Genomic DNA, 60,807 nt, shown 5'->3' with positions numbered 1-60,807 from the left:
TATGGTTTGAAACAAGCCCTGCGATAGTGGTACAAAAAGTTTAATTCTATTATGATGAGTCATAACTATAAAAAAAATGATAACGGATCCTTATGTGTATGTCAGAAAATTCTCTGATGGTAACTTCATTATTCTTTTATTATATGTTGATGATGTATTTGATTGTGAGACAAGATATTGGTATGGTTCATAGATTGAAAGAATAATTGTCTAAGACTTTTGACATAAAGGATTTAGGTCTAGCAAAATAGATTCTCGGTATGGATATTAATTCAGATAGGAGAGCTAAAAAGATATGGTTATCATAAAAAAAAATATGTTAAACAGGTGCTTAATAGATTCAATATGCAACATGTTAAATCAGTTAGCAGTTCACTTGTCAACTATTTTCTTCTAAGTAAGAAATATTATCCAATGACTAAGAAAGAGCAATTAGCTATATCTAGTATTCTTTATTCTTCTGCAGTCATTTTTTTTATGTATCTTATGGTTTGCACATGGCCTGACATTATTAATGCAATTGTGTAGTGAGCAAATTTCTTTTTAATTCGAAAAAGATTCACTAGAAAGTAGTGAAATGTATTTTTAGATATTTGAGAAGCACTTATAAAATGTGCTTGAGTTATAAAGTTTCATATCCAGTTCTAGAAGAGTTTACTGATGCTGACATGATAGGTGATCTTGATATTAGAAAATCTACTTTAGAGTATTTGTTCACTTTTACAGGAAGAGTTGTGTCTTTGTAGTTTGAGTTACAGAAGTGTGTTACTTTATCAATAATAAGGCTGAACATATTGTAGCAACCGAAGCATATAAAGAAATACTTTAGATGAAACATTTTCTTCTTGAATTGAGGTTGAATTAGAAAGAATATATGATGTTTGTGATAGTCAGAGTATTTTAGATTTGAATAAAATGTTATGTACCATGCTAAAACGAAGGACATTGATATTAGATATCACTAGTTATATTTGATGATTGAGGAATAGCAGATATTATTGAAAAAAATCTATACTAAAGAGAACATAGCAAATATATTGATTAAGATACTTTTCAAAGAAAAGTTTGAGTTCTGCAATAACTTGATCAGTATAGATTTCTTGGCCAAGTTAAATTTCAAATGAAATTGCTATGGTGATGAATCTCCTTTTAATGGGGCTGGAGGGAGAGATTGTTAGGATATGTAGGATCCAACTCTATTGGTTTGGGCCAATTAAAAGGCCTAAAACCTTTTTTGTTTTTGACTTAAGAGAGCCTTACTTGAATAAAGCCTTAAACAATAAAAAAAGGCTGTGTAATAGAGAAACAGAAAGTGGCGTTGAAACCAAAAGAAAAAAAAAAAGCCAGGAAAAATAGAGAGAAAAGGGAGAAAGAAAAATTAGTTGAATGAAAGTTGATACGTGATCCAATTGAGCTAAAATTTTGTCAATAAATTTATGATTCAGAGTTTTATATCCTGAATGATGAAAATCAAGTTTGAAGCTTTCTAAGAACAAATCTATGATGTATTTGTTAAGTTACCTATTTGATGATATTTTTTCAATTATCTATCTAGTTATTAATTAGCTCTAGTTTTAGCTAAAAAAATAACTTTATATATCTATTATTTGATAGTGAAGATTTTTCTAGTGGTTCGTAATTTTTTTCCTTTACACTAAAAGGTTTTTCATGTAAATTTTGATATGCTTTTATTTTTTCTACGTTGTTTATTATTAGTTGTTGTCTATTGTTACGGGTTTATTGCAATATATTATTTTTGCATTATTGTGTTTCTTACTTTAAGCCCAATAATATTGTCCATAGTATATAATATATATATATATATATATATCATTCAAAATTAAGATGACCGTTTATAATTATTTCTCAACCATGGATGTTAATTATGAAGCAAATGATTATCTATAAAGAAAGGGTTTAAGCCTTAAAAATGATGGGACTAAAGCCTAATTAAAAACACAAAAACGTATATAGCTTGGGAATAGAAACCAACTTTCAATTCAGAAACAAAGGAAAGGGAAAGAAATGATTTTGCTGCTGTCCTTTTTGGATTGCCTATAGAGGATGTCGTGGAGGAAAAGAAAGCATAGGAAATTAAAACCTTTGTTTAAGATCCCTTATCAATGAATTTGTACCATACTTTGAAAAGCATTTTACAACAGAGACAAGTTTGAAACGATGGGGATTGCTCATTGCAGTGATTTGCACCGAATTCCAAGTTTTTTTTAACAAACAAGACGAGGAGAGACCCCTCCCTCTCTGAAGAGTGAAGACCACTGAAAAAAAAAAAAGGATTGTTGATTGTTGGCATCTACAAAAGACAACATAAGCATGGAGACAAAGTTTCCACACACCTTAACTCCCTTTTACAGACTTTAAAAAAGGGGAGCTAACAAATGGGTCTTTCCATAAGGGTCACTGTCCCCATTTCCCTTCCCTTCTCTCTTTTTCTTTAACTGTTATGAATGACTTCTTGCATTGCATGAAAGTAAGGGAAATCTGGGATCCTAAAGTAGTCTCCTAATTCCATCTATAGATAGAGATATTCCTCTCCCATGCCATCCCCAGTTATTTGTTTTCATTACTTCGCTTTCTCGGGGAAAACTGTTGCTTTTATATATGGTTTTTATCATTTGAAAGTGATGAGAGTGAGGGATCCAAGGAGTAGTACTTCATGTGCTGCTGTTTTCTGTTATGGTTTTGCTTTGTTGAGAGGGACTTGGGCTATTTTTTTTCTCTTACAGTTAACTTTTCTTTTGGTCAAAAAGAGAATCTTGGGAGAGCATACACGCGAATAAATCAATAAGAACCCCCCCCCCCCAAAGAATGTGAATGATGATATGATTTTCGAGAATGAATGAATATATATATATATATATATATATATGGGATGATGCTGGTTTTGATGATTGTTGGTGTTGGGTCGTTTTCCTAAAGCATTTTTGAGAGTGTGAGAGCGAGAGAAAGGATCTTGATCTATATAACCCTTTCGCTTTGTGTTTTATGCTCTTCCTAATTAATTATTATGGCTATTACTACACCTGAATGAAGATATGAACCATCCATGTTTTTATACATTGTGATGTAAATTTTTAACTTTACAAATAAAATCAAGAGATTAATATATATTTCATTTTTTTAATTAAATTTTTTAAAAATCCTTTTAATATATGTTGGTAAGCGTTATCATACCAACTCCACTTTTAAAATTTAAAAATTTTAAATTTTAATATATTCATTGAATAAGACTCTGGAAGTATGAGAATACTAACTTGAAACTTTTTAAACTTTTATTGAAGGAAGGATCACAAAATTGAACAATTCAAGTTTGATTCAGCTCATGGAAGATTAAGATCTAAGGTTAGAATGTTTTTTATAGTTTCTATGTATATTAAAAAATATCAGTGTATTTACTATTAAGTATGACTTGCTCTCACTATAAAAATTTATAGCAAGTTCCAATATGGTAAGACGCAATTGGTTTACCTTAAAACTTATTTTGTGGTTCACATAACCTTTAAAGATTATTAGGTAGATTAAAATTTAAATTGAATATACTAGTCCTAAGCCCTCGTATTAATACAAAGAGGCCCAGGTTGATGTTCACCCCGACCACAAAAGCCCTTTAAAAGGATATGTAACAAAGGACAAAACGTTCACGAGAACGAGCCCGATTCCTCTGGGCACTTCACCAACTTGATTAAGATCTTTGGGCCTTTACTTTCTTCGTGGGTCCTTCATCTCCCATTTAACTTAATTGTCATTAGCCTAATGATGGGTTTTTTATTCTAAAAAAACAAAGGTTTTTGGCTAAATATGTTTAGCCACTAGCAATTGAATGATGCTAATTATTTTCAGTTGTTGGTTCCATGTCTTTCCTATTCGGATAAATTGTTAATGAATTTAGTAGCCTATTCATTTGCAAAGTCTATTCTCATTTTTTGCCCAAAAAAAGAAGTTTATTGTATGTCATCTATCATTTCCTTAGGTATAACTAGTGAATTTTTATTACATGTGAGGTAAAAATAAATAAATTTTTTTTAAAGATGAATATATAAATCAATTAAATTAAAATTTATATTCGAATTGTAAATTTTCAAATTTAGAATTCCTTGAAGTAAGAACAAAAATTTAATATAATTAATTGTCATGTTCAAGTCAGTTATAAAGATTGAATATATGAGCATTTATATGATGAAATAATTGACTATTTGGATGAGATGGTTCGTTAAGTTAAACATAGGTAAAAGTTTATATCAGGATGAATGTAATAAAGTACAATTAGTAATGCAAAAATGATAGCTAAAAGGGAAGAAGAATATATAGTAAAGATTTGTAGATCAATGTTAAGATACTTTCTCCCGGACGTATGATTAAAAAACTAAAATTTATTCATATAAATAATTAGACTTAAAGATAACTTTTATGAATAATATTTTAAAAAAAAGTCAACTAAGGTCCTGTTATAATGATTTTTTGTTTGGAGGGATTCGGTTGTTAGATTTTGAAAAAAATTTTAAAATCGTCATCAATCTTTTTTTATAAAGTGTGATTGATCACAAAAAAAAAAAATATTTTAATAAAATTTTAAAATTAATTAAGATTTACTAAAAGAAGCTTAGATCTATGAAATTAAGATTAGGTTTGAGAGTACAGTTACGAATGAAAAAGGTATTAACACTCTCATATCACTCATTTAAAAAACAGTACAAATTAAATATGTATAATTCTTTTTATTTTGATGGTATGATTTTTTTTATATTTAAATTTAATTTTTTTAAATTTATTTATGAAAAATATATTTTTTTTGTTATGATGTTAATATTATTATTATTATTATTTCATATTTTATAAATTTTTCAACGTTTTTGAAGGAGTTTATAGAAAATCATTATTTAAAAAAACTTTTGAGAAAATTGACTATTCACAAAATTCTCAAAATCTCATGATAAGATATTTTATTTATTTAACAAAATGATTTTAGGAACATGCTAACTTTTTAGTGAGATCCCAAAATTTACTAAATAAATTTTATGATTATCCCGACTCTTCAACGAATCTTAAAAATTTTGAACAAATTTTAAGATTATCTCAATTTTATGACGAGATCTTAAATAAAATTATTTTTTATTGATGATAATTAAGGGATTTAATTAATTAATTTTTATTGTGATTATTTTTTGTTATTATTTGCTATTTATTGTTTTTATCTTTTTTATTATATAAAAAAATTTTAGATTATTCTGACTCACCTGAAAAATCTAAAAATATTACTCGTTTACTTATATTAAAGAAAATTGTACACTTTTAATTTTCTTTAAAAGTTATATTTAAAAGATTAACTTAAACAATTCTTTAGTTTTTATTTTTTAGTTTATTAGTTTTTAGCAAAAATTATTTTTTAAATTATCCCAACCATTTAGTGAAATTTAAATAACATTTTGCTTGCAATAAAATTTTATTTTCCTTAAATAGTTATTATTTTTTAAGAAATTAAAAAAAAATATTTATGCATATTATTTTTAATTTACCAAATTTATATTTTATTTTAACTTTATTTTTATTTTTTACTTATTTTTAATAAAAACAAAAAAATCAACATAAAATAAAAAATCAAAATAAAAATAGAAAATAAAAAGAAAAAAAAGAGAAATCTAACCAAACGGGTTGGATCAGGCATAGGTCGAACGCGAATCCAAACTCCAAAATGGCAAGTTTCACTTAGCTTATAAAAGGCTTTTTTTTTTTTTTTTCACTTTCCCTTTCTTTTTAAAAACCAGAGTCTTTCTCTCTAAAATCAGCCCCTTTTCGTTGGTTGCTGTGGAGCTTAATTTTCAACCGATTCTCGTTGTGCACTAGTTGTCAGAAACTTCAACCGATATCGAAAAGTTTAAAAATCCAAAATTTGGCCAACTTACCAATTTTCGGTGGCCGTAAAATTCAATGATCACCAAACAATTCAAACTTTTTCAGTGTTCGACAACCCAACAAATAAAAAAATTTTAAAAACTAACTTAAAACAACTCTTTTGATTTTCCAAACATCTTTCTTAAAACAATTTTTAAAAAGAAAATCTATAAATGCCCAAATTGAAAACTTAAAAAAAAAAATATTTCTCGAAAATTTTTTTTCTTTGTTATTGGCTTCTTCATCTAAAAGGACTGTGATCTTTTTTTGCTTGTGTGTGTTGCTTTCTTTTTACATGGTGCTAACCTAGCAACCCTAAAAATACTCTTTATTTTTCTTTCTAGCAGTGTTCTCGCTTCCTTTGTTCACTGTGTCTTTTTTTCTTTTGGCAAGAATTAGCTCTATTTATAGAGCTTTTGAGATTCAAATAGCAAATTTTTTTAGATCATTTTGTGGAAAAATTTGTCTAGTGACTTTTGATCACCGGATTTTATGCTGCCAAATTAGGCAGTAGAGAATTTTGATGCATTAAATGCATTGACATTTAGGGAAGAAAAATCTTTTGAAAGCTTGATTTTAGCTGTTAGAGTTAAAATAATTTTTTTGACTATTTTCCTTTTTTTAAGATTAATTAATAAATAATAATAATAATAATAATAATAATAATAATAATAATAGAAACAAAACTATATTTATGTAAAATAAAATCAAACAAAATTGGTACTTACAAGTCCAATTTATAAATGAGAATTTTAATTTTACGAAAAGACTTTTATTAAGCAATGAAATTATTTATACATAAAGAAGTTAAAGTTTACATTGAATTATTTTTTTAGAGTTTTAATTTTATGTTTTAACACAAATTTAAGTTACTATGCACTTTATTACTTTCAGTCATTTGTATAATATGTAATTTTATATTTAATACATAATTATTATTTTTAAAAAATTCAATGTGATGCATGTGATTAAGGCTGAGTATTACTCAGTTCAAATCCATTAAACCGAAAAAAATAATTCATTTTGGATAAATCGAGTCAATTTATTTAATTTTAAAGAGTAGTTCAATTATAATATCGGTTTAGTCGGATTTAATGGTCGATTTTTTATGTTGCATTTTGATATTCGAACATGAAAAAAATCAAAATATAATAATTAAATAAAATGTTATTAATATTTTTTACCTTTTAATTATTTTACTCCTGTTCTTTTTAGATTTTAGCGAAACCCTAATTTCTTAATTTCTCTAATTTCCCTCACACCCTCTCTTTGGCTCAGCCTCTCCCCGCTTCAGCCATCTCGCGCCACCAATCCTCTCACCTCTCGGTTGCTCAGCCTCTCCTATCCTCACAGACACCAGGGTAGTTGGACTTTTGTACTTCAATGTTCTCTCTTCAATCTGTGAACGAGAAATATTCACTGCTCAGTTTCTGTACATGCTAAGTCATTGCCCTTGACCTTGAACAATCCACCTCTTAATGGAATGATCGCTTGTTTCTATTTAAATTTGAAAGTAGATTGTTTTGTTTGCCCCGAAGTGATGGGTATGAGATGTCAGTGCAAGTTGTTTCTGGGTGCATTATACTATCGTGAATCATAGCATCAGATGCCATGGATCTATGTGATGTTCCTTCTAAATGTATTTTTTATCCGATTGATGTGATTTCTTGTATCAGGACTTTATATTCAAAGATTTTCATTGCATTGATATTTCTGTGATTTCTTTATTTCTTTCAAGAACTTTAAAGAGTCATTGAATAAAACAGAACCAAAGAGACTGATTATAACTGAGAGACTTAAGTAGGTTCGCTAATTTTTAGTTTTTATTTTATTAGTTTATCAGTTTGATTTTTTAATAAATAAAATCAGTTGTATTAATTTTTAAATTTTTATAATTAAATTAATCAAATCGATCAAATGTTCTGATTAACGAATGAAAATAAATATTAATATATATTTAAATTGACATTTTAAATAGTTTTTACTAATTATAATTTTCAATTATAATATTAAGTAATAGTAAAAAGATTTATATGAAGTATGAATAAGAATTATAATTTCTTGAAATAGCTTTAATACAAAAATGATTTACTTATTTAGAAATCTTTGATCATTATATATTTATAAATCTAATTGCAATTATTGCCATTAAAAATAAACAATAAATACTAATTCTCAATAAAAAAAAAAAAAAAACAATCAAATTAGTACAAAACTTGCACTATACAAATTCCAGGTCACTCCCTTATCTACTACCACGTCGACATTAACTCTGACACTTTCGTTTCCCTCTTCATTTTTCCAAGAAAAAGCATCCACCAATGTACAGTTTCCTCGCCAATAAAAAAAAAAACACCCTTCTTGTTTTTCCTCTCTTTTCTGGCACCACAAATCCTCAGCTGACTCTTCATTTGTTTTAACATCAGCTAAAACGGTGAAGAATATCAAGAAAAGAAAAAAGCAAAACTCGCCATGAATGCTTCAACCAAGCTTGAAATAGCCCTGATCGTTATCTTCGCAACATGCCTTTTAGCTCTTATCGTTGATCTGGTTTACGTCCTTTGGCGAAAACGAAGGTTCCGTGAACGCAGCGTCGTCAGCGGCGGAACCTGTTCCATTGACTCTGAGTTTTCAAATTCATCACCTTTCTACCCTGCTCCCTCTAAGGAACTTCTCTACTTCTTCTGCTGGATAAACAAACCAGCCTATGTGGAACCTTCCTCTGGCCCTGCGGTGGTGTCTCCAAAGCCAACTGAGGCTACCAAGGCGGCAGATTCAGAGGCAGCCGCCGTGGAAGCAGATGATGACGAGTTGGCGAAGTGGCAGGCAATGTACGGATCGTCCAGGGAAGGAGCTGATAACGTTGAGAATTCTGCTGATCAGAGTGAAGCGAAAAGCGAGAAGCGAGTTTGTTTGACAGACTGCTTTTCGGGTCCGGTCGAAATGGCTGATGACGTTGTAGTTGATGTGGAGGAAACGACGCCATTCTCAACGCCGTGTCCATCACCTCCTTACTTTACTCCTTCATCTTCTCCTGGTCGCGATGTTGGGATTTTGATATTGTCACCAGAAAAATCACGTAAGCTCGCCAGCGAGTGACGTTTTGACGGATAGGAAAGTCGGGTTTCTGAGTTTAAGAATTGAAGGCTATTAGCAATTGCTTAAACTTTAAACATGAAATAGTAATTTGATACTTTGATTAGTATAAAGAATAGTTTAGCAAGAGAAATATGTTGCAATGAATAAAAATGTCTAAAAAAATTTATAAAATTTAGAGATCGGAAAATAATAGTATCATTTTATTAGGGTTGCAGGGGGCACTTTGGTAGGGCAGCCAACTGGAAGTGATTTTTTCCAGCCAAATAATCCCAAATTTGAGGAAATTTCCTAGTACAACTCCTCTCTTTTTTCTCGCAACACTCAAAAGACTGATCTCACCAAAACTCACACAGCCCATAAGCTTCGTTGATGTCAACAGCGAAAGCTGCTTTTGCCGTTTGCCCGTGTCAAGACCAGCTAACGGTAACTTCTTTCTTTTCTCATCCCTTGATCTCCTCCTTCAATTTGACAGGAAGAAATTATAATCTCAAACACATACAGAAAAGCCCTAAAACCAACAAACCCACTTCTCCAACCCATTTATGGCATCTCCTACTAGTTCTATTTTTGGGTTTAGCCTCTGGATGGAAAGTCTTAATTTCAATCTAGACCAGACAACACTGATGAGTTTCGCCGTTGCCAGCCGATATCCGGTGGGAAGAGGGGCTCTCTCCAGCCCATTGTTGCATTTGTAGACTCAAAATTTTCATCTTTAGCCTGTAGGCTGTAGCCTGCTGGGTGTTTAAGCTAAAGAACAAGTGCATTTAGCCCGAAATGACTGTTCGAGCTTAGAGAAAACTTAATTGCCCCATTGCCCAAACAAAGGGGTAGTCATAAGAAACATTGATAGAGGAACAAGAAAAAGAACGAAAATATAAGCACAAGACATCTAATTCTGAGATGAAATCATAGAGCTAATCTCATGACATTCATTCCTTGTGCATAATTAATCAGCTTAACGAGAAAGCTTTGAAAGTATATATGCTTTCCTATTGCACTAACCAAACAATCATCATTTTGCCATTGTCTAATTCCAAAACATAACCTTCTACTACTAGATTTTTTCAATTTCTTTCTTTTTTATCTTCTTTGTTTTCTCTTTGGGTATTTTCTGCTATGTGGTCAACATTTAGCAGTTACTTATTTTAATAGGCAAGATTGTCACATGTATTACTTAATTGAATTTTGTCAATTGTCAACAACTATTTTCAATTGAAACCCACATTTATTTTCTAATACCAGTTGCTTTCGCTTACGAACCCCCTGGATTTTTTAGAAGTTGAAACGATCAGATTCCTATATTTCTAATTGAAAAAAAGAAACATCTGATTGGATTAAGAAAAAAGTAACCAACATCAATTCAACATTATTATCAAGATGAAAAATTAGAACAACCATTAAAAGTCATTATTTATTCACACAAATGTAACAAAACGTAACCCATGAAACAAAAAAGTAAATAATCAGTGTATGTCTCAAACCCAAGACCACTGTACAATGTATATCTACTGGAAAAAAAGCCAAAAAAGCAAAAGAATAAATAGTGTAAATCCCAAAGAAAATAGAATAAAAGACTCGACCACTGCTGATCAGAAACCCCAACCACATTTGGTAGTTTCAGGAGTACCAGCCAAGCTACCATTGGAGTCCAAAGGAACCTTCAAGTTACAAGAAATCTTGGGCTTGATCCTGCCAGTCTTCACCCAGCCAACCTTGAACCTAATCCTCAAGTACAACTTCACATCAATACTGTAAATCCCAAGAGTCTTCTCTACATTAAACTTGGAAGTCTGGTCAGCCCCAAGCCCAACGAATTGCTGCCCCCTGAAAACAGGGTTCAAGAAACTAGTAGTCTTGTGTCCTTGATAAAAAGGGGTCAAAGTTTGCGTAGCGAATCTTTGGTCCTCGTAATAAGCGTTTGCCTCGATACTATCATAGTATATGCCAATTCTCTTGTTTGGGTTACGCACTGTCATATTAACAGCAAGGTTGTAATGCAAAGTGTTGTCGGTGGTGAGGTTGAATTCAGTGAGTGAGACGTCTGTGACATGGAACTTGACCTTGTTGGGACGGAAGATGAGCCAGAAGATGAGAACAGCAAGGCCAATGACGACCACAGCAGTGATGATGGTGTTGAAGAGGAGCTTCAAAAGACAGCAGCAGCATCCGCAACCTGAGCCACGGCCAGGGCGGTGGTAGTTCCTTGTAGCTGGTGGAATTGAGGGGCCATAGTAGGCTCCGTTCAGATGCGCTTGTTTCTCAGCCATGTAAAAAACAAGAACAAGAAACCAGTAGAGAAAATCTGTTTCTTTTGGAAAGTTGAGGAAAGAAATGAACGGAAGAATATTATACGGGGAAAAGAAGCTCTTGAAATGTATATATAGACTCGAAATAAGTGGGACTTGGGGAGTAAGGGCATGGTAAGAACACGTTAATAAATACAATGAATTGGAGATGCACTGGCGCCGTCTTCAATTAACGCGGTTGCTTTGTCAAATGTGGGCGAGTAAGGCTCGAGGGCTAAGCAAGGTTTTTTGGGATTAATAAAATAGAATGCCTGTAACTTCCTCGTCACTGTCTCTATCTTATGATGTTTGTGTTTTGGGTGGGAACCGGTGATTTAATTAGGTGCTGCTCGGAGACTTCAAAGTTCATTTTCTTTGACTTTGGCACTTTATAATTTTTTTATATTTAAAATTGTGAAAGATTGAATTTTGATCTTTAAAATTAAGAATCCAATAATTGTATGATTAATAAATACTATTCCAACTTCTATATTAACCCAAATAGTTTGAATAAGTCTTTGATCTATTGGCACACTAAATTGGAGAAGGTGGTGAATGACTGAATAAATATGAAGATGTCATTTCCATTTTGATGCGTGAGCTTAGACACTAGGGATCGAACTTCAGAGATCATGTTGTTTTGGGTTTAATAAAATTGGTAATGAAGATGCTTACCGAAACCAACATCAGATTTGGTGAAGGAGTTTCTTTAAGTGATTCAGGCACTAACTCCACGAGTGAAAACTGAAAATTATGATCTCAGATTTGTTACAATATTCAATCAAACAAGTTTTTCTTTTTTTTTTTTTAAATACCAAAAGCGTATATTTGTTATGACAAAAATGTAAGAAAATTCAGTGAGCAAATTTCAACCAAAATCCATGTAGATCACATATGATATGCTACCCAATTCAGGACTAAGACTTCAATGACCCATATCTCTAATATTACTAAAAAAGATTATAGTAATAGTTTTCAAATGTAGGCTTTATCACAAATATTTAAAAATGATATTTTTGAATTTTGTTAATTGAATAGTAAAAATTTTATAAAGATAGGATTATTAATTTCTTCTTACAACAGTTCTATGAATAAGAATCTTTCTATTACTTTCATCCTCTTTATTTTATTTATTAATTTTCACCATGATGGTGGAGGTTGCATTCAGATACTATTATTCAAGTAAAGAAAGGCCATTGGCAAAATAAATAAAACCCGGCCTATATCTTTCCTGGATTTAATTTACTATATTTTTTTTCTAAGTGGATTAACTTAACTACTCATTACTGTATATAAGTCGTTCTTAAGGTCTTACCCCAACTTTGTACATTGCAGCCTTATAATTATAAAAATAAATAAATAAATTATGAAATAGATATGCTGCCAGTCATATGATTCAGTATGATTTAGTATGTTGATAGAATGTTGGATCGTTAGTTTCAATAATTAAATTTAATTCATTACAATTTCAAGTGTAAAAAAATTATGAAACAGAAACATTTTATAACTACTGAAAGTGAATTAATTTATGAAATAGACAGATATGACATAACACCTTGGATTATTAATTTATTTATTTGAAATTTGAGATGGTTGTCAATTTTCATTCATATATAGCAAAAATTGTTTGCAAATCTTTTAAAGTTGCGCCTGTTTCCTTGAAAAAAGCACATTAATTGGATTTAATTATGTATCTAAATTTTACTAATCCTATTTTTTTTTTTTTTGAGCAATTACTAATCGATCTAGTATGAGTTATAAGTTATAGGTAAATTATTTTTAATAGTGTGCGATACACGGATTTCCAATTATATATATAAAGTTCAATTGTATATAATATAATTAATAAATTTATATAAAAAAATAAAAATTTCAATGTAAAATAATAGAAAAATAATAATATTGTAGATCAATATATACCTATATAATATACAAAAAAACTTTGTATTATATCTTATCTAATAGTGACATTTATACAAAATTATATAATATTTGAATCCAAACGAGAGAAATTTATCTACTTAAAATTAATCTTTTGTAGAAACTTTCACTTAGTGCTGCCCCTTATTTTAGTAAAAAATATTTAGAACTCACATTAACAACATCAAATTCTTGGCTAGGTGGTGTTCGTCCTTATATTGCATTTACTAAGGTCAAAGTAGTTTAAATTGAATTTGCATTTTTTGGCAAATGGGATAGAAATCATATATTACATAGTAAACATATATAAATTGTAAATAAAAGGTAAATAGGAGAGCAAAACCTTGTGCCAAATTCTAGCAAACTCCAAACTTAACTAAAAGATTTTACTTGTTCATGACATCAATTATTAGTCATGAAAAAATTTTATATCAAATCTCCAAGGACTGAAAAGACATAAAATATATAAAACTCTTCCATTCAAAAGTGTAAAAAAAAAAAAAAAAAAAAAACTAATATTGAAAATGAATGGATAGATGAAATATGAACATGCACAAAAAAGTGAATAAAAGAGAAATAAAAGTAATCAATAAACGTCTAAAAGAAAAAAGTCTATGAACATAAAAAACGTATAATTTGGTAATCAAAAATTTTTTTATCATAATGAAATCAATACATTTGGAGACTTTTGAAGAGTAACCTCCTAGTACTGTTAGTATACAAGATTCTCTATTTATAATAAAAATTTGAGAGACTTTTATAAATTAATAGTAATTTATGCAAAATATTGTAATGGGTTATTAATTATTTATGTAATATATTTTTATTTTGAAAAGTTTTTGTAAGACAATAAAATATACCAATTGTAAGTAATACTTATATAGAAAGAAATAGGAAAATATGTCTTCAGTTAATTACAATTTTATTTTAGGTTTGAATTTTTAGCAGTATATGCCTTCTATATTCATTTAGGTTAATAAATACATAAAACTATTTCCTAATTAAATATTAAAATTATGGTCATTAATAGTTAATGCTTTCAAAACATATTTCTTATTTATAGTATACATGTTTAATGTTTAAAATTAAGAACTGAATTTGGTTAAAAATGATTTAAGATAATTTAATTGTAACACATTTATAAAAGTCAAGAATACTGGATTTTTATAAGAAAATAAATCACCTAATTTAGCCAACTAAATATCTTTTAAATTAATACAATGTATATGAAATCAAATCAAAATAATTAAATGCAGGACATATAACAATTGTTAAAAGAGTCCACATGTCAAAAAAATAAATTATCTACATTGGATTTTTTTTCTTTTTACCAAAGGCTTAGGTTTTTATATATTTATATAAGATATAAGATAAGTTGACTAAAAACTAAAAGTATAAGTAATGAAAGCAATTTACGGAATGCATAAAAACTATCATTTAATAAATTAATAATATTTTATAGCAATGTATATTAGAGTGCTTAAAAAGAAAAATATATATTTTAGTGCCCTAATTAATTAGCTTTCCATTTAGTTTATTTGTATTATTAACCAAGTTAATTGCAACTTTTTCATATAAGAAATATTCATATAAGGTAAGAACATTAGGTATTTAAAAGAGAATAAATGTAATTAATTTAGCCTCATTAATTACTTTTTAAATAATAAAAACATTTCAAATAATTAAAATGTATTTATTAAAAGACACATGGCAATTTTTTAAATCTCTTCACATGATAAAATGCAGGTTATTGAAGTAAGACTATTTCCTTTTTTACCTAAAGTTTTGAATTTTATATATTTATATAAGATATAAGATATACCATAAGAGTGATTTACCATTTATGTTTGTGCCTCCTTCTCGAAGTTGACCTTAATTTAATAATTTTATTAAGTGCAATTCAACAATATTTTGCTTTGCCCTTCCAATTTTTAACCTGCTGTTTCCCAACAAAAATCACATTTAAGGACATTATATTTCTCCGGAGGGTCCATGCAAAAAGGAATTGATTTACTGTGTAAGAATATTGGAAGCCATGAGCAAAAACCAATCAAATTTTAGAAATTATGTAGATAATGTCCCTTCAGTTAATTTGTCAAGAAAAGCTTAATGATATTTGGATTTGAGTTCTGTTTAGATATATACCTTCAGGATTGATCGAAGAGTATAAACACAGCGAGAGATAAATTCAACCAAACCTACTTTAAGCTAAATTTTAGTCAATTTGTGGGATACATCTAGTCGACTAGGAGTCGGTTGTCAGGTCCATCTGGCCCAAATCCAAGGTTCTGCCAGCACTGCAAAGATGGCATTGCTTGAACTGCATGTGATTGGCCTCAAAATCTTAAATAATTGCATTTATATATAGGGCAATAGGCATTAAACAATTCAAACCCCACCATTATCTCTGCTCACACGCGGCTGGTGACTCGTAGAAATGGACGTCATATCCCACCAAGAAGCAAATAAAACCGGCACGGCGTCCCTCTTCTTTTAGTTTCAAAAAGTAAATGCTATCTGGACAGGTTTGGTACCTGGGGATAGTGCGATGGAAGGGGGTGTTATATAAACTATCTTAGATTACGACCTTTCTATTTAAAAAAAAAAAAGCACGATTAAATAAAATCCAGATTGTTACATAAACTATCTTGTTTGATTTTAACAAAATAACTTGTATAAACGATCTTGTTAGATTTTGACAAAATAACACAAGAAGGGGTGTGAATGTTGTTAAAAAAAAAAAACAAAAATTTGCTGTGAACTTTGTAATGAGTTCTCAGCATATTACACTATCCCTTCCCAATAAAATATGTAGAGAAACTAAACATTAACATGCGATGGGTGGGATGAAATTTTGATTAATTTAAAGATAGGAAGATGAGGACCGATTTTAAGAGTAGACAATTACAAAAGTCCCTTTCTAGCACGCCATTATTGTTGGGTAGGATCCGGTGTAGAGTGAAAATGACCACCACTGAAATTCCATAAGGAAAATACTAAATTTGAGAATCGATAACATATCATTTATATTATTTTATTATAATATAATAATTGTTTAATTAAAATAAAAATTTATGTAAAGGTTCAATACTTATAAATATGAAATTCATATAAATTTTAATAGATTTCATATAATTGTGAATTATGATTAGTTAATAATATTATAATCGTTGCAAACGATATGCTCCCTACTCAACCTAATCCCAATTCCCCATCATTCAAGGCTAAGTAGTTCCTTTTCCAATTCCTCAACTTTGTCTACTACTACTATTATTTTCCTTTCTTTAATCCTTTAAATAAAAAACAAGAATTAATTCATCATTTGATCTTGATTATCTCTTAATCATTCTATTATTTTAATGAAAAGTGAAAACAAGTTTGAAGCCGAATATTTTTTTTAACCGATGTTAGTTAGAAATTAAGATATTATCAATTAATCAATAATTATGTAATTTATTGATAAAGTATTAAATGATTAATTTTAATGATACAAATTAAATTTTAACAATCTCAAATATCAACAAAATAAAATATCACAATTCTAGCTTTTACTCCATAGATTTTGGTTAAATTAATTATCCAAAAAAGATTGGGTCAAATTATGAAGGAAAAAAAATGCAATTGAATTCAGATATATGACATAAAAGAATTACAACGGCTTCATCCCATCCTTTTCTTGTTTCTTATCTTTCTATGTCAACTGTTAACTTATACTTAGACCACCCGTTTTAAAATGGCCCACTACATTAAATTGATAGCTACATTTTATTCTATATTTGATTTTGATGGACAAGTTAAATTAAAATAATTTTTACCTTTTTGTTGAATGAAATAACCTTTAAAAAATACAAAATAAAAAATAAATCCAGGTTAAAGATGTACATGAAGCCGATTATAAAAAATAAAAAAATAAACAATAATTATGTGATTGGTTGATAAAATATTAAATTTCAGTCATTGATAATTTTAAATATATTATTTATTATAATAAATAGAAGCGACACCTAATTAAGGTTGAAAATATTCCCTTTTTCTTAAGAAGAATAAAACTGAAAAAGAAATTAAATGAAGAGTAAACAATAAATAAGAAAGCAATATTGGAAAAAAAAATTCATTTCTAAATGAAATAGACAACTCAACTTTCACTAATTGCTCAATTACTATCTATTGAAAATTAATTCTTATTAATTAATCACACGATTTTTTTTTAGAAATTAAAAACCTCTACAACTTGTTCACATATTTGATTGTAAATTTTGCTATCAGTCTCTCCTTTCATATTTTTCCCTTCATTTATTCTATAGCAAAATGTACAATTCCCTCCCTCCCCTTACAACAAATAAAATAAAAATACTAACGGCGTCAAATAAAAAACGAGGGAGAGAGATTAAGATAGAGATACACGAACGATATAATTAACAGCGTTGGTTGCTTCTTCTTCTTCTTCTTCTTCTTCCTCAAGTCTTTTTTACACACTAACGCTGCATCTGGTCACGAACTGAAACTTAATAGCATTATCTCCGACCATGATACCGTTACTTCTGCTTCCGAAAGTAAGATAAGCCGGGCATGTAACATAAAGATTGTATCCACCTGAAACAAAAGTTCCAACTTTCCATCTCACCCGTCCATCAATCTTGATTGTCACGAAAACGGTCCCAGCAGCCTGTTCGGCACCCAAAGACACGGAATAGTCCGGAGAGATAGGGACCATGTTCCCGTAGATGAAAGGGGACCAGACAATGATCTCGTTGTGACCCTGGTAAGTTGGAGGGAGTGCTGTCTGGAGGGTGATTTGCTGGCTCCTGTACGTGGCGTAGACGTTGAGCCTGTCGTAGTAAATTCCTATTTCGTCATTCGGGTTCCGAGAAGATAAGGTGACTTGGAAATTGGAAGTGAGGAAATTCGGGGTCGAGGCCTTGAAAGCGTAGACTGTGGTGTCCTGGAGGATGAAGCTGGGCTTGCTTGGACGAAGGATTGCCCAAATGAGTAAGATTGTGATGAGAACAAGCAGTATGAAGAATAGAATGCAAGCGATTAGTCTGCGGAAGAATTTTCGGCGGCCTTTGCCATGGTTGCCGCAATCCTTGTCCGACATGGTAGATACAAAGTGTGAGTGAAAACGAGTTAGAGAGGAAAAAAAAAGGGGGGCGGGGGGGTTGGGTTGTTTAATTTTAATGTGTGAAAATTGGGTTTTAGGGAAATGAAAGCGGAAGATGAAGAACAGAAAAAAGAGAGTGAGGGACCTCTCTACTTTTGTTTGTGTAATGAAATGAACGTGTTGGTGTGTTGGTGTTTATATAAAAGCCTTAGATTTGACAAAAGAGGGAAAACTTAGATAAAGTTGGTGAAATTTTTAATTAAAAATGATTAAATAAAAATTAAAATAAAAAATAAAATTTAATAAATTAAAAAATCTTGTTACATAGATTAAGTGTATAAATTTTGAAAAAAATTTATTAAATCTTTATATTTTTTTATATAAACATTTTTAATAAAAATTTTGGTAGAATTTTAATCGTTGAAAAAGTATCAATTAAATTTGAATTATAAATAATATTTTTAATAATTATTTTTTACATATTATTTATCTTCACATTAAATTTTATCAATTTATCAGTTTGGAGTTTTTATGAAAGTTTTTATTAAATCATTTTTAAGAAGAACTTTGCAAATTTTGCTTAAAAAACTTCATGCAAATTTTTTCTTGATGTAAGATGTTACATGTGAGAAAAGGATAAGTATAATGAAGACTTGTTGATTGTGATAAAAAGTTTTATATATATGCGTAGGAAATGATGTTTTTTATGACAAACCTTGCCAAACTACTAATTAAGCAAGGAGCCAATTATGTTTACTTAAACTTTTGTATGATGGAGAAAAGTGATTCAATCGATTTTCATTAGATGGCCAAATACGTGATACAAAGAAGAGAAAATTACAGCTTTAAAAGACACATCTCAAATGGTTGGTCTCCATCCATTGTGTTATCCTTGTTTGATAGTATTTCACTTTTATATTTTCTTTGCTATTTCAATTTGCAATAAAACAAGGGCTTTGTCAATTGTCATGCATGTTTATATAAGTTATAAGAAAATTTACTTGCTCTTTTTTTTTTTTTTTCATTTTTGTTAAAGGCGAATCCACGATAAAAAAAAATTTTAAAAATTACAATGGTGAAAATATAATAAAAATAATTAAAATATATTATAACAACTTATTGAAATGAACAACAAAAGATATTTTTGAATGTCGAAAATATAAATTTGGGTTTTATATAGGGATGACAATGGATCACTATCGAGGAGGTGGGTATGACACTTTTTGTTCCCATACCCGATTACGATATTCATACCCGTTTCTATACCCTTGCTTATCAGATAATATTTTTGTATACCCGTCCCCGTATTCTGTGGATAACTTGAATTTTATCTGATTATAATTTTTAAAAAAGTAATAAAATAATTTAAAAAATTATATGTTATATATCTAAATTAAACAATTTAATAAAATCCAAAAGATAATTTCATTTAATAAAATGGTATGTAATTCATTTTTATAAGTTATATATTATTTTAATTATATAAAAAAAGAGAAATGAATATATATATATATTTTATATATATCGGGCATTGGGTGACCCACAAGGTGGGTATCACCTCACTCGCCTCCATCCCCGAACCCAATTACTTTAATCGGGTACAAAATTTTTTCTATATCCGCACTCATTTTGGGCGAGAAGTGAGTAACGCATCGGTAAAATTACCATTTCTAGTTTTATATAAGTTCGGTTTTTTATATAATATCCAAGAAAATTTTTAATTCCATAAACTGAATTAAGAAACTAATAGTTGTTTATTTTTAATCTATTTTTTAATAAATTATAAAAATATGTATCATCCTATTAATTCCACTTATAAATTTTTAAAATTTTAATGATATATAGTGAATGAAATTATATATATATATATATATTGTTGATTAAAAGGAAAAAGTGTAGTAATAATTTAGTTACAATTTTTAAAAAAGACTTGATAACACTTGATTGTGCAATGCCATGTCAGAAAAGGAAGCTTACTTTTGTTAAGCCAAAAAGTAAGAAAAATGTAAAAATTTAACAAACCCAAATTATATAAAAAAGAAGTAAAGTTCAAGAAGTCAGTGGGGATTTGACTTTATGCATTGTTGAGCTTGGCTTTGTACCAACACTCAACAATAACCGATCCTTAATCAAAAGAGCTAACTAGTAAAATAATAACAACTGCTTTGACCACAGTTGGAATATGATTAATTTTGATTGGATAGGGGAAATACGAAACGACACGTTTCCATCGGATTCCGGGACCCACTTACCATGGCAGGAAGCTTCTTTCAGCTCGGCCTACCGACTTTTTTTCGGTTCCCGCATGTAGAGGTATAATCGAGTCGAATCAATATAATGAAAAATTTGAGTTCGAGTTCGAGCTCAACTCATAACTCGCGATTCGATACTCGATTTGAACTCGATTGAATTTTATTTTTTAAGTTCGAGCTCAATTCGTGATCAAATTCGAGCTACTGATTAAATTCGATTAATATATAAAAATAAATTCGATTCGTATACTCGATAAGAGTTCAATTATTTATACTCGAGCTCGAATTCGAATTCGAAATAACTTATTAATTAAAATAATAAAAATATATATAAATATAAAAGCTCGATTAGGCTCGCGAACTACTCGAGTTGGATATAAAAATATTTGAATTCAACTCGATCGATAAGTGAAACTACTCGAACTCGACTCGATAATAATTAAATCGAATTCAAATTTTTTTCGAATTAAATTCGAATAAATTATGAATATTAATTTATCATTTATACTTCTACGTACAACCTCTCCCTCTCACTACCACCCAAAGTCTAACGTGATGAGAAGGGGAAAGGAATCAATGAACCAAGACTCCATTTTCAAATTGTCACTTTTATATATAAGGGAGGTCTCAATTTAGGAAGGTAGTTAAAATTTGAATTTAATAATAATTAACTGAATTAAGTCCGGCTGAATTTCTAATTTACTATTTCATATAGACAAAATAATAAAAGTTTTTGATTCATGAAAAGAGAAAGGAAAAAGAAATGACTTCATGGGTTACTTACTCCACCACCAAATCTGAAATATCAGAAGTACCTAACACTTATTTTAATTTTAGATATCAGAAAACAACAAAAAAAAAAAATCCCAGATTTTTATTTCCTTCACAATGTTTAATCTTTTAAGCTAAATTATTGTTTCTTAATTACTTAACATTTAACCAACCAAGCTAAACTAATTTAAGTAATACCCACAAATGACACTCACTATACAACTATTTAACACATAGCAAAGCTTAACTAACACTAGAAATTAGAAAACTAGCAGAAAAAAAGTTTTCATAGGTGGAATTTTGAACGCATGAAATCATGATGCCTTGGCAACCTTCAATATCCAACCAATAAAACATTATTTTATCCCTATGTTTGTAGTTTGTTTTACCAGAAAAGTAATTTAATTGAATTTTAAAGGAACCAAGTTGGTACAATATTTTGGTCTGTCTAATTAATCATATTATTATAAATGATACTTTAAGAACTTTCAAACATAATACTATTGATAAGGTGTGGTCTGATTCTATTGATTGATTAAGTGTTCAATCATAAAACGTAATCAACCATGCTCTCAATTGGAACTTTAAACTATCAATTTAATTATTAAAAAAATCAATTACTCATATCTAAGTTCTGTTGTTTACTTGAATATCACCTCTAGAAAATTGTAAATTTTTCATGCTAACATTTGACTTGAGATTTTTTTCTCAATAATTTTTGTTTAATTAGACGCGATGTCATGAATCAGCAGAAATTTAATTATTTAGAGAAGCTTGCCATCGACACTGAGCTTCTTTGGAGAGTAATAGAAGATAAATTATACATGCTCGTGTTTCTTCTTATTAAAAAAAAAAAAGTAAATTAGTACACTTAAAATTAATAAAATGAATGCATCCAACATTTTGTTTTATGATCTATATTTATTTCTTACATAAAAATTTTAATTAGACTCAAAATTTTTTTTTCTAAATTAAAAAATCCCATATAAAAAATTTATAAACGAAAGATTGAAATTAGTTTTTAACATATTTAAAAAGGAAAAACAAGATATGTGTAAAGAGCATGGTGAAATACAAAATTGACTGGTAGAAGCATAGGATATCCCCTTTGTACATGTGGTTGTGGCCTTGTAGGTTGAGCTTGCCTTGGTCCATAAGGTTAAGTAGGAATGTTAACAGGACTGATAAGAGATGGATAGAACATTTCTTGTTTTTTGTTTTTTAATATCTTTATTTTGGTTCTTATATTTATATTGGATAAAAATTTATATTTGTTATTATCCTCATAAAGATTTGGCAGGTATAAAATTTTTTTATTACTTGTGGTTTTTTTTTTAAATTAAAAATTTAAAATATTCAATGTTTATTAAACTAAGTAAAAACTTACCAAAAAAAACACACACATTAATCAAATATAAATTGAAATCCTGATAAAAATTTAGTTAACATATATAAATATTAAAAAATTAATAATATATTAATATATAGGGTAAAAATACAAAATAAGTACTCTATTTTTTGTCATCCTCTCCTTATCCTATTAATATTTCAAAATTCACAAATCTCTACTTTTATTTCAAAATTTAATACCCCTATAAAAAAAAATTAAATTCTCCATAAAGAAAAAATTGACATCTCACCAACTATGTCGATCCAAAAAGTCAGCTTTTGGGCACAAAGATTTAAGCTGATTCCCATCTCTTTCCTTGATGTTTGCATATAGTCGCTACCATAAATCTTTTTGAACCTCTAAAAAGTCTTAATTCTCTGATTTTTGTAGTAGTATATTCTTTTTCCAAGCCCTTTTATTCTTTTACTTTAATTTTCTCTCTTTTTCGTCTACTTTCAGAACATTACCATTTCAGAGCGTGTAATCCACGTCCAATTAGACCCTTTCCAAGGAAAAAAAAAATTGCTTGCGCCTCCCTAAAAATTCATGGCTCCTGAAAGAGATAAAAACGAAAAAAGTGGCAAAATAAAATAAACCGTGGGGAAAGGGAAGGGAAGGAACAATTTGATTGACAGGGAAATCTCGTGGCAGAAACTCCAAACTACAACAGTGGGGTAAAGATCGAAAATGAAAGGAATGGATTTTTCCGGAATCAAGCCATAGGATATAATAAAACAAAAATTTTCTCCCTAAACTCTGAAGTGAAGTGATTAAACTCATTATGCATGGAGTTCTGAGTATAAAAGAAGTGAGACAAGAAATGGTATTTTCCATCACTATGATTATGACAAAGACCAATTGAGGGGAAGAGGATTGCTATATGGTAAGTGATGGATAAGAAGAAGCAATGTAAGTACGCTGATAACTAGAATATGTTATATACTATTTATTTATTGCATTCATTTTCAATTCATACTTTTTGAGAATATGAATGTCTATTGCATGAAATTATTATGGATAACTCATATTTAATAGATATTTAAAGATTTTATTTCAACATTTGATTCAGTGATAAATATTTTTTTTATTATTGTACTTTCAATTTTGGTAATTTTTTAACTAAAAATGGAATTAAAATATTTCATAAAATATTTTATTAAAGCAAATCTCTAAGATTTTAATTAATTTCATTATTTTATGTTCAAAAATCAACAAAATTTAAAATATAATGACAAATTTGAAGAAAAATAGAATATAGTGACAAATTTCAATATTGATCTATATTATAGTAGTAAGGTTCACCTTAATCTCAAAAATCACAGGCAAAAAAAAAAAAAAAGCCAAAAATTATGAAGGAAGATGTGGGTTGATACACATGAAAGAATTAATCACAAAATATATTATTGGGCAAATTTTGTTGTCAAATGAAACGTTATGTGGTGCCATGGCATAATAATTGGTCCCTGGACTCCATTCAGTGCAATTCCTTACTTGTTTCTTTTCCTTGAGCACAAGCATGCATCCAACACTAATTTTAATACTACAACGTTTTAAGTCCATGACGAGAAAGACATGACATGTGGGAAATTTGTTTTTTATGAATATTCAATCAATTAAAAAGCGTAGATTTCGACATGAAAAGGACAATGAAAACATGTCTCTAATTATTAGTTTTGACGATGAAAATCTTTAACCGAACGGGTAAAACTTGGATGAAATTATTAAGAGAAAGTTATTAAGTAACAAGTAAAAAAATGTATTTTATATTTTATAAGATATAAATACGTGAACAGACAAATCTAATAACAAAGGTTCAAATAGAAGTAGACAACTGAAGAATTAAACAAAGGCTGGAAAAAGAAAAATCAACACCCTATTGAACTCTGGTAATCCCCCACTGGACACAGATGATCAAATCTCTTTCAAATTACCTGTCCAGTCAGGTCTTAACAGGGTTCAAACAGGAGTCCATGCAGTTGTCTATCCTATCACAATGATCAGGAATCTTATCATTTCCATACCTCACGTCATTCATAGTGTAATCAGGGATATATTGATATCGATATAGCATAGGGTCGCTGCTATATAAAGTTAAAAGGCCACACCAATTGCCGCCTTGTCACGTTCCTTCCACTTGCATCACTGTTGACTCAAATTAGGGGATCAAACGTGTCTGTTTTAAAGCTTATCATAACCAAACCCCAAAACCCTAACATTTTGTTCTGGGTTCTTTTAGTTTTCGTAATTTCCAAGATGGAAACCAGTTTTTTTTTTCCTTTTTTTTTCATGTAGAAGAATAGACAATCTTCAATGGATACAAACAAGTAGAAGGCAGTTAAGAAAATGTAAAAAATAATAATATTAAAACATAGACCAATTCAACTTACTAGTAGAATGACTTAGATGTACATTTTAGTTAGGTGTTGAATGTAAAATTTTGAAAAATGAATTTGAATTCCTAAATTTGGTAAATGAATAGAAAATTTTGTAGGTACAAATTCAAATCTTTTAGATTTTGAACAATATATTACCAGATATATATTAACTAACTAGGTTTTTATCGTGCAAAAGCACATGATTTTTATATTTAAAATAATATTTAATTTAATTCGTTAAAAATCTACATAGAATTTTTGTAGATTCAAATTTTTATTTTTATCATTAAATATTTATCTTCTCTCTTTTTTATTTTTTATTAAATTTATAATTTAATATTAAAATCTTTGATTTGATTTTTAATTTCATAAATTAAAAGTATAGAAATTTCAAAATAAAAAATATAATTTATCAACAAAATTTTCAAATAACTTTTTGACCTCCATCTTAATTTAGAAAAGTATATTAGTAAATATTTAAGACATTGAAATTTTTAATTAAATTCATTTCATAAATTTAATTGCTTAATTGGTAAAAAAAGAGAAATTTGCTATATAAAAGAAAAGGTTTACATAAAATTCAAATGTAATAAGTATTTATAAATCCTAAGAAATTAGAAGAAAAACTGATAATTAAAATAAAGTGCAACTAAAATTTAATAATGAAGCCGATCAAAAGAATAGAGGAATTTGAAATTAAAAAAAAAAAAAGTGATTTAGGAAGTCGAATAAAGAAAAGTTTGTCAGATTTTAAACCATTCCTCAATCCTCTAAATATTTATCTTCTTCATGCATACATACACTCATGATCAAAAATTTCATGCATTATAAAAAAAAAAAGAGGAATGATAAAGAAAAACTCTTTATATATAATAGAACTAATATATGTTACCAAAAAATTACATGAAAATAAAGATGGAAACCCTTTTAAAAATAAATCACATACGTCAAGGAAACGAAAAAAATATTTTTTTTTGAAAAGATCCATTATTTATTTGTATTGATAATATAAATCATTGTAAAAAGAAAAAGAAAATAAGAATAAGAAAATTAAGAGAGGAAATAGAGTTTTGAAAAAGAAATATGAATGTAAAAAATACTTTTAAATGAAGAATTTGAAGAAATCTAGAAAGGAAGGAGTAAAGAAATAAGTATTGGATGGAATAGAATAGCAAAAATTTATTATGTTTTTAATTTTACATCAAGTATTTTAAAATATAAATAACTGAACATGTTTTTTCCATTTATTTAAATAGATGTTTTTATCCGCTTATTTAACTAAAAATTTAAAAAAGAATTAAGATGGATATTTTTAAGTCCATTAACCAAAATTTTTAAATAGTAATTTATGCATGCTCTTATCAATTTAAACAAATTTGAATATTTTAAATAAATTTGAATAATACTAAATAAAGTAAATAATCATATATCCTTTTATCCATTTTAAAATTAATATTTGAATATTTATTATTACTTAATGATTTAGTTAAATGTTTTTGATATATGATTATTTTAATAATATATAATATAATTATTTAGTATTATTTGATGTGTCATTCAAAAAACCTATGTACCTAAATGTTCATGTAAGTAAATTTTATTAGATTTTTATGTATATTGTAATATAATATTATATGATTAAACTTTAAGTTTTAAAATCCATATTGAAATAATTTCCGCTCGATTCATTAACAAAAATGAGACTTAACATGTGTGAAATATTGCATGATCAAAAGAATGGAAAGAGAAGAGAATTTAATTAACAACTGCAATTAGATCTTAGGAAAATATAAAAATCACTTTATTTATAGAAATATTGAATGTTACCAAGAAAGAGAGGGATGATTAAGATCCTTAAATTAACAAATTCATAAACATCCATCTATATATAGAAAATACTTTTTTTTATTAAAATCAAATATACTATTCTAAAAAAGAATAAAAATCATATATATTACATAGAACATTACTCTTATACATTAAATTATTTCAATCATACCATAAGATTTTAAGTACTATATATTTAGAATACAAAAAAAAAAAAAAATACTGTAATGTAATATATAAGGATGGTTGTTACTGAAAATATATAAAAGAAATTCAAAATGCTTCACAATTGTCTTTTTATTCTTATTGCTTTCCATTTATTCCTCTTTGTTCACAACTAGCAAAGGATCGAGCTACCAACTAAAGCCTTTTGTCATTCCTATCATCTTTCAATTTCAAAGATTCATCTGATTGGTCTGATTCAAAGCCCGCTATGCATTTGCATTTTGGCAAAAAAAAAAAAAAAGAAAAAAAAAAGGAAAAAACTTATTTGCTTTGCCACAAAAATCTACTGTATCTGCATTTAATGCAATAATAGATGTGTATTCTCAACTTAAGCGGCAGGTTCAAATATTCATTTCTTCAAATTAAAAAAAAAAAGAAAAAACTATTCTAATTGCAGTTTCAGGCTCAACAAAACATTATTTGTTTATTCATAAACTTGAATTTCACATACAATTCATGCAAAGTTAAATAAAAAACAAATTAATGTCACTGACCATCTATAATAAAAGGAAATGTTTTGTAAGTGTCTATTGGTACTAATCATTTAAGGTTATATTATTTTAACCAATGAATGACTAATCAAATACTCAGAACTTAACCAAAAACAAAATGTTAATTGAACAGAACTAGAATTCCAATTATCTCAAAGTTATCATCCCATAAATAACCTGTTTACTAATTTCAAATTAAATTTCATACAATTTCTGCATTTCTCTAGTCCTCATTCATTTAAACCATGAAATATGAAAATTAAACCACCATCTCCCCCACCCCCCCCACAAAAAAAAAAAAAAAATCAACCCTGTATATTTTGTATTTTTTCCTATGATATTTTCGATTTTTTCACACCCAAAACGGAGGGGCACAAGGTAGTATATTAGTATATCTAACAGTTCAAAACAAGAAAAAAAATCTATATGTTAACAAATTCCTGAATTTCCAAATCACAACCGAATTCCACCCAAGACTACATAATTAATTGACCCTTTCATTCAATTGTTTTCTTGTAATCCCAAAAAAAAAAAAAAAAGAAAGGATCAAAACCAATTAAGAAGAAAAAAATTTTTAAAAAATGAACAGATTGAATTTAGTCAGGCATAAACCTCGCAATCGTCACGATTTCCAGGTGATAATGCTCCATTCCCTGAAGCGCCCACGAAATTAACCTTCAAATCGTCACATAAAACTCTCAGTATCAAACTCCTCGTCCACCACGACCCACTTTTAAACGTTGCCCACACCCGAAATCTCAAGGCAAAACTCACGGCCCCTGTGGCTCGATCTTTGCCCATTTCTTGTGCTAACCAAATCGGCACCGCGTTTTGAGCTGAACCATTTGCGGAAATGACAGCATGTATCGTGGTTTTGGTTTGGGTGTCCATGAAAATGGGGTTGAGCCAAGCAGAACCCAAGGAATCTTCTTCATTGTAAAACATAGCACCCACGATTCTATCGAAGTAAAGTCTTAACTTATGGTTTGGGTTTTCGAGTGTAAGATTTGTATCCCACGTTGCCGTGAAAGGAGTCGATGATGTATTGAAATTGGAGACAGACATGTTATCTACATGGAAAACTGGGATTTGTGGGCGTAAAACTGCCCAGGTGATTAGGCTTGAGAGGCAGGAAAGAACAATTAAAAGAATCATAGCTGCAATAATTCCACGAGCAAATCCTGAACATCGATCATGTTGGGAAGATGGATAACCCTGACTATAATAAAAGGCTGGCGGTGGTTGCGTGTAAGGGTAATGGTTATAACCATGGGGTGGAGGAGGAGGGTAGCCAGGGTGTGGGGCATTGGGATACATCATTTGTGGCGGGTAACCCATCGCCGGCGGATAACCGTGTGCCGGTGATTGGTTGTTAGGCGGTTCTGATGGCGGCGGTGCTGTTTGGTGATTGTTATTTGTATCTGACGACGAAGACGACTGATGATTTGATTGATCCCGTTTGTTTTGATGATCTTCGGATTGAGAAGACATTTTTTTTTAACTCTCTCTCTTGGGATTTCTCTGAAAAAGAACAAGAGAAAGAGAAGATTGAGGATGAAATCAAGGAGATGAATTGAAACAGAAAGGAGAAAAGATTGAGGATGGAATCAATCAAGGAAAGGAAGTGAAACAGAAATTAAGGAACAAAATATTGTGATATGATTAATACAATGTTTAGAACTTTTCTTGTTTGAAGTTTTTGGGCAAAAATAGACAAAATGGAAGTTGGTGGATTTGTCTACTACTCAATCTTATTCGTTTAACATTACATGTTAAAAACGGCATTTTCCCATTCTATGAAAATTGGAATCCTCCCTTACGGTAAACACTATGCTCATTGATTCTTAGTTAAATTAAAAATATATATTATTTCGTACATTGTGGGATGAAATTTTTAAATTTTATAAAGGAAAATTCATAATAGTAAAACAATCAACAAATTAATATGATAGATAAAAAATATAAGATAATATTTTAATTTCGTTTGTAATATTTAAAGATTTCATCAATGATGTGTATAATAATAATCCAAAATTTAAAATCATTGTCTTTTTATTATTGGATATGCATGCCTAGTTAGATGTTTAGTTATTCTGCTAGCGTTTTTTTAGTCATAAATAGACCTGACAATTATAAATAAATATAATGATGTGTTTAGATACGAAAATGAAATATAATAAATTATATATATTTTTGATAATCGTGTTTTGTGTTTTAATTATGTCAACATGTTTAAGACACAATTTTACAGGTGTCATGTTTCGTATTTTATGCGTTACATATTTAAGATATAACTAATTAATTAATTATATTTTAATTATGGTATCATGTATAAATGATATGTTTGTAACGCGTATATAATCGTATTTTAATATTTTTATGATATTATCATTTTGATTTAATGTTAAATTATTGATTAGATATTTTAGTGTTAATCATGTTTAATCGTGTTAATCGTGTCATGTTATGTTACTCATTCTTAAAACAGATTAAAATGTGTTAATTGTGTTATGTTATGTGTAACATGTACAATAAACATATCGTATTCATGTTTTGATTATTCGTGTTATTTAAGAATCCGTGTAATATTCATATCAAGATTATTTGTATTGTGTTTGACACGAAATATGACATGATAGCACGAATTATCAATTCTAAATATAAATTATAATGATATTAAATTTACAAGACAATAATAAGAGTCAAGCCTTGAAGAAATCTTTTGGCATAAAAGAGTTCGAATCCCATTGAATGTTTTTGTAAATATGGAAAAATTATATATATATATATATATATATATATAGCATCTATCTATCTATACCTATTTATATATAAAAGTGTAAACTTTAAAATTATTAAAAATGAACGACATAAATATCTTTATAAATTTTAAGAAATAACAAATTTATCTTTAAATTTTTAGTATTTTTATTTATTTAAAAAAGATTATTTGTTATTAAAAATATAGCTTTTATTAGTTAGTTATTTAAATTTAAATCTAAAAGTGTTAAAAATGAATAACATAAATACCTTTATAAATTTTTAAAAAATAACAAATTTATATTTCAATTTTTAGAATTATTTATTTATTTAATAATAATTATTTATCATTAAATATATAATTTTTTATTCGTTAGTTATTTAAATTTAAATCAATTAAAAATTTACAAATAAAATTTATATCAAATTACACTATATTAAAAATTTATTTATGAGATATGGTGGATTTGTTATCCAAAATTAACTCAAATTTACTCTCATCTTTATTTTTAGAATTCTTTTCTGTTAAATTTCATAAGTAATAATTCAATCAAATTCATATAAAACACATTTCTCATTCAATGAGTTATGGCATATTATGAGTTTGTGATATTGAATAAAACATAAACAAAATCTTTTCACTATTTCTCAATTACTAATTGTTATAGTCTAAATTATTATATCATAATGTGTATGCCCTCCAAACATTTAACTTTATCTTAAGTAAAGCATATAATTTTTCATTTTCAAGGAATCATCTAATTTACTCTTTATCTTTTTTAATGGTACATATGATGAGTCCTGAATTATATTTATATTATTTATTTATTTAATTTAGATTAATTAAAATTAAAGTTCATACAAAATTATAAATTCAATTATCAAAAAATTATTAAAAAAGAGTAATACACATATTATGATTTTTTTACATTTTTTTATTTTTATTATAAATATACATTTATATGTTTAATGGTTGCAATGGTTGATTATAATATTTCTAATTACTTTATGCAATTACACCTTAACATTATAATGCCTAAATGAATATTTACTTTATGAACATAATCTCGTATACCATTGAATTGTTACACGTATCGTATTTTATATCTTATGTGTATTACACATTTAAGATATGATTAACTAATTAATCATATTTTAATCTTGTTATCATGTCAACATATAAATAATATGTTTATAACATATATATAATTATATTTTAATATGTTTTTGATATTATCATTTTGATTTAATATTAAATTATTGATTAAATATTTTAATATTAATCATGTTTAATTGTGTTAATTGTTTGACATTACAGGTTAAAAACGGCACTTTCCCATTCTATCAAAATCGGAATCCTCCCTTACGGCAAACCCTATGCTAATTGGTTCTTAATTAAATTAATAAATATATATTATTCCGTTTATTGTGCTATAAAATTTTAAATTTTATAAACGAAAAATCATGATAATAAAATAATCAACAAATTAATATGATAGATAAAAAAAACATAATAATATTTTAATCTCGTTCGTAATATTTAAAATTTTCATCAATGATGTGTAGAATAATAGTCCTAAATTGATGCTTAGTTATTTCCTGCTAGCGTTTTTCAGTCATAAATTATCATGATCTTAAATTTACAAGACAATAATAAGAGTCGACCATGGAAGAAATCTTTCGGAACAGATGAGTTTGAATCTCATTGAATTTTTCTACAAATATGGATATAAATATATATATATGGCATTTTAGTTTATAAAATTTCAATGAGATAGCAAATTTGCAAACATGAACGTAGATATATTGCATTTCTCTACTCATATTTCACAATTGTGCGTTATACGAAAACGACGAAATGGAGATAAAAATGAGATGAATATATTATAATTGCGAGGGATAAAATTAATTTAAAGAAATTAATTAAATTGAACAGATAAAATGATCAGTCAACATAAGTACACAATTCATATATTTTTTGAATGAAAAAGTATAAAGTTGATTTATAATAAAAGAATCACTCAACCCAAAAAAAAAAAAAAAATTGTGGAGAACACTCTAAAAATAAAATTATAAATTTACTGAATTAATGTGAAAAATCATCCTTAAAATTGTTCGAGAAAGAGATTAAGCCCAATGAAACCTAAAAAAACTCAGATTGCATTACAAAAAAAAAAAGAATCAATCAACCAGATATGCCAAGCCTTTGAACCACTCATCTTCATATACACAATTTCAACATAACTAGCTAGCATTCGTGCATCTTGTGATCTTCCCATATTTATCATTTAGTGTATAACACTATTAATGTGCATGCATGGTAAAAGATTGGAGCCAAGGCTTTTTGTTGGCTATAATTCAGAGCACTGTTGGTTTCTGCCTTACTTCTTAGTCCTGGTTTTTTTACGAAGACTTCGTCAATTACAATATTCCAGTCTTATCTTTTTCCGTTGAAGTAAATAATTTTTCTCTATATTTTTTTATTTTGAGGATGGGAGATTGAAATTGAGCTTTTTGAACAAAAAGATACGTGCATTTATGTCAAGTATGTTGAATTTATAATTCTCATTTTCACAGAAAACTGAAAAACCCCACTTTGCAAATCCTTCAAAATATCTTCAAGAACTTCACGCCTTATTACCACCGGCTTACCATACAAGCAAATGCTTGAAAAACCCATCCTGGAAATTTCTAGCTCACCTGTTTTCAACTTGAATGAATCTAAAATTGTTGCTGCTGCCAGGGGTTCAATATTATTGTGATACACGGTACCCTCAATGGACTTGATTTTCATTGAAGGTTTTGTTGGGGTTGTGATGCGAAAACTGTGTGTTTAAATTAGCTGACACTTTCCAATAATCCGATAAGTCGAACCTGGAAATGAAAACCGCTCTTAATTGGTTTAACCTCAAGTGGACTACCACTGGCGAAAATAGGCAAAGAGGAAAGCATTCATTACTGCAAAAGTTATGGTGAAAAGAGACACGAAGAATTTATCAATGGTGCTATAGTTTCTTTTCTCTGGTGCAAATTCCAATTCACTTGAAGCAGCCATGGAAATATTCTCTAATGTTAGAAAAGAGAATCAGGCTTCAAGTCATAATTAATCCCAACTCAATATACCTGTTGGATACAAATAAAACCCTCAACTACATCCCTAGCTATAAGAAAGCTCAATTTTCCTTTATTTCATCTTTCCTTATCCCCTCCAACTCCCCGTCATAATGAAGGGCTGTTGAACTTCATTTGCACAAGTCATTGCTTCTTCGGCCCAAGGTGCATTGCCTTCATAACAGCACATGAAATATGGTTAGTGTAATTGTATAATGAACTTTCAAAGCTGTCAATGTCCATCTCCAAAACGCTGTTCTGATTAGCTAACAGCAGCGTGATGTCCCAGCTTGCCGCGGTTAAGAAGCAGGATAGGTTAAGGTCTGATACAGAGAGAGAATGAATTTTGACTATCAAAGTTTGCTGCAGGAGACATCAACATCAAATCAACTTTCCTCCAGTCGTTTCCCCTTGAATATCTCGCTAGGGCCGCTCTTCCAGACTAGGTTCTAACAAAAAATCAATGATTTCCATTTAAATTTTGCCAGAAAAAGTGTCACTAAGCCAAAATGGACTTCATAATTTCTAGACACGAAGATGGTCCAAAACATTACCAAATGCATCTTCTAGTTGATGTTCCCCCCTAGCAGCAATTAACTTTAGCATGGCCAAAGTACATGAAATGTTTTTCACAAATGACTAAAGCTAATCCTATTTGTACAACTTAAACGGCCGGATATCAGAGCCCAATTAGGCCGACTACATTGATGATAGTGCAGGTATCACAATTTTACTCAACCGTAAGAGGTTTCTCGTCATTAAAAGGAGGAAGAAACAACAGCCTGACTGACAGTTATTTGATCACAACACATTTCTTGCTTCAAGAAGAAAGATAAGGATTTTCTGAGAATAACTAATTACAATTAAAGAGGAACAAGTCGTACCTAAGAATTGACAATGGAAAAAGCACACTTTCACAGGAAAACTTCAACCTCACTCCCTTGTTTATATGATTATATGATGCTTGGCTTTGCTGCTAAATTAAGTTGCAAAGTGGAAATGGTTTACTAAAACAAGTTATTATTTGATAAACTGTCAATATAATTTTTTTAATTCCACAAGAAAGATTCTAAGAGTATATGTTACCCTACTAATCTTGCGACAGTTAATGAAATAATTTTTCTTATTAAGAATTAGTTTTCAAGATGATTTCGAAATGTACGGGGAGTTAAGAATAGGAAAAGGGTACATAGGCACTGCCATTAGCGGTTTTACTCTTGATCTGTTCGTGTTGAATTGCATCTTTGATTTTCTTTGATTAATAATATGTTTTTTTCTATAAGAAAAATGACTATTTACACCTATTTTCATACGCGCGAACGGAGGTCAAAAATAGAGAAATAAAATCAAATTGGCTAGATTGGAAGAATAAAGCAAGCCTTGCATAAAAGAATTCATTAACCTGGCCTATTATTTTTACCTCCGCATTGTACAATGAATAGTTGAAAACTCGAATTCAACTCTATAAAATTTTGAACAACAAAGATAGGGATTCTGACAAACGTTTATCGCTTTTGTTCATTCCATGTCTTACTTTCAAAGAATTCACCTAGCATTTGCTCAAGGTCCTCTGGCCTGTATCTAATGTACTTCCCAGGGTTTTTTCCACTCTCGATCATGGGCCTGTTGATTGCGGAAAGCAAAATAGATATGTTAGATGAGAGGGATGAAAAGAATGAGGACAAAGAAAAGAAGCTAGGCCAGAATTATGAAAGAACGTGCCCAAAACGTTTAAAGAAAGATCTATAGGCAGGCAAGAGGACTTCAGCAACAGCCAGCCTCAAGGACTCGCGTAATTCACTGTCTGGAACAGTCCACTGAGATTGCCTCATATGAAGATCCTCAAACTGGACATTGAAAGCCTTGAACCTCTCTTTCACCACTGCTCTTGAAACTCCACTGCCAGAGTCACCTCCCAATAGACCACCACCACCAGTGGATGGAGCAGCCCCCTGAATGGTGAGACACTGAAGGATCTGCAGACTAAAACAAAGCCATTTAGCATGGTATTTTAGCCATATGACTGCATTGTAAGTCAGGAAACAGAACCTTTGCCCAAGAAATCCTTTTATACTGATTTGCATGCTGCTGAACAATCCGACGGTGAATTTGAACCCAATCATCTCCCAACAAATCCTTGGCTTCTGACCTGTAAATAAATATAGAAGTGGCAAACAAGCGTGCATTGCGAATTATCACCAACAAAACAAGCTAAACATAAAACACACCTTCGCACAGATCTCACTATGTAGTGAATGTTGTTCATCATAAATAGTTGTGTCAATGCAGGGTCCTTATATTGCTTGGATTTCCCATCAAGGTTAGTCAGTAGAACTTGCACAATCCTTGTAGTCACATTAGTCAACTGAGCATCAGCATCAACATCAGCATGACTATCACCATCATCAAACTCTTGAAAAAGTTGCTTCAGTGTTGACTGGTAGCTGCACAATTCAACAACCACAATCAGATGTCAAAAATGAATATTTGTGGACAATGTGGATATTATTTGGAAACGAATAGTTCAGATAGAACTGAACTTCCGATTGATCCAGGTACTTGGGGTCCTATGGGTGAAGATATGATCTCTTTGGATCCCATAGAATTTCAATCCGACAAAGAGCCTTATAAAGATCGAATTGATTCTTATCAAAGAAAAACAGGATTAATTGAGGCTCTTCAAACAGGCACGGGTCAACTAAACTGTATTCCTATAGCAATCAGGGTTATGGATTTTCAGATTATGGGGGTAGTATGGGATCCGTATATAATGTTCACATAGTGTCCTTTTTTTTTTTTTGATGGAAAGGAATCATTTCCAGCACATGCCAAAGAAAAATGAAATGAAAGAGAAGACAAGAAAGGAAGGCAAAGATAGCACTTGGAAGGAAATCACCAACACAGTGGATTCAAGATCACAAACAAGTTGATATATGATACGAGATATGCCACATAAAACATACTAAGTGTATTGCAATAAGTAAGTTGAAATGGTTGACCATCCAAAAATTTGTCTATAGCAGATAAATTGAAGCGGCATAATATAACAAAGGTACAACAATAATAACTAAAACTAGTAGTGGATAAAGTGGCAATGCAATCAGTAAATCAAAGTGGTTGACCATCCAAAAATTTACCTGACAATTTGAAGTGGCAAAATATACCAAGGGTATGACAATACTAACTCAAAACTAGTAGTAGTTAAAAGTGGAAAAATACAACTTACTCAAAAAGAAACTTCACATAATTTATCACATAGCTAGTCAAAGGATGGACAGTTCCATCAAGAACAGTGGTTTTGGTGACATCTTTCTCAACTGCTTCCTCAAAATCGACAAAGGTCTCTTGCGCTGTCTGAGCTAGCCGCTTTGTCAAGCTCTGAGCAGATTCCCGCATTTCAATGCAAGATTTACATCCAAACAGAAATTCAATCTGTCCACATGCCGCCAGAGAGAGAGAGAGAGAGAGAGAGAGAGAAGGGAAGAAGGAAAAAAGTTTCAACTTAGAAAGTCATGCAAATCTATTTGCATCTCTCTCTATAATGCATGTTATAATTTTATGAAAGCGGAACTAAATGAGCCAATTACAGCAATACTAGTTAATCACAACAAAAATATTTTGTTTTGCTCTATGATTTTATGTCATTTTAATGGATATTAATCCTAGCTTTTATTACATAAATGCAAGTTCACCACAATGTTTTAAATTATTTTGATACACATCTGATCCAACCCTTTTTCAAACTCATGAAATTTATTCATGAATTGAAAACAATGCATTAGAATATATAGCATCTATGAAATGGAACTCATGATTTAGTGGATTAACAACAAAATAGAAAATCTAATAATCAGGATGCGCTTCTCATGCATCTAATAAAAAAGAAACTCGAGATGTCTAAGATGAACCAATCAACTATCACTGTTGTAAATAATTTTTTAATCATAATGTAATAAATATACTACAAGAAAAATTAGTGATACCTCAGACTGTAGTTCTCGCATTATCTCATACATATCCAAAAGAACGAATAATTTTTCAGGTGATCTCTTGCTTCTGGCAATAGCCTCTCCAAAACTAAGGAGTACAGCTACACTGTTTGCAGTGACTTCAGCAAAACATTGATCCCTAAGGGAATCAATGCCATCAAGTATTTGATCACAGATTTTCTTTTCCCCAGCGAAGAGCAGTTTCACCTGTGTCAAGCAATATGATAAGGTTCGAAAAAAGAACTAGAATACTATCATTGAAGCAGAATTTCACACAAATCCTTACAGCAATGCGCATATGATGTATCCAATTCCCAATCTTAGCCTCCAAAACCTCCCACTGCATTTTCTGGACATCATCTTTACTAAGTTTCTCTACGCCCAATTTCCTGAGGCTCTGTTCCAAGACCGAAGCACGAGTATCCCTAGCAATTTGAAATATCGTATGATTGGCAGCAATTATTCAAGATTCTAGAGCACCAAGAGTGAAATCCAACAAAGATCAAAGTTCTTTTCAACCAAAGAAGTCCCCATCTATGCAGAAATCTAATAAGCAATGCATGTCAAAAGGTAATTTATCCTACCAAGCTCTGCACTGAAAATTTGCATAAATGTCTGCAAAGTTAAACAGGTGAAGATATCTGTTACTCAAATGTCTTGAAAAACCCCACATCAATGGTAGAAACCGATCTTTAAGACTACCCAGTCTATCTTTGAGATTGGTACCAAATTATCAGAAAAATACAAGCTATGCTGAGCAACAAATAGCTAGCTTTCAACTGTATTGCTTGGATGATGTATCATAACTTAGATACTTGCCGGAATCAAAGTGTCCCAAGACAGTATTAAATACACAAATCTGAAATTGTACACTTTACCCACGTCAAGACAGTTCTTTAACCTACTTGTGCCAAACATAAATAGGAAAAGCAGTGAAAAATTATAATTCTTCAGATATACCTCATTACCCATGAATTCCAAAACAGAACACTCAAGAAGTTCAAAAGCTATAATCACTAAGAAGAGAATAATAAACATCTTAGTATCAGATCAAGAAAATAGGTTTCACCTGTAGATCCTGAACAACTGTTGCTGGTGGCCAGCTTGAACCATTTGTTGGGCTAAATCATGTAGCAAAGGTAGAACCCTGGGCGGAATAAGAGTCAGAGGTGTGTAAACAGCATTTTCTAAGTTCTTTTGGTTCTCTGAATGATTCTTGCTACCAAGATCACCTTGCTTCCCAGGTGACGTTGCCGATGGTTTTAGAGAATTTGGTAGGCCATCGAAAAGGTGATCAGGTTCCACTGGCTTGCTGAAGTTTAAACAAAGTGTAAAACTCTAAAATTTCCCATTCTAAAAGAATCATCCAGCATAATTCAACAAAACAGAAAATTTTAAAACCAACCTGCAATTTGTTAATAGCGTTCTAAACTCATCTTCTAATTTCGAGATAGCTTTTGCGAGTAAGCTATTGGCATGATTAAGTATACCATCACTACTCTTAAAACTTTTGTGGTCGCTGAAAAACTTAATATTGCTTCTCAGCTGATCAATTGCTCCTAGATAGCTCTCAAGGTCCTCATGCGGCCCTCTCAGAATCTTTGCTTCCGCCTAAAGTATATATAAATTAGTAAAAACATCAGCATTAATAATCAAAACAGCATTATATTTCCAAATTATATGATATTATTGAGAGGATAGTAAGAAAAGTTCCCAATCAAGTTATGTTTGGTGGTTGAAATCACATTTTTAAATTTGAACTTTGTCTTCTAGCTGCAAACAAGATCTAATGATAATTTTGACTAATTAAGTAATCAATTATCTTCCTATACCATATAAAATATTATCTGTGTTGTAACCTGTAAGCACCGAACGGATCGAATAAACAAATGAATGAGAGAAAACATAAAGGAAAAAGGAAAACCTTGCGCGTGACATCAAATTGCGCCAAAATGGTTTCAGCTGCTGTCAAAGTCTTATCAATATTCTCATGCGCTCTCCTGATGGAATGCGTTCGTATCTACGTAAAGCAAAAAAGAAAATAAAAAATCTAATTATTCTCAGTTCAAATCAAAGAGATCTCTCATTTCCCAAATAAAACGAAAAGGAAAGAAACGAGACCTGAGTAGGGCGCATAGCGGTCTCGAGAGCGGAGAGTCGGTGATCGAAGGAACCGAGAATGGAGACCATGCTTTCCGTTATGATTTGGCTCTTCTGCAACGACTCTCTGACGAGCGCTGCTCTCTCCCGCAATGCCTCCATTGCCATGTTTTTCCTCTCTCGATGGCCTGGGGGCGTGATTTTACTTAAGACGTAAGCTTTAATTTTGAAATGATTTATTTATTAATTTATTTTTATAGAGAGATTTGATTTGAGTGGGAGTTGCCTCGTTGCTTTATTTCGGTTTTTCTGTCTCTCGTCGAGTTCTACGACAAAATATGAAGTTGTTATGAAGGAAAGAGGGGGTCAGCTGGTGGGCCCCGGCTTTTTTTTGTTAATTTATTTTGCAATATTTTTATTCCACGTCAGCAAAATTTTGCCTCGGAATTACCTGTCAATTTTGATGCGAATACAAAAAACTCGCACAACCCATTCTAATAAGAAACTAGACCAATCTGATTTAATCATAAAAGGTTATCAATATCAACTCTTTTAATTAGAATTTAAATTAACCCAATACTAATTAAGTATAATTTTATTTTAAAATATTAATTTAATAAAAATAATAAATATAACATAAATAAATATAATATAAATGAAAACTTATTAAAAATATCAAATTAATATATATTTTTTAGTATCAAAATAATATAAATTATATATGTTAGGTTATTTTTAAAATTTTTTATAATTTATAATATAATTTAAAATAAATTATATTTTTTAATTATTATGGATATACATATCAATATATCATTTAAAATAAATTATATAATTTTTTATAATTATATATGGGTATCAACTATCATCTGATTTAGAATAAATTATATAAAATAAGTTACTGATTTGTATATATATGTTATGTTTATGTTATAATTATATTATTAATTTTTAATTATGTGATTTAGAATAAATTATATAAAGAGCTACAATTATGCTAAAATCTAAAATAATAAGTTATTAAATAATGAGCTATAATTATATAAAATAATTATTTATATTGCAATTATATAATTAATATAAAAATTTGCATATTAAATTTGTATGATAATTAAATATTTAAAATAATTTTCATATGATTATTTAAAATATGTAATTATGTATTATAATTAAAAGTTTAAAATAATCTTTATATATTTATATTAAATTAAAATAAATATAAAAAATTATTAAACATTTCATAAATATATTTAGCATGTTTTATAAGTGTATTTTTATAGCACGATTTAATTAAACATATTTTTTTATATCTTATATGTATTTATAAACCCTAAAAACGGAACGTAATTTTTTTAAAATTCATACGATTTTTCTCATAACATTTTAGTATAATGTTATTATATCATATTTAAATTTATCAAATCTAATATAATCATATATTTTCATTTATTTAAATATTCACTTTAACTTAAAGCATACAAATAACAAGCTACAATATCTATATCTATTTTTAAAATATTATTTTTTTAACTTTTTCAAATAAAATTATAATAAAATTTTATTTGAACTCAATCAAATTATCTATTTAAGTTTAATTTAATTTGATTCTAAAAATTAATAAATTGAATTTGAAATTATCTGAACCTAAATGATTTGTACCCAAGTAATCCACGTATCACCCAAATTAGTTAGAATCTAAAATGAACTGAATCTAAAACAATCCAAATCCAAAATGATTTAACCTAAAATTGATCTGATTTTTTAAGATCCAAAATGATCCAAACTAAATTGACTCATCCCAAACCTAGCTCGACTCATCTAATCAAAGATCAACGTGGTTAATTTATGTTAATCTTTAGATTTTGTGACATTTTCATAATTGGAAATGTGGTTAATTTTTATTTTCTTATTTATATGTACATATAAAATATTTTTAAAAAAACCTAATCATATTACTTAAGTATTTTTAAAGAAAATAAAAACTAATCGTACATGTCAAAAAGATCTAAGTTCAAATAAAAATAATAAAAATTATCAAAATTTTATTAATAACTAACAAATTTCATTGATCTTCCAAAACTTAAACTATTCAATCAATTAAGTTAGACTCAATTCATTTTTTTTTAATTACTATTTTATGCATTATCAATGGAAAATTGTAAGCTCGATTCAATCACCAATTCTGACCCATGGTAAAAAAAAAATTAGAAATCTTTTTCTAATATTGTTCACGATCGGTTGCCTTCTGAGTTATTATGATAGAACAATCTATAATGCAAGCATAAAATCAAAATTAAAGTATTCTAGTCGATATTCAAATTTAATCATCTTGTTGGTATAAATATCGAGCATATATAATTTGAATTTTATGAAATTATATTTTTTATTATAATAATTTATTTCAGTAAACTTTGCTATAATAAATTAGTAATTTTTTTTTTCATGAATTAATTATCTGTTAATAATTTTATGAGCTTTTTGATGCAAAATATCTGCTACTGTAACAATCACAAAGCATACAACTTATATTACTGCTGACCAGTGACCATAATCGAGTAATAAATTGATTAATAAGGGATAATGAGATTCATGGCCCATATGAAACCCTTTCAACTAAAAAGTCCACAACCATAGCCCTTTCATAAAAAGAAAAATAAAACGAAAATATAAAGGAAAAGAATGTTTAAAGTTATATATAAGATGCCAATGAAACCTCTGATTTAGAGTGGAGAAATAAATCCTAAAATTTTGAAGTTTTAAATTCAAAACTCATTATATATGAATTTGATTCAATTTTGTGTTGATTTTATCTTATTAAGTTATAATTAATTAATTAATTAATTAAATTATTCAATAATTTAACATTTGATTATTTAATGATTTAATATTTGATTATATCTGAACTTGCAGTAATTGTGATTAAAAAAAGTTATATATATTAACATGACTTTACCATTAAAAAATAACAGTGCTATTGCTCTGCAAATAATGAAGCCATAAATGCCTGCTGTCTTCAGCTAACACAGGAAACCTCAAGACATAAAGGGCAAAAGATCTTTGTGGGAAAAAAAAAAAAGTGCTTTGAGGGTGTTCTGGCATGTCACATGCTATTAAATCCATACAAGCAAATAAAAACTTATATTTTTTAAAGAGCTTTAAATATTCTACTACTATTGCTGTTAGTTAATAGGGACATAATACAAAAGACTGGCAAAAAAAGCAAGTCAATTCACCACCTTTCAAAACCACTTATTTATCTATCGCTCTAAAAGCTACACAAAAGAGTAGACTTAGACCTACTTTCTTCCAAAGCTTGTCATCTTTTTCCTTTTTCATAGACTGCACAAAGCCCCAAATGTTTTTTTCATCTCCCTCAAGCTGATCTCTTATTCTATCATATCAACATATTTTCATGGCAAACGAGTTGCATAGATGAGTGAAGAAAGGTCAGTAAGTCCAGTCTCTAGGCAACCCCATCTCTGGAGGAAGATGATAATAGCAATCCTCTTGTTTGCCAACAACAATCCTGTTCATGGAGTTCATTTGTCGACTGACTTGAATCTCATGTGATTGTCTTTTTCTCGTACCTGCCGAGGACAATAAGCAAAAATTGGATCTTCTTTGATTACACCATTAATCAAAATGAACTAATGCATAAAAGCTTTTTCTTGGCAGCCAGACCTAGCAATGAGATTCAAGTTATGTAGTAGTAGTAGTACTTAACTCATGGACTTTCCCTCATTAAACTATAATAAATGTTTGAGTAAGAACTGGAATTCCATTTTGCCTACGAAAAACTTAAGATACTTCATTTCATATAAACATTTCTATCAAGGTAAAGAAAATTAGAAAAGACTTATTGGTTTTGAACATCCTAATTTGTGCAAACTGTACAAGTAAAACAAAGAGAACACATTTCTTCTAACAATACTTCCTTTTATCTTTCATACAAAGACCACATTAACATATTTATATTATTTCATCCAAAAAGTATCTCATAAAAGCAAAGCAAGGTGGTGATATAACCCATGCCTGGTAAAAAAAAAGGTTCATAATCAACCAATTGTAATAATCTTTTAGTCTATTTTCATAAATTTTGTTATTTTATTTATCTGTAAAAGGAAAAAAAAAGTACAACAATGAACAAACGCTGCACCAGCAATCCATCAATCACTGCAGAAAACCCCATGCTTCGATACCAAAAAGAAACAAAAACCATAATCCCAAGCAACAAAATTCAGAAACCCTTAAAACAAAAGAATGAAAACCAAGAAACAAATAAATAATAATTAATTTTCAATGCCTAAATCAATAATTCTTTACCAATAAAAAACCCAAAAATCTTTTATAATCAACACAATACGTTAAAAAATAAAACGGAAAAAAACAAAGCAAAAAGAAGAAAGAAAACTAACTTTGTTTCTTTTTGGAATCAAAAGTAGTGTCTTTCGGGATAACGCGGGGATGAAAAACTCCAGTACCTCCAGATTCTCTCACCAATCCTCCACCTAACCTGAGCTTATTAGGAGTTGGTAAAAGCCGGTTTTGCACATGCCGGTTTTGCTGCATCTGCAGAACCCTAGCCCTTGCTTCAACGTAGCTCTCAACCTACAAAACAAAATGTATAAAATAATGAGAACGAATTATTTAGCTTTAATAACATCCCATCAAACACTGAAAAGACCGTTCATGACTGTAAAAACACCAAAACCAAAAGCTTTTTCTTACCTCGTCTTGATTTGGTTTCAAGAACTGAAATTCATAAACCGGTTTAGTCCCGCCAAGAAATGGACCGGTTCTCAGCCCGTAAAAGCTTTGACCCACTTCGAAACCAGTGCCATTCATCGAACTGTAACGAGCCGGTTCTTTACGCCTCTGCAGAGTTTAAAGAAAAAGAAAAAGAGTAGAAGACGATATAACATGAGAAACAGGACGAGGTTGCCACGCACAAAGTCATGCAAACCAAGAAATAGTAACGGGCAAAGAAAAGAACCTCAAAGTTGGAAGATTTGGGTGGTTTTTGCTGATGTTTAGAAAGAGAAAGAGCAGCGAAACGAAGAGCTAAGTCGTCCATGCAAGTGAAAGGGAGATTGTGGTGATGGTGGTGAAGGTGGGGCTTGAATTTGGAAGGGACATCGTTGAGGAAAATGTCAGAAGGGAGCCAAAGTTTATCATCGTCCAAATTTGGTGGAAAGTTAGAAAACTCATTTGCCATTGTTCTTCAACGAGAAGAAGAAGAAGTGAAGCGAAGGGAAGGTATTTTGGGTTTCTAGGAAGAAGAGAAAAATGTCGGGGGCTCTGCTTTCAAAATGGCGCTACAGGTTCTGTCCTTTAAAAGGGAAAGAGAAATGGCATATACGATAGGCCTTGTTTGGTTCGTTTGAATTCCATAAAGAAATTAAAGTAAATTCCACCTATCATAAAATTTTACTTTTTTATTTATATTTTTTAATTTGAATTTTAAGCCTATCACACATCATTTCTTAAAAAATATTTGCATGAGTTCACTGCACTAGGTCTCGGATTCACTTAAATATCATTTTTATTATTATTATTATAATAATTTTAAATTCATACTTTTTTGTCTTCAAAATTAATTTGTATTAAAAAATTATTTTATTCTTTCCAATGTTGAGTTATCAATTCAATTATACTTCAATTGTGTTTTACCTTAAATTAGATTGATTGATTTTTTTTACATAGAAATTGAAATTTTGAAGAAAAATGTGATGTTTTGAAATATGAAAATCAATAAGATACTTAAATTAAAATTTCAATACTATAGGTGCAATTATTCAAAAATAAATAAAATTAAGCAAAATTTGATTAAAAATCAAAGTTTTCAAAATGGAGTGAGTGCAAAGGCAAAATATTCATTTCTTTCTTTTATGGAAAAGTACATAAACTTGAAAGCAAAATAGCATTGCCTTTTTAGTTACAACAATGAAACAAAAGTAACCATTCTTTCATCTTTTACTTAAAAAACATTCAAGGAATCATTTACTCTATCCTTTTATTTGGCTAAGTAATAAAGGGATTTAGCTTTTTCATCTTTAAGCTATGAAATTTGTTTTATAATTTGAATTATTTTTATAAAAAATGTTGTAGTTTGAGAATAGTAAAAGATATTATAAGTATTATAATTTAAAATTTAAATTTATTTGATATTATTTTTTAAAAATATTACGTAAATTTGAATTAAACCTCAAATTTTATTTAAATTATTTTGAAAATATGCAAAGCATAAAACTAAACATTATATAACCTATTCAATAAACATGCAATACAAGTAAATGTTGAGTTGTGCAAATAATTGGTAAGTAAATAAATTCATTAATAAATGAACATTGAAGCTAATTTGAATTGTTAAAGGTGAAGTTTTAATTTAAAATAAATAAATAAAAAGGTGAAATTCCAAATGATTTAATATAATAATAAAGCCAAACAAGGAATTAGGCTGCTATTGGGCTGAATGGACCGTACAGAGGTCACGTGACAGTCAGCACACGCAGCCAACAGCGACTCAGTGCCGTATTGCTCGGCTCCCTCTCCACCCACTCCTCGGCCGTTTTGGTCTGTCCTTTTTATCCATATTTATATATATCTTCCCCCACTCACTCTTCCAACAAACAAGTTTCCCAATCTCCACATTTTACGAACCATAGGTCCAGATGACCCGTGGTTAACTTAAGGAGGCGAGTACAAATTTTTGTACACGCACGGGCATGCGAGCGAAAATAGCGGAAAGGCTGAAATGCGCCAGGGAGAAAATCAAAAGCAACGGCTGCTCAATTCATCTGGGTTATACAGATATATCTGTCGGTCGTTTTCAGTTACACGTGTCGAGTGAGTGTTCACTATAGGAGAGGGGGAGTTACGGTGCGAGCGCTTCCATTTTTGCTAACCGTGAACGGTGGGGCCTTCTCACGACAATGGAAATTATACGCTTGAAACAAAAGAAAGGAAGGGTTCAGCGGCCCAGGAGGCTTTTGGGCTTGGGTTTCACGCTAGGTTTCAGGAATTTAAAGAAAAGTATTAAAATAAAAAAATATTTATTTAATATTAAACTACTGTTAAAACTTTTAAACTGTAACCACGTACTTCACGAATATATTTAAAAATTACTAATGTATCATAAAAAAAATAATAAATTTTAGAAATTTTTTTTTCAACTAAGATTAACATTATAAACCTTGGAAAACCTTTTATAAAGGCAATGCCAGTGCTTCAAACTCCATTCCTCAAGGACCACAAACTTTTTGACTTGTCATTCAGTAACAGCGGTAAGATAATATCTAACAATCAAGTTTGCATATAATGAAGCATTCCATCATGGAAAAGCTATAAACTTTCTATTATTGCTATTATTACAAACTTGTGATCTTATAGAAAATTAATAAAATCATTTTGAAAAGGCTAAAAGGTATCATTTCACGAGGACAAACTAAAAGGTGAATCCCATCGGAACATATACAACAAAAAATATACATAATCGATGTAAAAGTTTTAATTTCGAATTATTTTATAATTATTTATTAAAATTATTTTGAATATCTTAACTTCCAGTTTTTCATCCTAAAGAAAAAATAAAGGATAAGATCAGCGAATCAGCAATTCTCATCCTAATAATTAAGTAAAAATCAACATCTTTCACAATTTTTTTCTCCTTTCCAACCCTTCAATTAAAAAAAAAAAAGAAAACCCAGGAAACAATCATTTTCCATGTCATGGCAAAAACATTCTTCCCAACTGTGCCCAAAAAGCTTTTCTTTATCTTTCAATTGAACCCCCCACTTCACCACGGCCAGGGGCTCATGCTAAAACCGGTGTTATTTCTTCATTTTTCCACCAAAATCTATTTTTTCTATTATTAAGCAGGATTTTTTCCGGGTCGGGCAATTGGCCCAGATTGGATCGGAACCCGAAAGTAACACCATCGTAAACGCACCAGTGAAACCCGACATCTCTTCCGACAACGTTAGTGTTCTCGCAGTCTTCGCAAACCAAACTTTTCAGTTCCCTTTCAATTCTCAAATTTATCCTTCCCATATTCACCAAATAGCTCACTTTCTCCGTTTGCAAATCCCTTACCGGCCTATCAAATCCATCGAATCCCGTAAATACCCTGGCGTCCATCAAATTATTGACTCCACCACCGCCTCGCCTCAACAACATAATGTTGGCGGGCGGTTCCTTCTTCATCGCCGCCTACGGAAGAGACGGTTCTTTGTTCTGTCCTTTTCTTGTCTCAGACCGCCGCGATCTTTTCAATACGACGAAGAATTAACTGTCCATTTCGCGAGAAATGGCTGATAAATTGACTTTTCCGGTGATAGGGACACGGTTGCGCGAGTCGTTTCTGTCGGCAATGTAGACGGAGAACTGGTAAGGTAAGATTCCGATCTTACGGCTGAGAATCGATTGGAAAGCCTTGAAATCCATCAATTCATAAATAACGACGTTCCCTATACTGGTTTCGCAGTCTCCATCGAAGAAAACGACCGTAAACGAAACTCCTCCTCCACCATCACCGGCGGCCTCCACCATGTTGATGACGTCAGCTTTAAGGACAATGAAATTAAGTGAAAGAAAATGGAAAGAACCGAAAACAAAATGTTAAGTGAAAGAGAAAGGGTTTCTATATAAAAGCTGGGGTTTTAAGGGCGGATCGTATAACGAAACACTAAATTAAGGTAAGGCGGGGAGGGTAGTTTTGGAAAAGAAAACACTGGAAGATAAGCTGGGGAGTCTTGCTGGGGACTCATTTCATTACGTTTTTAAAAAAAGTGAGAGAAACTTGGGGCTCAATAAAAAGAGCGTTGGGTTGGGTTTTTTGGGGTTCAGAAACTCATCAAAACGACGAAGTAAAATGGCAGGGTGTCAACAAGTGGGATATTCGGTGTTTTGTGGGACCGAGAGACGAAATTACCCTTGTGAAATTGGTAAATTTTCCTGGGTGCCACTTTAGAAGGTCCTTTGCCATTTAAGGTACTCCTGACGGATGCACGAAAAATGTCGAAATTTGTCTCGTAAATCCTTCTAAAAAGTTCTCCCCTTTTCTCTAATTTTCTCGGTTATTGATTTCAATTTGATGTTTTTGATTTTGATAGGCTTTTTATTTGGATTTTTAGATATTTACGGCGTCGACGATATATATTCCAAACACCTGGCAAATGCATCAGGTATTTGCTTCTTTTCCAGAAGTTCTGCGTTTATCTTGTTAGATAGGGTTTCATTGGTTGGATTTTTTTGGCTCTATTTTTTTTCGACTTTTGTTCATCATTTTCCAATTGGGTTCTTCAGGGTAAAATTGAACTTGGTTCCTACATTGTTAAATTTATTTTTAGTAAGGTAGAATTGAAATTGTGTTAAGCTTAAGCAAACAGTCTGCATATAAGTTGGCATTGGAAACTGCAGGGTCATTCAATTCGAAATAATAGAATTTTAAAGCAGAGAAACAAGAAGGTAGTCTGTTGGTTTTGGTACAGTCATGTCGATTACTAACAAGGAGTGCTGCGTATGAAATAGTTAGGGGAACAGGTAGTGTATTCTTCTTTGGAGCTGAGTGCTAATGCGTCTTGTGTCTATGACTGTCCCTTAAACCAACTGTAAGTTTGAGGGTGGAGTATCTAAGACTAGTTGTCATAAGTTTGAGGCTTTAGGCACTTAAATGAAAGCGGCCAGAGGCATACTGCCAACCCTAGTTGTCATAAGATAGGTGAAAGCTTGTTTTATGGAGTTATTTTTAGGTGGAAATGGAAATTTCTTATGAATCTAATGGAACAAGATAAAATTGTAGTTCATCTTAAGGCCTGTGTAGGGATATGCTGCATGTGAATATTATTATTCACCCTGGGCAGTTAGGGTTCGGCAGTGTGAACTTTTTGATGTGTCTCTTGGCTTCTAAAACTTTGAATCTGATATACTTTATCATGTGGATATGCCAATTGTATCGAGTATGCATGATGCAGGGTGGTGCTAATAATGGTGAAGATCTAAGAAAAGCAGCCAGAAGGGAACTGAGAGAAGAAACTGGTGTTACATCAGCTAAATTTTTTGCAGAGGCATGTTTCAAGATTATTCTCATTAAATTAAATCTTTGTATATCACATCTCAAACAATGAAACAATTATTCTGTTGAAGGTTATTGAACTGATTTCTGCCATTCCATGTACAGGAGCCTTATTGGCTGAATTATGCTTTCCCAATCAAAGTGAAAAATAAGCTTAATCATAGATGAGGGACAAATTGTAAGGGTCAAGCACAGAAGTGGTAAGGATACTATCTGTACTATAGACATCTAAATGCATAAGACATTTTGAAGAGCAGTGGTACTTCCATCAACTACAATTGTGTGGTTCACCCCATTTGAAAGTTTGATTGCTCATGTTGAGGTCTGCCTAATGTTTTGCTTTCCATTGTTGTTTGTGAATTATTACTATTAACCTTGAGATAATTAGTTGCTTTTGTGTCATGCATTGTTTGTAGTTGGAATCAACTCTCAGTCAAATTGCATTCTTGTGTTTGTTTTTGTGAGTGCTATACTCCATATTTTGGTTATAATGGCCTCTGTCTTTTACCTTCCTTCTGGCTTTTTTTTTTTTGCATATTGATCACCTATTCAAACTCCATTCTTTCTTTGAATTTGTCTAGGAAGCTTCCGACCTTTGAAATCTGATTAAAATCCATGCTTTATTTTGACTTTCTTTTATGCTACTGAAACAGGTTTCTTTTTAAGTTCACTGGAAATGAAGAAGAGATTAATCTTTTAGGTGATGGTTCTGAGAAGCCAGAGTTCAAGGACTGGTCATGGAGGCTACCAGAACAAGTTGTAGAGCTTGTAAGTTTCTCTAATTGGCTGATCCTTTATTTTATAGTTCTTATAAAACCTACTATGTTATTGGAGATCTCTTATTATCCTTGACTAATCCTTCGAAACTATATTTCGAGCAGGCTATGGATTTTAAGAAGCCAGTCTATGAACAAGTTCTCAAAGTATTCAGCCCCTACTTCTCATTGTATACAGCATTCAACCGAAAATGAACCTAATGGAAGAGAAGTACATAAGCAAACTAAAAGGAATTAACATTTTCTGCAGGGTCAAGCATCATAGTTTTGCACTGTTGGGGTTGGGGTGGATTGAGAATATAAAAAAAACATTGGAAACCTTTGCTATCAAGCTGATGCAATTGGATCAAATTTGAATGAAACAAAATTTATTTGTTCACCGGCAATAGTTAATCTCTCTCTCTCTCAACTGAGAAGTGAATTTTTGGATGAGTAAGTGCCATGTTTTTTTTGTCTGTGGAGGATATTCAAGATTCATGATTATTGTCTTAATGCATTGCATTGACTCTTGAAATAGGATTTGAGTTGGTACCTCACCCTTTCTTCTCCCTTCTGGGCCTCAGACCATATATAGTTGCACCAACCTTTTGGTTCTAGATCACATTATTCTTGAATGGCCTTTTATTTATAACTCTTAATTAAACTTCGAATGTAATTCTCAAAATTCATTGAAATTCAATTTGCTTAGGTTCATTAATTGTTATATTAATTTTCATATGAGGTAATCTTTTCAGAAGATGCGAGGGCTTCTGGTTCTCTACTTTGAAATTCATTATATTGTTGGACCTTTGATCTGCATATGCCCATTCAAGATGTAAATAATGTTTATCCTAACTGGTGGAGCTTCTCCTATTAGCCATGTGGTAGAGGAGTTAAAGTAGTTTTACATACTCGTAGTACTAGTGATCAAGTTCAATCTTTAATCACGGATTCAGGATTTTGTTGAAATTGATTTAGCCTATTCAAGGCTCCAATGCTACTCAAAACTAGTTAGTCTAATTCAAGCTTGGTTTAACCTTGATCTGAGCTTTAGCTTGAGTTTGTTCATGAATCCGGATAAAGAGTGAAAAAAAAAATCGAAAACTTAAAAATTGATTTAAACTTATAGTGTTCGGTATGGATTGAATTTTTTCTTATTTGATTTGGATTAAATTTATATATTAAATATATATATATATATATATATATATATTAGATACGGATCAATTTTTGAATAAAGAAAAAAGAAACCATAAAAAATAAATTAAATCAAATTATATATTTTTATTAACTTTATATATTTTTTAAATTTTTATAAAATAAAAATAATTATTTTATACTTAAATCTATTTAAATATAATAAAAAATATATTAAAATAATATATAAAATTAATAAATTTAAATTTAAAAAACTAATGAACTAAATCAAATTGAACTAGTTGAATTTGGTTTGAATCAGATCGTATGGAAGTTCAAGTTGGATTCAAATTTTAAAAAATTATAATTTTATGTATTATTCGAAAAAAATCAAATTGATTTCGATTAAATTCAAACCGTTATCATTCCTAGTCGATGACATACGATTCTCTTATTGGTTGTTTTCTGTTGGACTTAACTGGTATCTTGGGAAGTTTCAATGCCAGTTGAAAGCAAAGGTGCACTGGGAACTTTTTTTTTTTGCCAAGCAATGGGAACTCAATTTGCTGGCAGCAAGATAGATCATAGGCCAGGAATCATGTTCCAAAGCTTGAATTTACTACCTTTAATACTTCAAAGTTTAAAGCTGCACTTCTGGGGCTAGATCAAAGTTTATTTTGTGATTCCACAAGAAAGGGAGAGTGCAGACCACTTTTTTGTTTGTAATCATACCTTTGTTAGCATGATCCTAAATCATTTGGTACTATCATATAGCTTGGTTAGCTCTTGAAGCTTTTGATTTCTTGCTGCCTCTCAACAAAGCAGTTTAAGTGCAATTCTATATTTACCTTTCACATTTTTGCACAGGGCGGCAGCTACATACATGCTAGAGGTTCTTCAGTATATATACCAAATATTAAGACACATCTCGGTAACTATCTTTGTTGCTTATTTTATATTTTCAGTTCTCTTGTAGTTCAGGTAGAATATAACAGAAGCTGTCTGTTAATACTTACTAATTATTGCCACATTGCAGGAGCATGCTGCTCTTGCCCTCCAGTATTTCCTAGGAATCAGTAGTGAAACAACACAGCATTCTCTTTTGTTATGGTCTCTGTAACAAATTGTGAATTTTTCTTATATTTTTAGCAGCCTTGGTGCTAATGATGCACTAATGCTTTTGTTTTTGCAGCACTAGATCTGCAGCTATCAGACTTTATTTACCAAAGTCTGCAGGCAAGATTTCTTCCCCTTTCGTCTTTTCTAATTCTCTATTTATAGCTTGTAGTATTTGCTTATAAAGACAGTCTACAGATAAAAAAAAAAATTACAAATGTTACGATTCGAATTTTAAACTATGTTAAACTCTCATTTATTATTTTTATATTAGTTGTGTTATTGATAGTCGAAATGTACAAAATGGCATGATTCCTTGCATCATTATTAGGAGTATGATAAAACTTCAAGGCAGTCTCTACATCATTTGTCACTTTCCTTTATCCAAAGAAAAATAGGAGCACTATCACCATCATCTTAAGAAATCGAATCATAACGAATTGGCAAATCTGTCCAAAAACATGACAGGAAAGGGGGCCAACCACGTGTCGAGAAGTGCAACTCTATCATTTGAAGTAAACAACGTAGACCCACATTGTCATGTTGGTGTTGGGTGTTACCTAGTAATCATCGAGTCATGATGCACCCAACTTCGCAAATGGCAATAACAAGCAGCCCAACTATTGGGCAACACTACGCCGCCAGTGCACACTACCCCACTGATTGCCTGCCACAGTATTTTTTATTGCATTGAGCCAAACTTGCATAATGTTTATGCCTTTATGGGTCCATTTGCTTGTGGAGGTGCTAGATCTAGTGTTGGCTCGAAATGGTGATAACATTAACGGATCAGTTGTTCATAATAAAAAAAAGGTTAACAGAAAGGAATCGGACTTTTGCAGAAATAAAATACCAATGGAGTTCCATCACCAAACTCACAAAAATAAAATACAATAATTCAAGTGTTGGTTAGTGTAGGTGCGACTGATATAATATATCCAACCAACGTAAATAAATGGGTCTGCTTTCATTTACTTGATTTGTAGCTCTGAATACCATTATGGAGTCAGTTTTGGTTCATTTGCAGCATTGATTGTTCTGAATCAGAATTATTAAGCGGCTACCAAGAAGCCTCTGTCCGGCATGGAATTATTCCTACTTCAAAACATTTAACATATCAGGAAAAATTGCTTTGGTCCATTTAACATCAGGTCACAACATGATGCTCTGAACGTATCAAGATATGAATCAACAACCAAAAGGTTTTGGGGCCAAATTGATTTGACTTCAGGGGTGTCTTTAATAGAGGTTGGGAAATCTTGAGGAAGGAAAATGTCTTTATGGACTTTGAGGGGAAGGAAAAAGAACGAGGAACGACCAACAAAAAGGTCTCATTCACCACCGCTCTAGATCTACATCATCATAAGCAGGAAAATATTACAACTGAAACCTAGAAACGAGACTATAATTTAAATATCTGGAAATCCACCAATAAAGCAACCGCCATAAAAAATATATACATTGGCATTGAATTCTCAAACAGATAGAACACAAGCTACTATCCATAACTGCCAAATGAACAAGGTGTTCAAAGATATGCAACAAAGTACCTGTTTTATCGACCATCAGCAGAAGTGAATGACTCTGCAAAACCAGTAGGCCTAGCTGGGATACTACCTTTGCTGTCTTCTAGGTCTGCATAACTAAAATCCTTTCCTTCTGCTTCCTGCCAACCCTTCACCATTTGGTTAAGGGGAAGGCTGTAATCAATGCCACAATAGTCATCTTTATCATCATCCAGTGGTTTCCATTTTTCAACAAGTGGAGCCAATACATTCACAGCATGGCCCATGTCAGGCCGTTGGCTGGGTTCCCTTGCAGTGCAATGTCCAGCAAGTTCAGCAATGATGGAGATACTCTCGAACGTTTCGTCTTTTACATCAAGAGCTGGGTCAATGGCAGCCCTCAATTTCTCCTTGTCTGATTTGATATGCCAGAACCATGCAGCTAGGTACTGGGTCTCTTCAGGCCTATCCTCATCAAGCGCCATCAATCCAGTCAGAAGTTCCATCAGTACAACACCAAAACTAAAGACATCAGCTTTAGTTGTGATTTTTCCTGTCACTGAAATCATTGGCATGCGAAATTAGAGTCAGTACAAAAGCAAAAGGACATCAAGAACAACAACTACGGTCTATGGGATGCCATTGTACTACTTAAGCACAAGTAAAATTTCTCGTTGCTCCAAATTTCAATTGAAAGGTAATAGCAAAGATTTGAACTTTCTTGTTTATTTTGATGTAAACAATAAAAAATTTTACAGATGCAAACTTGGGTCAATGTCAAAGATTTTAACTCAAACTCCAATGTGGAGCTTAGTTCAAAGATCTGATTTATTTTGGCCAGCCAAAGATCTGATCCCAAAAGTGAAGATATATGATAGATATGCTTCCAAATGTCTAAAACCTGGACCAAACCAACTTAAGATCCTCTGGAGCAGCTTACTACTAACATATACTACATGCAAGAAGACTTGTAACTCCAAGCAACGAACTCAAGCTACAGATGGAAAGAAAGTTAGAACTGTTAAAAGTTTAAACAAATTGACTATTTCGAGAAAATTTATCATGTCTATTTCTGCTTAATCTCATTGCAAATGATTGGAAATGCTTAGACGGGTTGCTTACCTGCATATTCTGGTGCTAAGTAACCAAAAGTCCCAGCAAGCCTGGTCACAACAGATTTCTCTCCATCAGGAGCAAGTTTGACCAAACCAAAATCTGAAACTTTTGCTCTGAAATCATCACCAAGTAGAATATTTGAAGACTTAAGATCTCTATGTATGAAGCTTTGGTGAGCCAGAGTGTGAAGATACTCCATTCCTCTGGCTACATCCAAGGCAATATTTAGCCGCCTCTTCCAAGATAGAGGCTCCAATTTCAGCCTCTTCCAATGGAAAAGGTGCTTGCTAAGAGCTCCTTGAGGCATATATTCATAAACAAGAATTCTCTCGTTGCCTTCAATGGAATAACCCAAAAGAGATACCAGATGACGATGCCGGACCTTTGAAAGAACTGCAATTTCAGCCTGGAATTCATCCAGGCCCTTGTTTGTAATCACACCAGCCTCCATTCTTTTAACTGCAATCTGTGTTCCATCATCTAGTTTCCCTTTATAAACTACACCAAAGCCACCACGGCCAAGCTCATTTTCTGGCGCAAAATTTTTGGTCACATTTTGAAGAACTTGAACTGATATGACCAAATTTCCTGCTTCAATGACATGAGACTCTCCAATGCTGCTACTATTCCTGCTTGCAGAACCACTGCCGGTTAGTGTAGAAGTACTTCCGTTGGTGTTACTGGCAACAACAACCTTAACCACATTATCTGAATCAGATGGATCCCTTGGGTGGATCACCAGGGAAGTTGAAGCCAACTTATTTTCCTTTCTCTTCTTATAACAGTAGATGGATAGAGAAATGACCAGAAAAGCAAGAACTGCAAAACTTGCAACAGGAGCAACAATTGGAACAAATGTGTTTCTTTTGAAACTTTTTGTTTTGCTTGATTCCATGGAAGAATCAATGGGACTCGAACCTGAACCTTTCGATGAGGTAGATGGGCTATTGGCTGGAGAATCTGAAATCTCAGATGGTGTATTGTCCCCAGTGGAAGGAGCTTTCTTATCACCATTCAATAAAGGATTACCATATATTACTAGATTCACAGTGCTACTAAATTTTGGTAATGGACCAGATATATTATTGCCACTGAGATCCAAACTTTCCAGAGATCTCAAGCTAGTCCAGTTATCGGGAATCAGACCACTTAGATTGTTAGATTGAAACCTAATTTGAGAAAGGGAGTCCAACTTTGCAACTGCTGGACTCAAAATACCAGAGAGATTATAATGGGGCAAGTTTATGATTGAAACCTTCCCACTGTTGCATCTAATTCCCACCCAATTGCAAGGCTCATTACCAGACCAAGAAGAAACAAGCCTCATAGGGTAGTTCACCCCACCAAGAAACCCTATTAGCGCCATAACTTCTGGGGCACAAGGAAGCCCCTGTGTGGCTTGACAGAATTTATTTGAAGCAAAAGTCACATTGGTCGTTTTAAACATTGGAATTGGACCCATCAACTGATTATTGTTTAAATCTAAGTTGTCCAATCTCATATCTGCTAAACTATTAGGAATCGGGCCAACAAGGTTGTTACTATTAAGATTGAGATCCTTCAAGAGAGTTAAGTTACCAATGTTCGTTGGAATTGGTCCTGTAAACTGATTCCCATGCAGCCATAGAACGGTGAGGGACTCAATTGTTGCCACAACATCGATTGGACCTGTCATCCCCCTACCAAGCGGATCATTCAGCCAAAGCATCTGCAGAGCACTGCCGCTGAAAGTCCCCGGAATTTCACCAGACAAACTATTACCAGAAAGCATCAAGTTTGTCAAGGAAGGCATGGAACCAAGAAAATCCGGCAATGGACCAATCAAATTACAACTCATACAAGAAAGATTGGTCAACTGAGCAGAATTTTGCAAAGCTTTGGGAAATGACCAGCCAGTACTAGCATTAAAATTGTTGTGATCCAATGCCAAGACTTGTAAATTATCTAAACCATCAAAGAAATCAGCTGGAATAGAATCAAAATTGTTGTAATCTAAATAAGCATACAGCAAATTAGATAAGCCAGAAAAAGATGGCAACTTTCCACTCAACTGATTCCTTTGGAGACCGATGTTCTTGAGCATGGAGAGCCTGTTTAAGTTTTGAGGCAAAGTACCCTTCAAGCCCACACCTTGAGCCTGAACCTGAGTAACCCTGGATTTCTCACAATACACGTGGTTCCAGCTTGGAGGACCACAAGGGTCACCACCATTTTCAGGCCACTTCAAGAGCTCAGGATTCTCAAGTCCGTCTCTGAATTGCATTAAAATATCAAGGTCACCAGGGTCAGTGGTGCTAAAAACAACTGTAACAAGAGATAAAAGAAGCACTGAAGCAAACTTCTTTCTCATTGCAGATATTTGGTACTGCACTGGACTTAAATCACCCCAACTACTATCGAAGAAGCTTCATTTGAGCACCTTTGGTGGTTTTTTCAAATACCCACTTCAAATCTTGCATCAAACGATTTAAAAAAAAAAAAAGACTTTAGATTCCAGTAACACTGAGAGACATTGAAGAAACACAAGAATTCATGAAAACAAACAAAAGAACATAGAAAAAAAAAAAGCTTTAGGAGCTATCGAATGGGATCAAAGCTGAAGAATTTAAGCCAAACTGAAAAAATGGAAAAAAAAAATGAAACTTGGACCATACCTAAAGTAAATTTCTGAATTAGCATTATAAGTGCATATATATATATATATATATATATATCATCAACATCAAGATTGTGGAAAACACTTTTCCATTTGTTACACGCCATACCAGACATTTCCTTTCCACTCTTCCTTGCTTCATCAACAACTGCAAAAAGACAAGGGCAGTACGGTCTTTTGAAACATGTTGTGACATGCAGGTTGTCATTATTTTTAACACTAGTTTTTTTTCATAAAAATAGCACTACTCCTAATTTTTTGGTTTGTTTGTTTGTTTAATTAATTAATTAATATTAATAGTAGTAATTGACAGATTTAACAGATTGATTTTGTATCAATAATTAAGCTGGTGGGTCATTTTTATTGAGTGGATCTATTTTCTTCTTTGCTTTGATATCTGTGACCTGCTGGACTTGTTTCTGGTAGAAGCTACCATTCAAATTCTTTTATGAATAACAAAATAACACAGACAACTACAAAGCTTGGGAGGAGAAATAGGAATTTTTTTTTTTTATTGCTAAATTCATCGAAGTTGAAAGAATAATTGCTAATTTACGCTCATGAAAGTTCTTTTCAGATTTTATTGAAAAACTGGTAAAATAACTTAAAGGCTGATCATGTACTTTATTATCGTTTGTAAATTTGTTTTATATACATCTTAATCAATTTTCTCATTCTTGAGCTTTGTTGCATTTGTTTGATTTATAGGTTTTGTTGAGTTTGATTCATAGATTTTTAAATTAAAAAAAATATGATTTTAAAGAAAATGATATGAAAAAAGAATATATGATTTATGGGTTTTGTTGAGTCGAAAATATAAAATTTTTGTGTTTAATTAAAGAAATATAAAATTATCTATCACAATCTTTTATTATTTTATCTTTGATAATACGTAGATAATTCATGATATTCATAATATGTGACATATGAATAATAAGTAACATTTATAATATATTATACGTGAATAATATGTTATTTTCATTGAAACTAAAGAATTTTAAAAAATTAATTATTTTTATATTTTCAACATAAATCATATTTTTTATCTTAAAAACTTCATTTTTGTTAAATTCTTAAAAAATAATATTTTTATATTTTCAACAAATACCACATTTTTTTTAGAAATGTTATTTTTGTTAAATTCTTAAATATATATTATATTTAATCTTAAAAATATCTCTTTTTTTTTGTTGAATTCTAAAAAATAATTTTTTACATAATATATTTCAACAAAGATTATATTTTTAATCTTAAAAATGTCATGAAACTATAAAAAACAAAATATAAAATTACTACATTTTAAAAACAAATAATATTATCTATATAGTCTTAAAATGCAATTAAATGAACGCGAATGGAAAAAAAATTTTAACTTTTTTTTTGGAAATTAAAAAAAATCTTAGAGAGAGGAATTTTTTATTCCTTTTACTTTTTCTTTTGACATTGTTGAAAACATAAAATTCTTGATGTGGAAAAAATTTTCAATCAAATTAAGGAATTAAATAATAAAAAAGTTAGATTTTGAGAAAAAAAATTCTGTAAACTAAATACCATTTAAAATGTAACATCCAATAAATATGAATTAAAATTTTAGTATCTAGAACTTTTTTTTTTCTTTATCCCTAAACTGCAATTTTTTTATATAAAAAATATAATCTCATTTTTAAATCATTTTGATAATAATTGACAATTATATTTGATTAATTGTAGTTGAAATTATAAATCTCTAATGAAACATACCAATGATTAAAAACTTAAAATTTTGCATTTAAATCTTGAAATGAGTTCATGAAATAAAATATGACTATTTCTCATCTTATAACACAAAGTCCATATGTAAAAAAAAAAAAAAAAAAAAAAAAGTTATATTTGAAATTTATATAACATCTAAAATATATGGGAAAAAGTTTCACAGCTTTCAAAATATTTCAATGGTACCAACATTCAACGCATCACACATGCACATAAGTGGAGTGATATGATATGGCGGCCAAAGTGGCATCTGTTTCCAACTCGTTTAGCATCATGTGATCATCCCAGCTGTTTCCTAATCCTATAAAATCTATTTCTTATCATTAAATTGTCTTTTTTAGCAAAAAATAAACAAAATGCCTTTTTTTTTTTACAAAAGAAGCTGCAGCCCGTCGATATGAGAATATATGATTTGACTAAGGCTAGGTTTGAATCCCACATTTATTAAATGTTGGGTTCATTACAATATGATTTTATTCCTTAAAATTTGGATCCAAAGACTGTTGATCTGTTGCATGTTTCCCGTGGTGAAGAGTATTGAAATGATTTTTAGAGTAATGAGAAAAGACTGGAAGGTGAGATTGGATTAGGAAAGTGAAAGAAAATGAAAAAAATTTAGAATCACAAGATCCAACTGTTAAATTAGTTGGAAACTTCAATACGAGAATATTTGATTTGATTAAGGTTAGGTTTGGATTTCATCACATCGAATATGCGATGCGATTGAACTCGTTGCACTATTTATTGAATTCAAATAAATGAGATTTAATCGTAATTATAATAATAATTATTATTATTTTTAATTTTATCAAAATTAATTTCATCATTTATCTACATATAATCTACGAAAGAATACTAAAAAATAATGCTATGATTGACTATGAGTAACTCAAGCTGCATATGCTAAAAAAAAAATGATATGAGTAACTCAAGTTGCATATCCTCTACGGCAGCACTTTTCACTTTGATAGTCATCTTTTTTCTATTCCACTCACTCCCTCTCCTTTCAAATCAAGAAATGAAAATTTGATCTTTCTTGTAAATACTCAACGGACTTGATTATAAAATATGTAGAGGAAATATCAACTTTTACAA

The 60,807-nt window shown here is 30.5% G+C and overlaps 5 protein-coding genes and 4 pseudogenes across 10 annotated transcripts; 2 read left to right on the top strand and 7 right to left on the bottom strand.

Annotated features, from left to right (window-relative positions):
- The first annotated feature begins 8,051 nt into the window (after positions 1 to 8,051).
- On the top strand, positions 8,052 to 9,077 carry LOC111297360 (uncharacterized). The gene has a single exon (XM_022892107.2). The coding sequence runs from the start codon at positions 8,380 to 8,382 to the stop codon at positions 9,004 to 9,006; it is 627 nt and encodes a 208-aa protein (XP_022747842.2). The 5' UTR covers positions 8,052 to 8,379; the 3' UTR covers positions 9,007 to 9,077.
- A 1,314-nt stretch (positions 9,078 to 10,391) lies between these two features.
- On the bottom strand, positions 10,392 to 11,371 carry LOC111297104 (NDR1/HIN1-like protein 10 pseudogene; annotated as a pseudogene).
- Positions 11,372 to 17,372: 6,001 nt separating this feature from the next.
- Positions 17,373 to 18,399, bottom strand: LOC111297139 (NDR1/HIN1-like protein 1 pseudogene; annotated as a pseudogene).
- Positions 18,400 to 28,243: 9,844 nt separating this feature from the next.
- LOC111298012 (hydroxyproline-rich glycoprotein family protein) lies at positions 28,244 to 29,134 on the bottom strand. Its single transcript, XM_022892683.2, has one exon. It carries the CDS (start codon positions 29,132 to 29,134, stop codon positions 28,244 to 28,246), a length of 891 nt encoding a protein of 296 aa, XP_022748418.2.
- A 5,609-nt stretch (positions 29,135 to 34,743) lies between these two features.
- LOC111296393 (exocyst complex component EXO70A1-like) lies at positions 34,744 to 39,857 on the bottom strand. The gene is made up of 11 exons (XM_022890681.2): positions 39,625 to 39,857; positions 39,428 to 39,523; positions 38,909 to 39,114; positions 38,573 to 38,815; positions 37,790 to 37,928; positions 37,498 to 37,710; positions 36,741 to 36,946; positions 35,743 to 35,958; positions 35,564 to 35,663; positions 35,237 to 35,490; positions 34,744 to 35,137 (listed from the first exon to the last, which is right to left on the bottom strand). The coding sequence occupies exons 1-11, from the start codon at positions 39,769 to 39,771 to the stop codon at positions 35,020 to 35,022; spliced, it is 1,938 nt and encodes a 645-aa protein (XP_022746416.2). The 5' UTR covers positions 39,772 to 39,857; the 3' UTR covers positions 34,744 to 35,019.
- A 2,898-nt stretch (positions 39,858 to 42,755) lies between these two features.
- LOC111297987 (uncharacterized) lies at positions 42,756 to 44,905 on the bottom strand. Its single transcript, XM_089741699.1, has 4 exons — positions 44,597 to 44,905; positions 44,332 to 44,478; positions 44,019 to 44,211; positions 42,756 to 43,190 (listed from the first exon to the last, which is right to left on the bottom strand). Exons 1-4 carry the CDS (start codon positions 44,816 to 44,818, stop codon positions 43,051 to 43,053), a joined length of 702 nt encoding a protein of 233 aa, XP_089597825.1. The 5' UTR covers positions 44,819 to 44,905; the 3' UTR covers positions 42,756 to 43,050.
- A 2,252-nt stretch (positions 44,906 to 47,157) lies between these two features.
- On the bottom strand, positions 47,158 to 48,364 carry LOC149515900 (uncharacterized; annotated as a pseudogene).
- A 233-nt stretch (positions 48,365 to 48,597) lies between these two features.
- On the top strand, positions 48,598 to 51,143 carry LOC111297357 (nudix hydrolase 27, chloroplastic-like; annotated as a pseudogene). The gene is made up of 5 exons (XR_016326136.1): positions 48,598 to 48,785; positions 49,575 to 49,667; positions 49,781 to 49,875; positions 50,329 to 50,443; positions 50,557 to 51,143. The product of XR_016326136.1 is annotated as a nudix hydrolase 27, chloroplastic-like (transcript).
- Positions 51,144 to 53,994: 2,851 nt separating this feature from the next.
- On the bottom strand, positions 53,995 to 58,065 carry LOC111297294 (receptor-like kinase TMK3). Of its 5 annotated transcripts, XM_089741287.1 has the most exons (4): positions 57,959 to 58,065; positions 57,644 to 57,756; positions 55,311 to 57,556; positions 53,995 to 54,747 (listed from the first exon to the last, which is right to left on the bottom strand). In XM_089741287.1, the coding sequence occupies exons 2-4, from the start codon at positions 57,652 to 57,654 to the stop codon at positions 54,239 to 54,241; spliced, it is 2,766 nt and encodes a 921-aa protein (XP_089597413.1). In that variant the 5' UTR covers positions 57,655 to 57,756; positions 57,959 to 58,065; the 3' UTR covers positions 53,995 to 54,238. The 5 variants fall into 5 exon arrangements, with proteins under 5 accessions (XP_089597413.1, XP_089597412.1, XP_022747712.2 ...); XM_089741286.1 differs by having other exon boundaries at positions 55,311 to 57,756; positions 57,959 to 58,020; XM_022891977.2 differs by having other exon boundaries at positions 57,644 to 57,978.
- Between the last annotated feature and the right edge of the window lie 2,742 nt (positions 58,066 to 60,807).

This window comes from Durio zibethinus, chromosome 12 (genome assembly GCF_047325235.1).
Source record: "Durio zibethinus cultivar Kanyao isolate XHJ-2024 chromosome 12, ASM4732523v1, whole genome shotgun sequence".
NCBI classification, from domain to species: domain Eukaryota; kingdom Viridiplantae; phylum Streptophyta; class Magnoliopsida; order Malvales; family Malvaceae; genus Durio; species Durio zibethinus.
Note: the sequence above shows the minus strand (reverse complement) of the source record. Positions and strands in the feature narration are given on the sequence as shown.

What these genes read in the sequence shown, in the direction of transcription:
- LOC111298012 (XM_022892683.2), bottom strand. Translation starts at nt 29,134, where the DNA reads ATGTCTTCTCAATCCGAAGATCATCAAAACAAACGGGATCAATCAAAT.
- LOC111296393 (XM_022890681.2), bottom strand. Translation starts at nt 39,771, where the DNA reads ATGGCAATGGAGGCATTGCGGGAGAGAGCAGCGCTCGTCAGAGAGTCG. An exon ending in TGCGAGAACTACAGTCTGAG is followed by an intron (nt 36,947 to 37,497) that starts GTATCACTAATT and finishes GCATGTGGACAG; the next exon opens with ATTGAATTTCTGTTTGGATG. An exon ending in ATAGTGAGATCTGTGCGAAG is followed by an intron (nt 35,664 to 35,742) that starts GTGTGTTTTATG and finishes ATTTATTTACAG; the next exon opens with GTCAGAAGCCAAGGATTTGT.
- LOC111297360 (XM_022892107.2), top strand. Translation starts at nt 8,380, where the DNA reads ATGAATGCTTCAACCAAGCTTGAAATAGCCCTGATCGTTATCTTCGCA.
- LOC111297294 (XM_089741286.1), bottom strand. Translation starts at nt 57,654, where the DNA reads ATGAGAAAGAAGTTTGCTTCAGTGCTTCTTTTATCTCTTGTTACAGTT. An exon ending in CTTAGCACCAGAATATGCAG is followed by an intron (nt 54,748 to 55,310) that starts GTAAGCAACCCG and finishes CAATGATTTCAG; the next exon opens with TGACAGGAAAAATCACAACT.
- LOC111297987 (XM_089741699.1), bottom strand. Translation starts at nt 44,818, where the DNA reads ATGGCAAATGAGTTTTCTAACTTTCCACCAAATTTGGACGATGATAAA. An exon ending in TGAAACCAAATCAAGACGAG is followed by an intron (nt 44,212 to 44,331) that starts GTAAGAAAAAGC and finishes TTTGTTTTGTAG; the next exon opens with GTTGAGAGCTACGTTGAAGC. An exon ending in TGATTCCAAAAAGAAACAAA is followed by an intron (nt 43,191 to 44,018) that starts GTTAGTTTTCTT and finishes TGTCCTCGGCAG; the next exon opens with GTACGAGAAAAAGACAATCA.